The sequence below is a fragment of the Plectropomus leopardus genome, chromosome 1 (genome assembly GCF_026936395.1).
Source record: "Plectropomus leopardus strain MGB_pleo_1.0 chromosome 1, ASM2693639v1, whole genome shotgun sequence".
NCBI classification, from domain to species: domain Eukaryota; kingdom Metazoa; phylum Chordata; class Actinopteri; order Perciformes; family Serranidae; genus Plectropomus; species Plectropomus leopardus.
Window position 1 is genome coordinate 37,299,000 of NC_142176.1, and position 72,089 is coordinate 37,371,088.

Sequence of the window (72,089 nt, forward strand, 5' to 3'; positions counted from 1 at the left end):
CTGATCGTGGCCTATAAATGACATCATTAGAAATAGTAATGACCCTTTTTTCTGAAAAGAAATTTAGAAGAAATATAAAGATGATGTTGTTAATAGGTCAAAATAACTGCATGGGTCTATGACTAAACAGAAGTACAAATATATCACGAACTCTAGGTCAATAAATGACTTTTTTATTGGTCTAATGACAGTTTTTAACAGTTTTGGTTAAATTTATGACCACTGCAAATATGACATTATTACTAGGTCAAAAATAACCACATATGGCTGAATGTTAATAAAACAACAAAATGTTTTAACATAACCCATTGCTTGGGGTTTGAATGATGACCCAGTGTTTTTTAAAGGTACTGGGTAAACTTTACTCAGCACTGCCAGTTTGGACACCATGATTGACCAAAATGGGTTAAAATGGACTTAGTACTTCAGTTGCAGAGAAATAAAAGTAAAGCAGACATGCACACAGAAGTTTGTCAAAAAGAAATAAAAAATGCAAAATGACCAACAAATGTAATGAAAGGGAAATGCAACTTAAATATAGTGTTAGAATCTTCTTTATTTACATAAATGTAACTTTACATTTAACTTTACTGAACTATAACTATACTAAGACTTTATTGTACAACCCACCAGAAAGCAGCAGTGGAAACACAGATCAAATATCATGTCATTTCAAACAGGACCCATCGATTAGAAAATTCACTGTAGTTGTACTGGAGCGCCCTCTGAAGGCTTTCCCCGTCAATGACAGAGCGGGGAGAACAAGTAGATGAAAAGTCATTTAGGAAGGAACGATGAAGTAGCACTTTACCGATACGCCTTAACATACCCACTGTTTACAGCAGAGGTGACACACTCTTGCTATAACTGGATCTACACCTTCATTACATAAAAGGGGAATGTTTAAAAGATAGTAATCACAGTTAGGTGGAGCAGAGAATGTGGAAGTTTATCTCCTTGTGCATCAACGGTCACTGCTCCTCCATTCTGGGCCAGATCACTGAACAGGAGACAAAAACGCGGTGGTCCTCTAGCTTTCGTCAGCCTGGAGCATTTTCTCGATCTCTTGATCCCATTGGTCGTCTTTGTTGTCAGACTCAGACACCACCTCGTACTCCTGAAGCTCCTGCTGCAGCTCCTTCTCCCAGTCTGCGGACTCATCTGAGTGTACGAGGAAGATAACGAGCAAGGCAATTATTTATTCCACAAAAAATAAAACTCAGTGTAATCATCAAATCAACATCATCAATCAACATCTACAGTGCAAGGCTCGAAATATCACATGCATATTTGTGCTAAGGCACGTAAAATATGAGCTGTGCTCGTAATTCCCAGCTCTACATGCATCCATCTATCTATCTATTGTTCTGGAAAAAAATCACCAACAGTTACACATATGCTACCATAAGTGAACAAGTACTAATATAATTATTTTTTTAAAAAAAAGAAGTTTTCATTGTAGATTTGCTGAGAAGCTGCTCAGAATTTTTACTGTGCATTATGTAATTTCTGTTGGACCCAGCTGTGGCTGTGGTTGAAGTGCAGATAAAGAAGGACAAATACAACAAATGTTGCATATTAAAAAATGGTGCAGGTAAAAAAAAACAGTGCATGGGATTTTTAAAGTTACATGCTCTGGAACAATGTCTAGAGAAGAAAAGTATTTCAAGCCCTGAATTAGCTGATTAAGTACAGAAATGTGAGTACCTCAGAAACATGTATCTAAAGAATCAGCAGGAAGTGTTGTAAAACTAACCATCAGGAGAGGGGGTGCTCTCCTTCTTATCCAGGACCAGCTGCTCCATCTCTTTCCTCAGGTCCTCCTGGTTAATGGCCGTCGAGTCAAAAGCGTCGCTCACAAACTCAGACACTCCGGGACTTGTTGACATCTCCTCCTCCTCTTCATGTGGTGGCTGAGAGTCACACATACAACACAGAAAAAGAAATTTGACTGTACTACTCTCTTAAGTTTTTAAATGATTGTTAAAATATCAATAAGTGCATACACACCCATCTTCATTTTAGCACTCTTACCTTCTGTATGTCGCTGATGGAAACTGGAGGAGTTTTTGGTCTGACATTGTCTACGAAGAACAGAGCGCTATTAGTGACTCACAGATTTCCTTTAAAACCACAGCCCTGTTTGAGGTGATGTGCAGATGAGTGTCATTAACAACAATGAAAAGCTGAGTAATAATAAAGAGGTGGATAGTGAGAACTTAAGGCTTCTGACAACATACACAAACCTTCCTAACAACTCTTTTAACATGGTTAGCTCTGACCATATTCAATGAGCTCCACCCGCAGAGCTCACACCACAACTTCAACTCTAAATTCTTTTGCCTTCAGCTGTCTAACCAGATCTCTGCTCTCCAAAAAACTCTCCCCACAGTAAACGAAGCAGAAATCCATGAGCTGCTCTGGATACAAAACAAATGCATACAAAGCAGATTACTCTCTCTCACCACATGTTCTGTGGTAGAACATCATTATTTAAAAACTGCATGAACAAGGATAGAGAATATACTCTCCTTCAGACTTTAGACGGAGGTCTTTAAATCCATGTCTGCCGCCATTTCTTAGTGGGTTTTTTGAACTTCTCGGTCAAACTAACTACTTTTGGGACTCGAGAGTGGCTCTTTTTTTAAACCGATTTGAACAGTTGGCACACCCGTAAATGCACAAAGCTTAAGCATTTTTGGAGCACTTCTCCATGCAGAAATCACTTCCTGCCCTCCATCAGCAGTTCTTTGTGGTGACATGACATCATGTGCACACAACCTTTTGATCTTTTAGGTGGCTAAAATACATTTTGCTGCTGACCCCTATCCACGGCAGTACATAGGTTAGTTACTGTCTTTGTACTCCTGCATGCTTCTCTAAACTGGGAGGAAAGCCAACCACCATGTACTGTATGTTATCCACTGACAATGGTATGTAATTCATTCAACCCTTTTTAGATGCATGTATAGTTCTGCAAGAAGCACATATAAGTCTGGCAGTGGCTCTGGTTACTGTGAACAACAGGTGAAATGGCCTCGTGGATGAAAGTCTGACCGGTTAAGACGACGTCCTCAGGTGAAACACTGGCCCCTCTGTCCTCTCCGTCCTTCTGCTGCTGATGGGCTGCCAACGCTGTTAGCTGAGCTGACTGCTTGATCAGAGACACCCGGTAGAAATAATTCCTCCAGAAAACCTCCTCCTTTACACTGTCAAACACAAATGCAACAATTTCATAATGCTAATTTCATGGGTAACCATAACCTGTTAACACCCTTGTAGAAACAGGCATAAACACAAAAGACTACTAACTGTTTAGGAACCAGGTCAAAGCGCATGCGGTTGAGGAGCTGGTCCTCCTCCAGCATCACTGCAGCCAGAGGATACATCTGCTCCATGTCGAAGTTAAACTGAACACCAGCAGGAGGGTCTCGCAAGAAATTCCTCTTGTCCTAAAATCAGCAGCCAGAGAGCTCAGTTTGTACAAAACAGGCAAAATATTCCAGAGATAGAGAAAGACGTGTCACATTTATGTACTGTATTCTCTTACTGCTGACAGAGCGAGGATCTGTTGCTGGATTGTCTCCTCCTCATTGTAGCCGACCCAGGGAGGCACTGCTGCGTCTGGACAAACATCAGCAGCAGCACACACACACACACACACACACACACACACACACACACACACACACACCTTGCTGTGGCACAAAGTTTATAAGACAATATACACATGCACGCAGCTGGATCTGTCGTTATAATAGCAGCTTCTTGGCCGTTATATAAAGTCTTGTTTCCAACATTTTTATGTGCATTAGTCTCCATTTGCATTATTGTTAATATTGGAACTTCTCAGTTTTTGAGTCCCAGTAAAGCACTTTGAGTGGTAGTGACCTGTATATCATGTGATCTACGCATAACGTTTGATTTACTCATTGTATCTTTAGAAAATGACAGGAACAACAGGTGCTACTCTGTGCTGTATTTTTAACGGTCATCTTTATTATTTGCTCAGTGTCTCTTTAGAAATCTGTAAGGTAATATGGATGCAGAAGCTGGTGCCAGCTTGAATAAACATTGGTTTATTGACACAATCCGGGAGGACTTTAAGTAGTTATAAAAAAAATAAAATCCCCTTTAAGCTAATAAACCTGCATTATTACATTCTGTTGGATTTAGCTTTTCCACTAGAGAAGAAGTGACCACATTACTGATACTTTTCCAGTGTTTCAACGCCTAGAAATCCTCAGAAGCATTTCCCTCAACAAACCATGATGTCCAAACTATTCAGTGGAAAGGAGTTTATCCTGCAAAGCAAGAGGTCTTTCACAGACTAAAAAAGCATTGAAGATAGGGCTGATTAATAAACAACAACAACAACAACAACAACAACACCAGCAAAACTACAGAAATCATAATATGGTCAAGCGCAATATCCAAATCCAGGGAGCTGCATCTATTGATACACGTCACAGCATACCACACTTGGACATAAAGCTTTGCTGTGTGACAAAGATGCCCTAGCCTACAAATTGTATTCTCCAGATGTAAGGGAACATGACTGTTTGGACCACACCCCAGCAAATATCACATGACCATCATTTTCATGGTTTCTATGTTGCCTCAGTGTGCCTGGGTCAAACACTGAATGTAATGAGGAATGACTAATGTGATCACAACGTTTGAGGTGATTTGTAGCGTTTGTTATATGGTTTTGTTTGGTTAAGTGTTGTTTTGTATTTGTGTGAAACAGGAGATGCTTCGGGACACAAGACACTTTTTTAAAGCCACTTAAATTGTTAAATTTTAGCATTATCTGTCAAAATAATCACAAAATGATTTTTTGTGCATATAGTTTAGCCCAAAATTGAGAGAGATTACTTAAGTAATTGTTATTTTTTAATGTCAAGAATATTCTTTATTCAGTTTTACCTGATTTTTTTGCCTTCTTCTCCTGGACGAACTTCTCCTGCTCCTTTTGGAAGTCTCCAAGGAAAGTCTGCAAATACAAAAGTGCACACATTGATTAACACTAAGCAGAGGACTTTAAAACCGTTTGCAGATGCACAGCAAGTTGTACCCTGTGACAATACAAAAAAAGTGACAATGCCTGCACACCTTGTCTATGATGCCGTCGATTTTCCCCTCTTCCACAGACTTCTTGATGGTCTGAGCTGTCTCCACCATGGACTCAGATATCTTCTTGGTGGCACTGGATGCAAAACTAAAGATGTAGTCTTCAGAAGGAGTAGGAGGATGACAAGAGGGTTGACAACAGCATTATATTATGGGACTGCTGCTAAAACATTAGTACAACACCTGACACATAAATGAGAAGGCAGCTCCTCCTGCTGTCACATGTCCTCATGGTGTCAATTGACAACAAACATAAAACTTAGAGTGAAAATGTAGTTACATTATGGAAAAAAACATTTTAACAAGAACTAAAACCGTCCCTTTTAACGGGTAATTGATTTGTTAACTCAAGCAGACAGGCTAATCACACGATAGTTATGGCAGCTAATTCCTCGAGCTACTACGAAGCTATTTTGCTAATAAACTAGCTTGACGGCTAATAAAGTTATATCTCCAAAACAGCGACAATTATGTTAAATTAAAGGCAGTTTTTCTCACCACCGAGTCCTTTTCCGGGCTCGAAGTTTTCTTGGATCTCTGGTCCTTCATCCTGCTCAGCTGGCTGCTGTTTGTTTACCTCGTTTTGTGCCTCCACCACCTTCTCTTCCTGCTCCACACTCAGCTCTTCTTTGTCCTCCGACGTATTCGTGTGCGGCTGGTTCTCCAGACCCAACCACGTCCCTAAACCTTTAAACATGTTGCTTGGAACAAAATTACCGTTTAGCTAAAATGTGAGAAAAACAACGATCTGAGCAGAGTGTGATTCTTGACTTTATTCAACCAGGAAATACATCGCCTGGTTTTCTTCTTCTCTGTTTGTTTCTGTGAAATTCAAGTTCCGTGCTGCTGCCACCCAGCGGTGAAAAGGTGGCACAATGCCTTCAAGTGTTCTCAGGGTGCAACGCCGAGTGTAGATTTACAGCTCTCATAAATGCGATATTTTAAGGGACTGTTCTTTATTATTTATATTTATTTATCAGAGGAGGGAGTGACTGGGGTGTGACTTTTTTTTTTACCCTTCCAAAACTACGTTTTTTCCCTTGAACCTCCCTGAGTGACTTGGGAAAATGCATGACCCTCCCTCTACCATGAATTGTTGTTAGATTTTAAAAATGTATCCGCTGATGTTTGAAAGTTAAAAGTTGAAGATGAAATCATAAAGTCAAAAAAGCCCTTGTTTTTCACTATTGTCGTGCATGCCGGTTAGTTAGTGCAAACAGTTTATTTCTGCGAAATTTTAAATGAGTAATATAAAATACAATAATTCTGATGAAATATCATAATTTTGAGCTAAGATTTATGCTACGAGGGTCTTATGTTTTTTTTCTCTTTTTTTTCCTGATGAAAGCTTCTCATATAATGAGTTCAAGGACCAATACAAATTTGAGAAAAAATTATTTCTGTTTTTTACAGTGTCTGGCTATGTCAAACAGTATGATTTTGATTATAAAAATTGTAAGTAAAATAAATTAATTACAAAATACAACCAAGTTATATGCCCCTCTCCTAAGCCAAAATAGAAATAAAATTTAAAAAAACATGAGACTCTCCTCAGTGTTTAGAAAAAAAATTAACCACCCCCTCCCCTTTCATAGAAGACAAACAGTCCCTAACAAAAAAACACTGCAGCTAATAAAGTTTGCTGCCTTCAGCTCCTGTGTCCCTACTTTGGTGATACTGTAAGAAATGTATACATTGTGGCAATTTTATTACAGAATTTTTCAGTATGGCAAAGCCACGTTTATGTTTAAATGTAAGAAATTGAGAAAAATAAGAAAATGTAAGGTAGTATAACACATCAAGTTATATTTTCATACGGGACATAATAGGAACTAACGATGCAGCTCTATTTGTTACAGTAGTTGCGGCACTTCACCAGCAGGTGGCGGTAGTGAGCCCAAAACAGGTTCACATCTTGGCAATAAGAAGGCGAGCAGGAAGACAGACCGGCGGACTGTCAGTGACAAGCAGAGGTGAGTTTGTCGTTGATCACAATTTCACTTAATGTAATGTATTTAATGTCTCTTAAACAGGGGTACAATGTAGTGCAGTAACCGCTATAATCGCTGCAGGACTCCACTGAGACTAAATTGTTGGATCAGAGTTCTAATAGAGGATTAGCCGGGCTGCTAACCGTTTTCTTGTAAGGAGACGTGGATTGACCAGACCTCATATAAAAAATTGCAATTTAATAAGTAATAAGTGTAAACTCAGCGTTTATAGAATAAAAAAAAAGTTAAAAATGTCTCAAAATTGATGAAGATTTCATGGCACAATCGGCTTATAAGAAATATCGATTTATTGAGATATAGCGGTCGGTTGGTACACTTTATTGTCGTCAGTCATGGTTTGTGCTGATAAAAGATAAGCTGGCTGAGTAACACAGAACAGCTACAAGTAGATAATCGTAACCCTGATGTCACGGCTAGACCCAGCAAACATACGGAAAACGACTTAATCAAACGACAACATTTTTTATTACAGCAATTACAGCAATGCTTTGTGCAATTATTCAACTGAGCAGTATTTTTCCAGTAACTTAATTTATTCTTACCAGCACGACTCATATTGTATATGTTTCTTATTCATATTTCTACATATTTTACACTGTTAACAGCTGCTTCCTCACTCCAGGTCTTGTTGTATATTTTTTTTATATGAAACAATGCTTTTTTTTCAGGTGAAAAATGAAGAAGACTCTGATGGTGTTTGATTTTGACCACACTGTGGTCGATGACAACAGTGACACTTGGGTTTTTAGGTAAGGAATACATTGACTGAATCAATTAATTAGTAAAGTCTTGAATACATTCAATTACAAAATGCAAGTTGGCTATATGTATTCTGTATTTTCAATTTTGTTCTTTGTATTTGCATCTCTTCTTCTGTTTCATGTAAGCATCTTTTGTATTGTGTATTCTTTATTTTGTATTTGTTTTCTTTTTGCATTTCATGTAAGGTGTCTTTGAGTTCTTACTCCCTATCTATTATTATTAATATTATTATAATTAATAATAATAATAATAATAATGACAATAATAATAAGAATAATAATAATAATAATGACAATTGTTGTAACAATAATAATAATACCTTTTTTTATTGCTGAAAAATGTTTTAAAGGTCTATAGGAGTGCTCTAAAAAGAGTGTCAGGATCACTTTACACTAGAGAATTACAGACAAAATATAATTTTTTTATATTTTAATAATAAACAATATGCTTGTCTTTTGTGTTTGTTTTTTTTTACTGTGGGTCTTTTTTGGGTTCCTCTCCTCCCAGATGCCTTCCAGATCAGACTCTTCCTGACTCTGTAAAGAACACCTACACCAAAGGCCACTGGACTGAGTTCATGAGCAGAGTGATGAAATACATAGGTGAGAGTTTATGATCCCGTCTGTGGGCCTCTCAGTAATTTGCACATTCATTGAGCTGATCTAAATATTTGTACACTAACATTTTATTGCTACCTCAACTTGCCTATTCTTCTCTTTTTTTTTTCAAAATCTGTCCATCCAGGAGACCAGCAGGTCAGCCCTGACAGGGTCCGCAGCGTGCTGGAGACCATTCCCTTCACACCTGGAATGACAGACCTGCTGACGTTCATATCAGAGCACAAAAACACCACCGACTGCATCGTCATCTCTGACGCCAACACCATGTTCATAGGGTGGATCCTCCACGCCTCTGGATTGCAAGCAGCTGTCGATCAGGTTTTCAGCAACCCGGCTGAGGTCAATGACCTCGGGTACATGGAGTTGCAGCACCACCACTCTCACGACTGCAAACGATGCGCCGCCAACCTCTGTAAGAGAAAAGTCCTGGAGCAGTACCTCTCAGAGCAGTCTGACAGAGGTGTGGAGTACGAGCGGGTATTTTACGCGGGGGACGGTGGGAACGATCTCTGCCCTGCTTTATGTCTGAGAGGGCATGATGTTGTGATGCCCAGGAGGGGGTACGCTCTTGAGAAGCTGCTGGCTAAACTCCAAAACCAGCAGAATAATGCTTCTCTCAGAGCTAAAGTCATTGTCTGGGACAGTGGCACTGACATCCTCGAGGAACTGAAAGCAAGTATACAGTTGTAGCCAGGGCCATGAATTAACAACACTTGATCAACCTCTGAAAATTGCACGGATGGAAAATATTGATTGTTCTTTCAAGGGGACATGCTGCTCCTTGCAGATGTTTAAATTTTTAAATTATAGTATTTATAATTTCTTTAAGTACAATTTTGCTGGGAAAATAATTTTAATTTTAGGTACAAATCCTTGAAAATTGGTGATTTGTCTGCAGAAAATTTGACCTTTTCGTTTGAAAACAGTACACTCAAACAAGGTTGGACTCAGAGGCATCAGTGCTCAGTTAAGATACAAATAAAATTCAAAAACAGTGTTTACATTGAAGGGATCAAGGTTTACAGAAAAGGCCCTGCTGGTGACTGGCAAAGCAGTTTACCTTATAATGATCACTGCTGCTGTCAAAGTAATCTCTTATTAATAGCATCTGCCAGCCACATTGAAATGCAATATTTTAATCACCCCACAAGTTATGACTTAATGTCTTTGCAATATGTTTAGAAATAAGAGTTTATAATGCATGAAGCATTTGCAGAGCACTTCAGCTTAAAAAAAAAAAAAAAAAATCCCACTATAAAACAAACACATACGTTTTATGACTTTACCAGGGCTCAAGGTTGTTTTTGAGGGGCAAATGGGGCAGAAATCTACTTGCCCAAAGTACATTTTTACTTGCCCCTGCATTTTTGTAAATGTATTAGAGTTTGTAGTCATGAAATTAGGGGAAATGAACATGCCTTTGAAAAAAAAAAAAAACTATCGATCTTACTGTCAAACTCTCAAGCTCATGAACTTAATGCTGCCTTCAAATGCTCCTCTGAAATGTTGTACTTCCTAATTGTGCATTTGAAATTCCAACACACACGCATTCAAGTGCTCTGGTCAAAAAAAAAGCAGCAAACATGGACGCTAGACGTAAAAAAAACCCTTTTTTTTTGTGGCTGATGTTTTACCAAAAAGCAAGAAGCACAGAGCTCCTTTGTGCTCAGCGGCAGAACAAAGCACATAGTTTGCTTGCTTGCTACAGCTAATAGATGCATAAAATGTGCAGTTACTGAAGGAAATGATAGCTACTGGGAACAAAATATATCATTTTTTACCTTCAATTGTTGACGCTGTTTCCATGCCTTTCGGCATTTCTTCTGCCCTGAAACGTCACGCAAACATCACAACTCGGCAACTCGGGTATCACTGAAATTTGACATATAATGACAACGTTGGAGGGCCGTTCATGCCCTCGTAACTCGTAAATACAATAATTCTGAGGAACAGGTTAAAGCAGCATCAGCCCTTTTTACACAGAAATCGCACTATAGAGCTGCTACAAAGTCCCGTCTTTATGCCTCTGCATTTTTACACAGAACCAAACGATGGCTGCATCGTGCCGCTCCAGTGTGTGATTTTAAATTGCATCAGAAGAAGTGTGACAGGCGTCATGTTTAACACAATGGCATCTGCCTCTGGTGCTGCTGTTTTCAAATAGAACTCGTGAGCTCGCAGTTACGACATGAGAAGCCGTGTACACGACATGTTTGGCGTTCAAGTGGTTAAGTCGTGAGAGCATTGCTGCTAGAAACAACATCGTGGATGCTAGTTTTAGTGTCTAGGGGCCACTGAGACCAAGGATTTAGCAAGCTAGTGAGTGAGTCACGTAATGCAGGTAATGCAAAGTCATAGTGGCATAGAAAAAAGACGTGGCTGTGGGGAATGTCAACATTTTCTTAAGACATGAAATAATGAGTAACAACTCTACAACTAAAATTACAAAGTATTAACTTACCATCCACCATATAAATTAGTGTACACTTTTCCTGAAAAGTCGTCGGCTAACACTACAACACAACATGCTTTTAAAAGAAATCAAGCCAGTTTGCTCAGGTTCCAAGGGGTTAACTTTACTTAGCTGTATGCTATTCAAAGTCAGTGTTAGGGGGATATATCGGCAAAATTTAAATATATAACAAGTATATTTCCTGAAGTGCATAATCCCCTGAAAATAAGAAGTTTCTATAGTTGCCCAAAATACAAAAAAACAAACACTGGCTCTAGAAGGGGGCATTCACTTTTTCCACATTAGCCACTGTAGTGAAAAGCTTCTCTGCGCCATGAGCTTTGGAAAAACACAGATTTTTTGAAAAGCAGTTATTCAGTGCTTTTACTTAAATCTCCTGGTTTGTTTCTTTTAGAGATGAAGGGACCTCCGTGGATAATTTGGCTTCCAGTAAAAACCTCTTGAACAATGAACACTGCAGAAATTCTAACCGGGAGAGGTTTTAGCCGGTTGCAATCTGCAACCCTTATTGCAAGATGCCACTATATCCCCCCAAATCTGACACACTGGCATTTCCATTGCAGCAGTCTTTGATTTTAAGAGTAGGAGAAAACACACAAACTAAGCAATTTACTTGTAGTAGGATTTTTTTGGGTATATATTTTGCTTTTTATACAGTTTATCTAATACGTGCTGCTCTGCGGCTGCAAACATCTCTGCCCTTTGGTGATTTTGACTGTTTCACATTTGGTGGTTGGTGGTTTGTAGTCATACAGGTTTGGATGAACCTGATCATGTTTTCTCTAAGTTGGCTTCTTTAAGTAGCATAAACCTCAGCTAATGGTAAGCTAAATGAATGGAGGTCTGGATCTTTTTTAAAACCATCCAGGTTTACTGAGTTATACGGATAACTTTTCTGCATATCCAGAACCAGAAAAGTAGTTAGAGTACGTGTTTCCAACTTAAATGTAACTGGAAACACATGTATTACGAGATTGTGGTTGACACTGTGGAATGTTATGTGTTAATTTGTAATCTTGCTCTGATGATGCAATAAAACCAGAGACCTCTTGGATCCATTTTTTCTTTGTATACCTTTCACTGAGTGACCAGAAAACTGCACTGCAGTCAAACAGCACTCTAACAGTCCAGTACTTATGGCATTATGAAATTGTAGTGGTGTGGGATTGTGTTATATTATTTTTTGTTTTGTTTTTAAATTTTGGATTTTTACTTGACTTCATAAAAGGAAGTTGGTGGGAACTTGCTGTATATGATGTTGACCAATTCAGTTTTGATTAAACATTTGCTCAAGGCATTTAAACAAAGTTTTGTGTTGGAGTTTGTTATATTCCAAATTCTGTCTATTGACATAAAGATTTTCATTTTTATTGTAAATGCATATCAGTTCCAAATATCGGTCGCAAACTAAAAAAACTCAAACTATTTCAAAAAAGAAAAGTTTTGCGTTTAAATTTTTGTTCAGTATCCAGTCAGTGTCAAAATGCTCTAAATTCACTTTACTCCTCCTACCAGATGATGTTTGTAATCATCAAAGTCTGTAACTAACAGTACGAGCTCATATTTGATAATGTATCAATTCACATTTTCCATTATCACATTTTCATTTGAAGACAAAAAAAATCTTTTTTTTTTCCCTAAGATTTTTATTTTTTTGTCAAATACACTATCAATGCTGTTAATTCTGTAGGCATCAGTCATAAAACAAAATATTAAATAAATTAATATTTTGACCAGATGATAGTACTAGATGAATCAATAAGGCATCACCAAAGAGATTATGATTAATTCTGAGGGGAACATGAATGTGTGTCCCAAATTTCAGGGCAATCTATTCAGTCGTTGAAAACATGTCACTCAAAACCAAAACTGTCCAAACAAATGTCAATCAAACCAAAACCAAAACATTGTGGTAGCTCAGGGGATCATCAAAGGTCATTTGGATTCATCCTCTGGGAACCATGACTGTCTGTACAAAACTTTATACCAATCCATCTGATAGGTGTTGAAATGTTTCTCCAGTTAAGATTTTGACCTGCTGGCAGTACAGAGGAAGGTTCAGGGTATCACCAAAGTGGGTTTCATCCTCTTGGAATGATGAGAGACGTAAAATACATAAAAACTTAGTTAACAGTTATTGGTGCGTCATCCTTTTCTTTGGTTATATCCTCAGTGATGTTCTGTAGTATGCTGTTTCCACCCAAACTTCAACCTAACTGAAGAACTGATGTATCCTCTCTTCTCCGATACATCCTGTGAAGATGCAGAGATATTCCTTCCCAAGACTAACAGAAAAAAAAAGCATCACTGGATTGGCACAAATGGGGAGGGATTTAAAGATGGATTTGGAGAGGGATGCAGGCCAACAACTCCCAGAGACAGCTCTTCCCTAAGATCTAACCTGGTGTTATGATCCAAGACTCAGCAGGCTTTGTTTACTTTCTGAATTCGGTCTTCAGTGGGAAGAAGCTTTAGATGAGGCTGGCTGTATTAAAGGAAAATGCTTGGTTACATAAGTAACAGCCAGGCAGTGAGGCTGTCAAACTGGGATACAACTCCTGGAAGTTTGGACAAGTTTACTCTGAAAGTGTGGTGTTCAGGAGAAAGAGACGGCTTGGAAACAGCTGGTGTCCAGAGACCAGCGATTGGTGTCCAGAGATTTAACTCCATTATGAACTGTCGCGTTTATGCCATGGATAGTCTAATACAGTGCTGTCTTTGGATAAACCTCCTCTTTGTGTATACAACATATTATAGCATAAATAGAAATGTAAAATAACACAAATCAGGTCTATGAGTCTGCTTATAGCCCCTATAGACCAGCATGCTTTGCAGCAATAAGACATGTTATGTTTCTGCAGGCATTTTTTAGCCTCCATAATAATCTCATTTCAAATTCGGCTGACAGCAGACTGTAAAATATCTGCATGCGATCCTGGTTACCAGCTGCAGAAGTGTTGCAATAGGTGGTATTGTTTTCACCTTGTGAGTCTGTGTGTGTGTGTGTGTGTGTGTGTGTGTGTGTGTGTGTGTGTGTGTGTGTCATCATGGTAAAATGTAGTCCTGGTTACCCCTATTAGCACGAACTGCCACAGAGCCTGCTTTTAGGAAGTTTGCAGGTGGTAACTTGTCTGTCTGTGGACGGTTTTACCAACCCAATAGCGTCACAACTGCGAGGTAGTGGCGGGAAGGTGGGTGCTGACGGTGCTGCAACAACTCCTATTGACAAGGGTTAGAACAGCACAGTCTATTTTACCATGACTAATGATAAATCTGAACCTTTGTTTAAAATTTTTAACACTATGTCGAGGTGCCTGAGAAAAAATATATGAAAGAAGATGTTTAAAAAGTGCAAGGGTTAGGGTCAGGTCATGGGCTAGATAAATTTCAGGAAAGATTCACGGTAGCAGCAACTAATCAATAGCATAGACAGGTTGAACAGACTGAGAAAGACCGGAAAAAAAGCCAAGAATGTTTTGGATCTGTTTTGTAGATCCATAAAAAATGTTGATGCAAGGTACTTCCTGTTGAAGCATAGCCAGTGGGATAGATTTTATAGCAGCTAATGAGGGTGCAAATGACCAGCAGATGTATACTTATGAAATGCCCAAGGGGAAGTGAGTCGCTTCAGGGAACAGACAACTGAATGTCCGATACTTCAAAAAGAAATATGAGGAGACATTTTGGTATATGCAGTCCAGAAACAAATTGTGTCTAGGGCAATTTATACTGTACAAAAGCCCTGAGCGAAAATACTTTCCCTTGCGCATGAACAATCATGCAAGATGCCGTCATGAAAACTTCACAGGTGTGCAGTTGAAATAAAAATGAGTTTGACGATTTGTGTGGTCCGAACAACAGGGTTAGAATTAGGGTTGAAGGAAGTACAGAAGAGGTCACTGGACCCTTTAGAGGGCTGGGTCTGGCCCACAGGCTGTATATTTGACCCCCCTGTAAGACAGAAACACATCGCCAAATTAAAAGCCATGTAACTTAAAAATAGCTCTTATATCTGATAGGATTATTTCAGAATGAGAAATCAATTAAAATGCTCACTTTGCACACTTTTTCTTCAGTAGGTGTAAGTCAGTGTTACTGCCATTAACATCTATGGTCCATGTTAATCATGTATGTTATGGCTGTCATCTACATGCATTTATGTATCATGCTAAAAATATGGTTTTGCTGTGGAAAACTTTTTTTCTCATTTTACTCAATAATTCATTATACCACGCAAGTTCATTATCAAGGGGAAACACATAAAGCCGACAGTTTGCAAAGCTTAAACTCAGAGGCAGTAAAATAATTGTGTGTCAAATGGGCTTGCCTAAAATACTATTAATGATTTTCCAACATGTTTATAATATTAGCAAAAGCTGTTTGAGCGGAAACCAGATCTATAGGAGAAACACAGCACCATCATTTAACACCACATATGATGCATGTTTATGTATTATATCCCCATAACACCATTTATTATGCATGAAATGTTGATAAATATTTAAAAGAGCAATCCTTGATTTCGGCAGGCATCTTACTCATTTGCACACAAAACTGAAGAATAGGGTTAGAGATCTCGAGGACATTACAAGAATTTACATCCCATTACACTTTTTTCCAAAACCCAGCATCTTTTCAATCTAGTTTACATGCATTACAAATGGTTGAAATAGCTTTGTTTAAAAGAAACTGACTCCAAACCATCTCCAAACCTATGGCTAATATGTGACATGTGTCAAACTTTGCACTTCCACAAACAGACAAATACAGCTGCGTCACCAGGATGACCCCAGGACCTCTAGGTGTATGATTTCCGCGATGGGAGCCACCCTGAAAAGCTGCTGGATGTCGTGTGCACTCCGCTCATACTTCAGGGTCATGTTCACTGCTGACATGAGGGAGAGGACCAGTATCCTCGTCAGGTATGCACAAGTATATCAGCGAAATGAAGAAGGAGGGGTCAGTGTGGATGGATTGTGTCAGCTGAGGACACTGAAGAGCTCAGATTCGATGCCCCACTGCCATCTGCAGGAAATCAGCACTGACTCAGCTGTGGATCTGTATAAACCTAATAAAAGACCACACATGTGTCCGCCTTGTCTCATGATTGTTTAAGCAATACTAAATATTGAAGAACGGCACTCTTGAATGTAAATTTGTCTGGATGACTGACTCACTTAGGGCAATGTCAAATGTATTAACATGAAATATGAAAACACAACATGCTTTGGTGTTTGCTGGCTCAATAATCCGCCAGCCCAAGAAAGATTGTAGTGGAGGAGCTCGGGCCGTTACAAACTCACAGCAACATACTATGGATGTTGAGGGGGAGAACGGCCCTCTTAGTCAACATGCGACTGTAAACTCCATGAAACTAAGTTGGTCAGATAGTTATGTTTTATGGTAACGCTGGTCTGCCTCATGTCTCCATGAAAGAAGTCTCTGAGGGATGGTGCATGAGGGCATTATAAAGGTTTGGATTTCCTGGGGCCCCTCAGCAAAAACAAAAAAGTGTACACTTAGGGTTGATAGCAGCCACTCTAGACAATTATTTAAATTCCAGCAGCATCCCAGAAGCTGATAAAAATACATAGCTCATATAATTTATGTGAAATATAGATGCAATGTAATAATGAGGAAGAATATATTTTCAGTAGTTAAAACACAGCCACAAACAGTGGTGGTAGAAGAATGCAGTTCCTTTACTTAAGTACAAGTAGTAATACCACAGTGTGAAACACTGTCACAAGTTTAGGTCCTGCAGATAAAATGCTACTTAAGTAACAGTACATAACTATAATTAGGAAACCGTACTTAAAGTATCAAAAGCAGGGCTGTCTGCTTTAACACATTAATTGCAATGCCATTAAGGTCAATAATGTGTGTGTTTTTTTTTTTTAAATTGCGTTAACTGCTGGTCATTTTCCTTTTTTAAAGAGGCTGTACCAGGCTAAAATAAAACAGGGGATTCATTCATCCTGTACAATGCCTAACTTACTGAATAATAACACCATAGAAACATATGGAGTGTGGAATTTATCTACAGATGCTTTTGTTAAAAATGAGACTAAACCTTTTTATGGATGTCAGTTTTTGAGCCACCACGAAGGCCATATGTGGCCTGGGCTCGTTGTTCTTAGCAGAGCTGATTTCCATAAAACTTGCGGCCCCTACCAGTCGGTTGAGAGAAGTAAGGGGTCACCAGTTACTGACGGTATAAAACAGTCAATAAAACAGTTTTTTGCAACAATTGTGAATCACTGCAACCATAAAAGCTCCTTGAGTATACATTTTTTAAATGTGCACACAAAATGTTAGGCTGACTGGTTCAGTAGTTTGTGAGATTACCTTGTTAGAAGACATAGTGCAAGGCAATGGTTTACTGATTTAAAGAGGTGGTCATTCAAGTGGACACCCTTGGTTTATGTTCTGTGTTGCTCATATCTGCAGATATCCTCTGAGCTGTAATAGCCTTTCATTAAACACTGAAGCCAGCTCCATGACCTCTGACCTGCCTGTAAGAGAGGAGGCAGGGGAGAAGCAAGAAAAGATTCCATCAGAGATTAATAAATTATCACAAAATCCTCTGTAACATGTGTAATCAGGGTTGTGTGTTCTGTGTGACCAGATGGTAATTGTTAAGAGGGGAGCTGGCCCATGAAAAGAGAAGGCTGCAAGTAACCACTGTTTTCTTCCATATTGTCCCCCACAAAGGAAATTAGTGTAACAAATGTGTGTGAACTTCTCCTTAATGGATTTCAGCAGCACTTGGGGGAAATAGTTCTTAAAACTTTCAAAGGTTTTAGAAGATATTGGCACATTTTTCATGTGCTGTTATAGTAATATTTACAAACTGACCACTTTCAGAATTCCTGCATGACTTCCTATTGTCTGCGTCAAAACAAGATAATACTTACTTAGCTTGCCCTCACTCTCTTCCCGGTATGAAGTGTGGATAGTGCCACCTGTAACTTACTAAAGGCAATTTTTAATTAAGTGTACATATGTCATTAATAAGTAAGCCGTTTCCTGTGTCCTTACATTTCTCTCAGTTTACAGATTATTAGGATTATTAGGGGCATTTACAGATAAAAATACTGCAGAACCTTATCCAAAATATTGTATTGCACTGCATGATGTAAATTTAAGTATATCAGAATGCAAGTCGAAAGTGTACACTGTATCATGTCACCAACAACAACATTATTCAATTGTGCAGACATGACTTTAACCCCCTTAACATCACAGTCTGTCATTTCTGGTACAGGTAGCTAAATTGCAGGTAGAAGACTTTGGCCTATAGGTACTGGAGATGGTGAATGGACTGCACTTATATAGTATAGAGCTGTTCTACATTAAAAGCTTTACAACTGACCTCTCATTCACTCATTACCTCATAGTGGAGGGCTGCTCTACCTCCCGAGCTACAGTTATCTAACTTTAAAGTCCATTTTGTGTATATATGCTGGATGAATCAATTTTCCACATCATATTTCTTTGATGACTGACTAAACCCTCCCTGAAAATCATGTATTTTTTGACCTTCAGTGGTTTAACTTTTCACCTTGCTGTAGTGAAGTAATGATGTACTCCAGGAACCTGTGACATCATCATCATAATGCTAACCATCCATGGCAGCATGTGCGTTTGTTGACATTTCAGCATTGGCTGCCATGTGCTAACCATGTGCAGTGTAATTCCACGTGTACTGGTGCTGACATCCTGGTAGCGGCACCACGGAACGTCAAAAGCAGATTCAGAAGGATACTTAGAGCGTAATATGTAGACACGGTAGTCCACTGCAAAGCAACAACATGTGATGACTTGGGATGAGAACTTGTTGGTCATGCTGGTCAGAGAGGTAAAATAGGCTTGAAACTTTCAACCAGAGAGGGCAGCAAAACACTGTTTTTCAGCCTGGTGTTAATTTGGTCTTTAACTAAAACATATTTTAATTACGAATATTGTTAGAAGTGGCTTGCCAGGGGAGATGCACACCAAACTTAGCAACAACAAACTGAAATTTCTTACTGTGAGTCACAATGATTAGTACAATGAGGTGTTAAAGTCAGGGTCAGTGGAATATCAGAGTGCATCAATGCAACACAACAGAGTAACAATCAATGGTTGGTGAAGGGACCGACACACAAGATACAAAACTATCTTTAGACTTTTCTGCATTACTAGAGATAGACAGAAAAGACGGGGGATAGAGGGCAGTATCTGCTGTTTAACCACCAGCAACTTCTTTCCCCAGGGTGTGAGACTCCTCAGCTCCTCCTTTGACGTCAAAAAGACATAGCAGGATTTAGGGGCAACTTTAATTTCATTTCTTCTTAAACCACGTTTAAGAAAAATGACAAAAAACAATCTAACTTGTACCTTGTACCTTATATGCAACCAAAGGGCCCAGGCCACATTGGTAAGATCTTGGCCTTAATGGTACAGTGATTTATATTAGTTGTTAGTCTGTAAGACTAACACTTGTATAACCAGTGATTAAAGGTAACTGAATACATTTTGTTATCACTGTTACCATCGGTCATGTGATTTATAGTAACAATGCATTTATAAACAAGAGTTGTCTAAAAAAGTTTAAGCAAATATCTTGGATATGCAAAGGTGGCAGACTTCAGCACCGGACAGCGCCCATGCAGCCACAATTAATTACAACACAGTACATCAAATGCAGCGACAACAGGTAGCTCACTTATTCCATAACCTAAAACTGTAAAGTGGCGAAAATGTTTTGGATGGAAAAACGTTTCTTCTCTTGATCAGAAAATAGTACATTGCTCACATAATGTGACCCGACATGCATGAGCACACACCAGCCCCCCCACCCTCCAACCACACACCCACATTATTTTACACAGTCAGGCAGTGAGGAAAGGCTACGCTCCTCCATAGCTTGGTAATTCACACTTCATAACTCTCCTCCAAAGCTGCCAGTGGTGGAAGAGGAGATCATACCAGCCTTAGTAGACTGCATCTTCTCCTCCAGACGCACCCTAACCAAGCTGAATGTGGAGAGTTTGCTGAGGGCTGCTGACCTGCTGCAGTTCAGAGCAATAAAGAAGGCCTGTGAGGCCTTCATTTGTCTGCTGGATGCCTCGGTATGCTGGCATTCTCCCAGCTCCACGCATGCCTTTCCCTGGAGAAAGAAGCCCGCAGGCTGCTAGCTGGCAGCTCAGAGATCAGTTCTTTCTTTTTAGTGAAATGTTTTTTTGCAGTGTAGTTGAATTTTAGTGAAAGTAGAAGACAAAGTTTTTTTGAATAGTAGTTTTTGCTCTCCATGTCATTGAGCATTTTCCACTGTGCAGTGAAAGTCAGTCTTAAGATTACGGCTCTTTGGAGAAACTGTACAAAACATCAGCGCAGACAAAAAGTCTTCTTTCTAATTGCTAGAAAGTCAAAAGTAAATTGACCACAATAATATAGAGAAAATTATCCTATCTGTTTTTACAGGTGTAGGGAACACCTCTGTGACTATCTCGGGGAATAAAATCTATGTAGCAGGTGATACATAGTAACAAGGTGATAGTCAACCAGCGGTGTATCCTAACCACTTTTCCCCCATCCAGGTACTTGTGATTTCAGATTAAATTATAAAATAAACAACTCCTCACAAGCACTAAAGAAATCTCAACTGCTCTTGATTGTACCTGAACAAAAACACAAAGCCCCAGCATTTGCTGTTTCCCGTTTATTATAATAAATCTGTACTTGCATAAAAATGCTTGTATTGAAAGCCAGTTAGCATCATGTCACCGCTCCCTGCAGAGTAAGGGATGTGCCTGATGTCTTTAAACAGCAGCCTGTACCTGGTAGGGGGCCGGACCACCATCACCGAATGCTGTGACCTAGACAAAGAAGAATGGATCTTGCTTGCCAGAGTAAAGAAGAGGAGGATAGAGAGTGGGGCAGTGGCCATACTGGGCTGTGCGTACGGCACTGGGGGCTACTCCTGCTCTAAAGGGACCTAACTACCTGCAGAGTCTGGAGAAATATGACCTCACACAGATACATTGAACATATTTGGCAGTCTGACTGAAGCGGCACATTTGCATAGCTGTCTGTTTTTATAATCACACATAGTGTAGAAAGGCGAGCCAAAGATAATGCATCATACCCTCCTACTGGAACGATTGTAGTGCCAGTAGGTTTAATAGCTCCCAGTCTGACAGTCATGTACCAGCTGGTTTGAGTTTTATTGTATTATATGAAGTTCTCCCAGGGTGTGTATCCTGAACTGCCCCCTCCGGACCAGCAGGGAAAACAAGAAACCAAATTGGAGAGGGAATTTTTAATGCTCATGAACGCATCATTTTCTCTGGAGTTTTAAAAATAAGGAAAAGAAAGTTGAAATTTGGGAAATGTGTGTATTTACTTTATAATATAATATATGATATAAAATCCTTTAATCAGCACCTCTAAAGCTCTATAACTAGCACTGGAACTCACCCTTACTGCTAAAATATCCCAGATATGGGTGCTGCCATCTTGCACTGGTAACATCATTTGGAGTCAGTAGCGATCTCTGGTGTACAGAATTCCCACTGTCCGACAGATCGTGAGTAGCACCAGCATTAGCAAGCAAACCGATTGGCACATATAACTCTAAACCTTGATGTGAAACCTTTTTATAGAATCAAATAACCAATTAAAACTTAACTTTTATAAAAAAAAAGGAGAACACTTGAACATAAATCAGCATGATAAGAACTACCTTAAATGACAGAATCAGTCTTTGGAAAAAAAATGATTTGACATGTACTTGTACTGGTTTTTCAGTTTGGCCCATTAACTAGGGGACAGATTTATGTCCTATATGTATATACTGCAGCCATCCAGGAGGGGGGCATCAAAATGTTTCCCAAAGTCTCAAACAATTCCTTTAGAGGTCTAGTATGAAGGATTGAGTGGCATCCAGCAGTAAGGTTGCAAAACTTAAACTTATTATGTTTGTCAAATATTCAGGAGAACCATGGTGGCCAATGTGAAAACATGAAAACGCAAAAACAACAATTAGACCTATTTAGAGGCAATGTTTGGTTTGTCTGTTTTGGGCTTCTGTAGAGGAACACGGTGGAGTCTGTGGAAGAGGTAGATCATGAATAACAGAACTGGATACAACATTCAAGGCGGGACCCCATTCATTCCTAAGAAAGTTGCTTAATGAAACCAAAAACGCTATATTTCTGCAATATAAAATTACCTCGTTGACCAAGCGCTGTTTCTGCATCATTTGGCCCATAAAACAGCTCACAAGAAACTTTGCTGGCCGGGATGGCTATTTCTGGTTTAGTGCTCCGCTTAATTGAATGAGGATAAAAAGATTTGATCTTCTGGCTCGTCTCAACTTTCCAAATGTTGTTACACAGAATAGATTAAATTGCGATATTGAAATGAGTCATTTTGCAGGGGTTGTGGCACTTAAAACAATTTATCCATGCTGTTACAGACATCGCTTTCCCAATGTAAATCTATAAGATAATGTCTTTTTGGGCTCAATAGCATCAAGTGACAAACCCTGGAGTTGTAAATCCACAGTTTGGCCACTAGGAAATTTGGCTTTAAAGCTCTGCTCACTTCCTGGGAGCATGATGTAGTATAATCATAATAATAAGAAGAATAGCTCATTCTCAGGTAATGCAAAAAAACAGAGATTCTTATTTTCTGGTGATAATAAACTAAAGAAAATATAGTTATGACCATAATATACCGTTTCTACCTAAAGATTGGCCCTAATTCTGACACAGCAACTGGACCTTTAAATTTTAGAATTTATAGAATATGAAGCAGTGGCCACAACCATGTAACATGAAGAACAGTTAAAAATCTTTCCCTTCCTTCTTTTACTCATCCCCTACTCTCTCTCTCTCTCACTCACAGCCACCCCTTCTGCCAATTCATGAGCATTTTTTTCTTTAACCTTTTTTGCGACTCACGTTGCTACATTTCAGATAGACTCAAAGAATACAAGAATCTGACAGAGACTGATGGCAGGTGTTTTCCTGGGGGCAGAAATAATCCAATCCAATATTTTTCACAGCAGAAATTTTAACTTGTAGCAGGAAATGTGCTGATGTATAAGTAATAACACTCAGTTCCAGCAGTGTTCCTGTGAGCCATGGCAATGTGAATTCAGCCATTATTAATTACATTATTTACTTACCTGTGCTTTTCCTATTGTGACATTTCAGAATGTGTTCTCTGAAAAAAGGCCTGTTAGACTCCAGTAAACTTTTAAAAGTTTTTTTCTGAACAGCAACCACTGTGGCAAAAAATAGAAATAATGGGACAATGGTTAAGGATTAAATGTTACAGTAGCACAAGTAAAAAGAAGTTGTTAAGTCAATGATCTGACTCAGTTAATGTAAAGTTTGCAGACATTAGCTAATGTTATCCACCATGTGCTTCTGCTCATAGTGGACCAGTTAAGTTTGTAGCTACAAAATACCTGAATGAGCATGAGTGTTTTATTTTTTTAGAGTTTCACAGTCTCACTCAACGCTTTCAGTCAGTGGCCCTACTCTTCAAACCCCTAAGTGAGGTGCAGGTCATGGTTTTTTAAAACCTGCAACAACTCTGCACATTATTACCTGCATACCCAACCTGCCTGCAAACGTGCAAACCAGAAAATACCTGAAAATACCTGGTAATAATACTTGCTGAAACCTACTTGCTGTTGGCTATACTGTATGCCCTTTGCACTAAATATCACAATATAAAACGTGTTTTTGGTTTAATGTACTCGGACAAGTAGTCCTTATCCACCTTAAAGTGGTTACATCTTAAGTATGTTCTTGAACGCACAGCTGATATCCTACGTGATTTGTTTAAATGAACGCACAGCTGATAGGTACAGTAGTTTGTTTACATGACATAACAGAAGAGCATATTTTACAGATTCAGTGTGGGCACACTTATGCTTGCTTATTGTTAGGACATAGTGTTAGGCCTACATATTCTCAGAGGGATTTAAATATGTTGGACTTCAACAGATTTTTGTTGTCAAAAGCCGAATAACTGCAACCCTGAGCACAGCCGTGCTGATGATAAAGCTGCTTGCTGTGTGAGAGAGCCAGGATGAGAGACAGGATGAGAGACAGAGAGAGAGAGGAAGAGAAGGTGGCAGGTGGACTATTGCAATCGTTTTTTTAAAGTCATTAATAACTTACTCTGAACATTGCATTGTTGTTAATAATCTGCATCTGAAACCAACAATATTTTCTAACAAGCTTACCTGAAACTGCCTGACCCACAGCTCAACCTGGGGGACCTGCGGGTTTTGGGTCGAAGTGTGCATCACAAGTTAGCCATTACATTGGAGTGAGTTGAAAGCCTGGTGCATCTCATGCAGGCGCTGTAGTAACATTCAGTAACAGAAGCCAAGGGCAACTAACCAAGCTGCCCTAATTGACATCCTGATAATGAGAATGGGGTGTCTCTCTTTAATTTATGGAACCAAATAACTTGTGCAAGTAACCTTCAACTGTCAATCATGAATGGCTAAGATCGAATTCTAAATAGAATAAAGAAATCTAAATGTATATTTCATCAGTTAATGGTGATGGCATTCATGAACACGAAAGGTCAGATGAATACCATACAAAACAGCAGACTATGTGAAATAGATGAAGTAACACAAATGAGCACGGTTATTGTTGTTGTATAAAAGACTGAATAGAGAAGGCCATGATAGCAAAATTAAACTTTTAGTGTTGCAAGGTTAGAAATTCAAGAGCCCTTTGTATTTTCAAATACCATGTTATAAATACATTTATAAGACGACAAGTTTTATGAATGGATTCCTTATTTGTATCTACCTCATTTCTTATCTATTCCTCGGGGATTCCTTTTGGCATGTTGACAGACTGACAGTACTTGAGGCTCTTACGCTTTTCTCAGTTGAGGTTAGACTCAAATTTAAGATTATTTCTGCCTCCAGTAAAAAAACTCCTCCAATAAAACCAATGTATTTGCTGGTGTCTTGTTTCTGGATATCCGCAAGCAAGTTCATGTAGTACCTCCTAAACAATTTAAAGTTTTATCTATTCTGAAAAGGGGGCACTGAGTGGGTGTGTGTGGCTGTTTGAGAGTTAACAAAGTAAAAGAAAGAGATCGATGAAGACAGATTGACGGGCAGTCTAGCAGATAGCGAGGCAGACAGAGACAGACACAAAGGGACAGTCTCCGGTCATCTACCTTCATTCTACCTCACCGTTATCTGAATCCTTGAATCACAGGGAGTTTCTCTTTGTACAGTCTGGCACTGATCATCACAGAGAAATGACACCATCAGAGGTGTGAACGCCTTTAATATATTTCAAACTCCTCATGTAACTGGGGCTGCATTTTACATCATTTTTACATTAATTTTTATAACTCATTTTAGCTTGAATGTCCAACATAGCTAGCTTTTAGAGAAAATCAATAATGCCATTGTTTTAAATTTATTTTTCTAAATGTATTTTTTATAGCCATGTTGGTGGCATGGCTCTGTTGGACAGTCGGTCTGTCTCAACAATTGGATAAATGGCCATTAACTTTGAAACAGACATCCGCGTCTCCCTCAGGATGATTTGGGATAATGTTGGTAGTCCCTAAATTTTCCATATAGTTCCATTATCATCAATTTGTCCTATACTTTGGTTTATGACCAACAAAACACTGCCATCAGTTGTACTCACAGACTGTGTAAAAATAATGGACCTAGCCAACGTGATGCCATCCACTGGTTTGTGGCATCCCATTTGAAGCTTTGGGTTTAGTTTTTTGGAGCCAAAAGTGACCCGAGGTGACCATATTTATTTAAATATGGAGAAGGGGGGAGGGGAAGGGTGAAGAGCCAAAGATGACACCTCAACAGCCTGTCACTCATAGCAGTCACGCCCTCAGTTATGCATCACTCATGAAACAGACAAGTTATATAAATATTAACAGTCCTACAGTTGTCATGAATATTAAAATTATCTATAGAGCATAAAAGCATAAGGCATTTTAACACAGAGGTCAATGGTGATTGATTGGCTCCTGGAGCCAGCTTTAAGTGGTCAACTGCAGTATTTGCAGTCCCTCCAGGATTTCGCAGGCTGTTGTTGTGATTGTTGCAGCCTGAAATGCTTGATTTCACTTCAGCTTCTCTAAAAAGTTGCAACCCAAGCTACAATATTTTTTTTTAAGTTACACATCATGACATGATGCATTTTAGAGCCAATACTGGTGTAAAATAAAATAAATAATAAATCTTAGCTGGTCCAAATTTTTCCTTGTCATATAAGTCAAAGCCAGTCGGGAAGAAACAGTGAGGTTGACCAGGATGCAATGGGCTGACCTGATTATAAATACTGTGTTTGACAAGGACAATAGGCTACATTACAGATGAGGCAGACACCGATAAGAGAGAAACCACCGGTACTGTGCGCTGAGGGAGTACCCAGTGTGCCTCTGACAGCTTTGTGACACTCTATAGTTTGTTAAGTTAAAAAGCTCCAATAGTTACTCAATACAGTAATCTGTGTCCAGTGTACTAAACTGATCTGTTAATCTTCATTTTTTAGCCTCAAAGATTGCCTTTTGGCTGTACTGGCTGTGTTTACGGCCAATTAGTGTTTTCATGATACTGGAAATTCTCACTACGATAAACTAAGTTGAAAATTTTCAGTATTTTTTTTTTTCAGTATTCATTTCTAATTTGATATTTGTTATGACCCAAGTCATAAGCCATGACAGACGATGCGAAACACACTTTCAAACTAAAAGTCCATTTGTGAATTAACACAAGAGCTAATCTTTAAAAGCATAGTAAAGTCATGTGGTGTGTAAATCAGCATGATCAATGTGTAAGGGGATACATGAGTGAGAGATGAATGCAAGGGGTTATAGAGTGTAAACTGAAACTACCAACAGGGCCAAAGCCAAACAAGAACATGGTGCTCGATGAAGGAAGAAAGGGACTGAGAACAACAGCCAGGTCTTAAATGAGCTGCCACTGAGAGACTGGCCAGGTGCTCCCACTTGCACTGATTAACTGACCTCGCCTATCAGGACTTGCAAGACAGCAGAGAGACAAACAGAGCATGGGAAACACACACCCACAGCAGGCCCTGCAAAAGTAGTAGGGCCGTCACAGACACCACAAAAATAGAACACTGAGGGCCTAAATTTAAATTTTTTAAATAAAAGGTAACAAGGCCATGACATGACACAGAAAAAGAACGGTAGAATGACAGTGGTTAACATTAACAATAAGAGTTGATGCCAGAGTATGGATACTGTTGAAAATGAGTATTGAAATAATTACAGACCAATGTATATTAGTAAATTGGTATATTGAACAGCACTCTAAAATGCAAAACTAGGATGGTTAACATGGTAAACAATCTGCTAAACATTACCATGTTAGCACTGCAATTACGAATCAGCATACTAGCTTTTAGCTAAAAGCAATGCTGTGACTAAGTATATCATTACCATTCCCAAGTTATCAAATACTGTTGCTTTTGCAGTGTTTTTGGTGTAAGATCCTGATGCCGCCTTTCTGCATGATACACGGCTGGATGGCGTCAGATGAGAATGTGATGGGACAGAACTGTTCACGGTGTTATTATATGCCCGCGGATGAATGGATGGCACTTGCATGATACACTGCTGGACAGTGTCAAGTTGAAACACTGGTGGTAATGACGTAATATAAGGAGCACAGAGGTCCCTATAGGACAGAGGGGCAGTGGATTGAACCAAAAAATCCAGACTTTCATGAAGAAGCGCAGAGTTTGCTTCCTGTCTGAATGTGAATCAAATGTAAATTAAATATGCTACTGTTTACATTTTATGTTTTCATTTTTTTTATCTATTTATTTTTTTTAAGTATTGGCCCACAGTTGGTTTTACAGTTCCTTGGGGTATTGTTCAATGTTTGAGTAACAGCAAGCCTAATACCAAAAAAAATAATTATTACTGACTGACTTTATGTTCTGGGATCGTGAAACTGTTACATATAAAATCACCACTGTCACATAAGTACAAGTTAAATGATTAATTATAATTCAAGGCTTTACTGATTCAGTCTGAAGTGTTCTATACTGGACAAAGACAGTGTCTTTATCAAGCAACTGAAGGATGACACATATTAATTATGCTTGGGAATAGGCCGAGCTAATATGGCATTGGCGGCAGTAAAGCAAATATGCCTTTGTAAATTGTGTGAAACCCTATTAGGTATGCACAGAACCCAGTCTGAACTTACATGACAAATGCTTACCCTTTTCTACCAATTACTCCAAAGTCTATGCTCATTGTTCTCTTTGACAATAATGGCCCAGATATAAATCTCCTTGACCCATTTCATTTCAAGTTCCATTTCTATGCTCTGAAGGCTGAATACCAGGCGCACATGACGGCTCTTTCTTACAAATTTGGTGGCTTTGCAGCACAGCCTGTATGGCTAAAAGTCACAGTAATGAACGGGCAGTGCCAGGGGATGGCAGTGTTGCTCTATGTGGAATCTGTGAAGAGACTTGGCAAGAAATACAAAGTCCCTGTGAGTGTGAATGGTTTGTACCATGCTCTTTTGAGTTTTTCTTACATCTTGAAACCAAACTCAGAGGAGCTTTGCTCTTGACAAGCAAGGACACGAACAATCATAAAATCAATGAAAGAGCTGATGGACAAGAGAATCTTGGTGAATTACCTTTGGATGTAGCCTGGGTAAGTGTTCATCCTTCATCAGTTATGTGGTGGAGGGTAAAGCCCCCTCGTCGAAACCACTTTCACTTGCAGAATGCAGCCCGGCTGTTGAAGGCTGGGAAGCAAGTATCATTCACAACCTTCTCAAAACCTTTTGTCACTTTGCCCTTAAGCAAGGCTGTTAACCAAGAGCAGCTGCAGCAAATACATCTGTGGGTTCTTTATAAGGATTCTGATCACAATGGTGATTACCATTAACTACAGGTGCTACGCAACCCCCTGCCTAGTACTGCACCCTGCAAGAAGGGACCAACCTGTGTGATAAAATATTTCCTCCTCAAAGTATAAAAAGTTCCCAAGACAAAGCATGGCTTCAAATTTTGAAATATTACCTTTTTACTAAATGTTATTGTCATATCTAGATTGTGGCGACAGTGGCAAACCATTAATAAAAGGGTTGAAGGATTTCAGCAGATAAGATCGGTGGTTATCAATAGAGGTTAATAAAGGTCAAACATTTAACATGGCCGAGAGGAAAATGAGGAGGGCCATTACAAATCCTCCTCCTTTCCTCACCTAATATATTCCTCTCATATTTCTTCCTTTCATCTTCCCTCTCATCAAAGCTCTGCTCCATGTCCTGATCCTTGTTGTTTTCGCCCACTTAAAGCTGATAATGAAATGTATGCACTGGGCGAAGCAGGCGATTAATCACAGCAGATGTGTATCTAGGTGAGTGCCAGAGCAAGTCTCCGGTGCGCAGCGGCCTGACGGCTCAAACTCCACACTGGTTTTTAGTAGGGAAGCCGAGCCCTTGCCTCTCACCCTGTGGCTGTCATTGCCAACGTATGTGCCAGCCTGCCTTATTACAATTAATTAGCTGGTGCCGAAATGTCCTCACACTTCAGAAGCGATCATGTCTCATCCCGGCCAACGAAAAGGCTGCTGGTGGGCTGTTGTCGCATTTGCTGGCCTGATAAATCTGGGATGACAATTTAATAGCACAATATAGTGGTTATATCCTCAGAGAAATAGCACAGGAGTATTCCTGTTACATTCTAGTGCAGTTTCTCCAAAGTGCTCGACACACATTTTGGTGGCTCTGTGCAAGGGCGTATAGGTTTAAAATCAACATTGGTGGGGGACACATAAAATAAGGCGTTTGGAGGTCCTCTGCCAGAAAATTTTGAGCATGAAACACGTAATTACCTGCATTCTGGTGAATTTTAAAGGACCAATTTATGCTGTTAATTGTCTTTTTTTTTTTTTTTTTTAGATTTAGGTCCTCTGCTACTTTATGTATTGTGGGGGACAAATGCATTAAATCCATGATGTTACAGTGTTATGTAGCCTATCATTTGTGACTTCATTTATATGGCATCGTCCGAATCAGTTACAAAGAGCTTTCCATGGGAAAATAAAGTTTAAAGAGCACTGAAATAAAATAGAATCAGACATATATTGTATCTACATAAAATGAAATGAATAAAAAAAATCCAAAAAGCCAAAATAAACAACAAACAACAAATGAAACACACTCGAACCAGAAATAAGTAAATAAATAAATGAATAAATAAAGCATATGTCTGACCTTTTAAAATGGTTGATAAATATCCTCCCCATGTTGTTATTTTTAATTTAATTTGATTTAATTTTACAATTTTACTCTTTATATTAAGTCTAGGTTTGTGTGCAGTTGGCACAAATGTATCACTTTGGTTTCTATGTTCTTTAAAAGAAAACATTTTTCTGCAATAATTATGACTGAGGTGAGATAATCAGACTGAAAACTTCTTAATAATACAGGAAACAGGTTTCCTTTGGGGACATAATTTGCAGTTGACATTATAGTTGATTGCAATATATGTAACTGTAATACTAAGCATAGCACAAAACATTTAAAATTGTAATAATACTGTATCATGAGTTAAGTATCTCGATAATATCATATTGTGGGGCCTCTAGTAACTCACACCCATAGATTCTGCATTGTATTTTACTTAATTCCTTTTTCATCTCTTTATTGTACTATCTCTCATAGTATAACTGAAATCAGATGTTATAAGTAATTTATGGTTCCATTCTTCTAAAATGTGTTTGTTTACAGCAAGTCATCTCCCTAAGGGCTACACCATTAAAACATTTAGTCTGTTACTGTTAGACTGAATATTCTCCTGACGGTGCTTGCTTTATGCCTTCAGATTAATTACAACTTTCAAGCTGGATGCCACTCATTCAGCTCATCACACATGTTCAGGCTTAGCTAACTAGATGAAATGGAAATGATGATAAACTAGTGTTTAGTTCATTGCATGGGACCTGATGCACACACTCAAGGCTGCATTAGTTGTTTACTGAGATGTCCAGTGTTCACACATTCACAGACTTGTAAGGATATTATTAAGAATTACCTGTGAGTGATGTTTCATGGTGTTTCAGTAGCTTCAACACTTTCGCCTATTGCACAAGGCAAAATTACCTCGTTTAAAAAATGCTGTGCAGAGAAAAAATTAATCCTCACATTGCTGTAAGGTGAGTTGAACAATAGAAGATTATAAGATTAGATTTTTAAAGTTGTGAGCAAATTAGGTATTGCAGATACCTGGGGCAGCCAATATCAGTGGTTGAGTCATGTGTGCAAAAAGTAAAAATGTCCTACAAACGTGAGATATTGCTTTAAAGTATCTGATAAGGCACACAAGGGCTGTCTGCGCTGCAGCATGGCAGCAATATGGCACCTGTTCCTAAGACTTTAAGTGTCTACATTGTACCGTAACAATACTGCGGGACCTTCAGGATGATGTGAAGAGAAAAATGAAAGAAAAATACATGATGAGGCGAGGATCATTTGCAAGCAAAGTGCTCTTATCAAAGTCACATTGCTGATGTTTGAGAAGATACAACATATGTTACGACTTGTCTTTTGTTCCCATTTGAGGAATCAGGGTATGGTGGTGAGGTGAGGTGCTTTGGGGGGCAGGGGATGGGTAACATTCAGCATTGCCATTAGTATCATACTGTTTATCGTCACAACATCTGTACTAGATGATCACAGAAATACTTTCAGTCTGTGTTGAAACCCGGATAGACAGTTTTCTTGTACTGGGTTCAGTATTTAAATCTTTGAACCTTGAGCTATTTGGTTAGATTTTTTTTTTAAATGTGGAAAAAAAGGCATAGAACAACTTGGCAAGAAATATCCAGCAAATTGTAAGAAATAAGTAGACAAAGAAAATTATTTAAAAAGGTATGGAAAAATGTCCAATTGACTATATTTATCATTACCATAATAATGTATTTAATCATTTATTTTACAGAATCATTGTTATTATTTCTTAAGAACTTTTTTTCCAGGTAATTTCCTTGCTTTGCTTTCCTTTTTTCCCTAGATTTTTAGGTATTTTTCTTGGTGCTTTTTTTTTTTTTTTTTAAAATTAACTTTCTTTTTAAAATCATTTTTAGGTAATTTTCTTTGCTTATTTGCCTTTTGTTTTTGTTTTTTTTTTAATGTAAAACTAATTTTCAGGTCATTTTTTTGTACTTTTTAATTTTTTTAATTAATTTTGTGCTTTTCTTTTGGTTCATTCTTTTTAAGTTGCACATTGCCTTCTTGCTATGTTTTAAAAGAAACCAAGCCAATTTGCTTAGGTTTTAAAGGGTTAAGTCTGTCCTTTTTTTTTTCTTGCCCATCTTGACCCCCACCGCTCACTCGCTGACATCATCTGGAAGTCAGTGTGATTAATTGCTTGTCAGTGAGAAAAACAATTTGCTTCTAAAGTATGTATGGGAAGTAAAAAAACCTGATTTCTGATGCAAAGGGGATATTTGCCTTAGTTTTGTTTGGCTGAACAACGACTGGATAGATGTAGGCCTGTTCTGCAAGGAAACATCAAATTACATTTATCTTGTAGCCAGAATTAAGCACTAGTGATCTCACATCTCTGATCATATGTCAGTTAAGGTACTGGCAGTCTTCTTTTCTCCTGATTTTTTCTCTGCAGGCTGTCATTTACTTTTTGCTCACCTGTACCCAAGAAGTCATTATCACTGTCACTCAAGACACCCTCACCCCCCCTCTCTCTCTCACACAAACAGGCACGCACGCACACACGCACACACGCACACACACACACACACACACACTTACACAAGCACTCTAATAAATGTGTATCCTATGGTACACTTAGATGTCATGATGACCAGTAAGCCTTTCTAATGTCTTTATTAAGTATCACAATACACTTCATGGAGTCAGCAGTATCAAGGCAAGCTACCTGCTGAGCCGCACTGCATACGGTGTTACTTTTCTTTCATGGCCTGTATATCACATACTACACTGTGCCCACATTCCCTAGTTTAGTGAGAAATAACCCTATTTAAGTGTTTAATAAACTTAATTTTCATATATCTGTGTTAATTTGCATTTTCTGGTTTCAGTGCTCCATAATGACATTTACAACCTAAACCTCATCCTATACTTGGGTAACCCAATTTAGAAAAACTCAGCGTGTCATTAAATAATGTTTTTCTGACGCTCCAAGCCGGTGTTTTTAAAGACATATGTTAAAACTTTATTTTTCTTTATGCTTCACTTTACAATAGTGTTGTGTCAGCCCTGCAGTTAACATGTAGTTAGGCTTAAGCACAAAAGGGTTAGAAATACATCATCTTTCGGCTTAAAGTACCAGGTTTGGTTGAAAAAAAACACGGCTGGAATGTCCTGATGTGACATTATAATATATTCATATTTGGTGAACTCAAGCCAATGTCTGCTGCTGTCTGCTGCAGCTGTCCTTCCACCCAAAATCTCCTCGTACATCATAAACGCAATCTAAACTACGCCACTCTGAAAATTTTGATATGATGTGTACAAATGTAACAAATCTATGATTTGCAGAAATGTATACACCACAATTTTATTCTGGCAACTTGGCTGTGAGCACACAGCAATAGGCAAATTTCCATTAACCCTAAAACTGCACAAACTGAAATTGCAAATTCAAAGTTAAGGAAACATGTCAATTTTGAAAAAAAATCATAGCAAAAAAGTTTTTAGGCTCGCATGAGGTGGTATTTCAGGCAACTGGAACTGGCTCCCTCGGGCATGATGCAGCAAGCGCTACAAGAGGCGTTATATCATCACATAACTCTTCAGAAGGTGAGCTGATCATCTGGAAGGTTTGAATCCACAATTCCTCTGTGAAATCATGGGCTATCACCTCCCAGAAATCCCTCATATGTGGCTGCTCCCACTTATAAGGGCTTGCCTTTCCATATTTGCTTACATAACAAGCTTACGTTGCCTTCAGTTGGAAATAATGACTGCTAGTGCGGTGGCTGCAATAGAAATAAACCTACTAATTTTCTGAATATCCATCCCCATGCTTCTTGGAATGTTATCGCGAGAAAAGTCGCATAGAATCACTCAATGGAAATGTAATCATCTCACAATTGTGTTTTTTGACCTTTTTGAACATATTGCTTAAATTTTGTGCAAATCTGTGATGAAAACCTAACCTGGTGACAGATTATCAACTAAGAAAGGCAAACAGTTGCTGCTCCAGCAGGCATAACGTTACATCAAAACTCATTTGGACTTGTCGATGGTCACTGATGAATGTAAGTCCAATATTCACTTTGAGCTCTAGCTTGAGCTCCACCTGCTCTTGAGGTTAATACAATGCTCTCTAGCTGATAAATGCATTACTACGGTGCTGCACCTTTTACAAGGTTGATGAGAGCCAAGAGACTGAACCACAACAGCAGAAGGACAGTAAACCACTGTGGGGATCTACAGAGTCCGGTGTTAATTACTTGTGGGTTTGACTCATCATACTCATTTGACCCATTTTAAAGGTTAGGCATCTTTAAGACTTGGTTAGGGAAAGATTTTAGGCATGGTATTTAAGAAAAAAAGAATAGGAAAAGAAATGTAATCTCTGGTTTCCGTCAGTAAAATCTGACATGCTCTACACCTATCCACCACCCTGACTTCCAATTTTATGTCTCTATATAGGGCAATCTTTTTCTCTTGGATTAGCACAATAATTTAAACCTAAAGGCTCTCTTTCTACTTGTGCTAACAAAGATTCAAAGCATCAGTGCTTTAAACACAGCAAACACTAATATCTGGTGGCTTGAAGACTTACAGCAGCCCTTCTAGACTGGGACAGATGCATTACATCAACTATCTGATTTAAAGAGTTTTAGTCTTGTATTTAGATGGTATTCTGGATATGTTACAATTATATCACTGATAAATGCATTGTTCACAAAGCCTAGATCTAAAATGTTTTTGCAGACTTGCTGGCTTACATGTTTTAGGTTCATGGGTGATATTTATACAATATCATTTCGGTCACAATGCAATATGATTGGGGAATGATATAAATTAAATTACTTTCTTCAGTTTTACTCCAAGGAAATACTTTAAAGGACATCCCATTGGTGTGAATTCAAAGGAAAAAGCAAAAATACAATCAGATAATCACTTCTTTTCAAAACTATATTGCTCAGCCCTGTTAACCAAGTGTAAAATCACTGTAGCGGTCTTCAGAATGAAACCCACAGAGCTTGACACCAAGCAGGACAAGGTCCCCTGGGAGATCTGCCACCAAGAGTACTCTTCCACAAGTAGAGGTGGCCAAGCAGAACCACAGTACAGGTTGGTAAGAGTCTCATTCTTCAAAAGTTCTGTTTCTTGTGCTGTCACCAGAGGCCAAAGTATGGGTCATTGATCATGATCAGAAAGTGGTTTGCACAGGTATGGAGACCTATTTTGAAAAAGGACAAGAAATCAAGACCTTCTTCTGTAAGACCCAGTTGAACCCCACTGCAGCCAGGAGAAAGGTCTGTTGGGTTCTATTTAGATACTAGTTGAGCTGGTATTGAGGCAGAAAAGGCAGCAGCTGCCAGTCCTTTATCTCCATTTTTTTCTCTTTAGACAGGAAGACACTTCAGGCCAGAGAGCAGGTGGTCGCACAAAAACCCTCTTCGTTTCTGCACTTGAAGAAGTCCTGCAAAAGGCATAGATCTCAGTAGTAGTGCTACTTCAAGTGAGGATGATTATCCAACCAGTCTGTGTGACAACATGCATGGGCTCTAATTGTGCCCACATAATCCCAGACGTGGGCCCAGTATAAGGAGTGGAAAAGGCTCTAGTTCAGCAAAGAAAACTTCAGATCAGATAGAACTCCATGTTCAGAGTTAGAAGGAGCGAACTGCCACTGCTCTACTTGAAGCATTCCGACATGCTTCAAACCAATCACCAGAAAAAAAAAAATGTTGGCATTGTACATTTCTGCACACCACTGATTATAATTATTTCATTACTACATTTAATGTTACTATGTAATGCAAACGTTGAAACTTTTCAGCAATGCTGTGGATAATGCTTTTAATGGTTAAAAAGATCATGGCTTTGCTTAAGATACCCACAATCTGGATTAGCTGGAAAAGCAGTGATGTCTGGGTAATAAACATTGCTTTTTGTAAAACTATCTCCACTGGAAAAACAAAGGCAGGTCACTACAAAACACCTTTGTTTGGTGCCTAAAAAGCCGCTGGACACACAGCACCGTGTTGCTACAAAGCGCCTGCGTTTGGTGTCTAAAAAGCCATTTCAAACACAGCAATGACTTGCTAACGCACAACCAATTTAGCTGTTTGTTAGTCTTTAAGAGTGGTCTAAAACTTGGCAGGCATCTCGCTGAGGTGATCCACCATTCCCTCCACCTCCTCATGACAAAGTCATCTCACACACTACGTCACTTTAGAAACGTTGGAATTAGTGTATGAAACATGCGTAACACGTATGTAACACATTCATGGTTTGCAGAATCTTACAATGCCAACATTTTCTGCTGATGAGTGGGCTGCATGCTTTGTCTTTCCTCAGAAGATGTGTGATAAATGACAATAGATGAAAATGGACACAGCTGCTAGGTAGACAAAAAAACTGAGAAAAAGTACAACACAGATAACAGTCCCACCATGATCATGACCAATATTTGCTCTGGCTATTGGTAAATCAATCACTTAATTGGTGCCTAAAGTACTTCCTAAGTTAACTACTAACTACTAGCTTGTTGCAAAATAACAATTTATTAAACCTGGTTGCACCAAAAGCTGCTAGTGTTTAACAGTAACAATCTGGCAAATGACAATAGATAATGGGAAATGGATCGGTTGTTGTAATGGCCGTACACAGAGATTATCGCCCAACATCGTGACTTTATGGAGCTTTATAATGAGTTCCAGCTCATTATTTAGCTGTCTGGCTGCAACTTCACCATTTTGGTTTACTCTCACAGCTCTCATTGTGTTGTTTCTGGCCACAGCAGACAGCTGTTTTTGGTGAAAAACCTCTGAAAACCCATCGTACACAACCTGCTCAGCAACAAACAGCAGACAGACACAATGTAGCTGGTGAACATAGTGGAGCATTGAGCAGCTAAAGAGCCAGATATTTCCCCCAGGAGATGGTAGGGACCAAATCCAGAGCCAGAGAAGGGTGAATATTGCTTTGATGGAAAGTTACTGGCAAACAAATGTGGCCGATGTATTTCCCAGACAGCCCACAGTTACAGGTGCTCATAATGCCACACCTGTCTCAGGAGAGGCCAGGTTTCTCCAACCTTGATAAAAAAAAGTTCTCTCCAGCAGAGAATCAATTTAACTAGCTTACCTGGTTGTCATCTTCAGAAACTCACAGAAAGAACACTCATTCACATGGAGGACATCTTTCAAAAGATCAAACTGACCATAAATCTCAGCATAAATCCACACAAGTTGAGTTGAGAGTTGCATATTGGATCCTGAGAGGGATTGCTTTCAGACAACAGGATGAAATGGAGGCAACCAGAGATCATGGCACATAAAACCAGGTGGCAGCTATGAATGTTTTTGGCCCTGGTGGGATGGTATTACCTTAAAAAAAAAAAAAAAAAAAAAAAAGAGCTGCCCTTTTGTCTCAACGCCACCAATAAAACCAAGCTGGACTGGAGTGAGGAGCAGCAAAGGGCATGCATGGATCTCAAAGAGGCTTGCTGAAATTAATCTGTTCTTCTGAGTCTGCCTCTTTTTAGCCAATTGGATATCCCCTTCTGCAGGGGGGACATTCTTTTTTTTTCACTCATTATTTTGTTCTTAATTAAAGGACCAGTGTGTAAAATTTAGGGTGATATATTGGCAGAATGGATTCAGATATAATAAGTATGTTTTTTTGAGTGTAAAATCAGCTTTAAATATGAATCGCTGTATTCCCCTGACCTTAAAATGAGCTGTTTTTATCGACATAGGGAGCAGGTCCTAGTTTATGGAGATCAACATGTTGCAATGTTTCTACAGTAGCCCAGAACGGTCCACACTAAAACCAACACTGGCTCCAGTTACAGCCATTTGCATTTTTGCATTTTTTCATCAGCCACCGTAGAAGAAAAAGCCCAACTGCATGAGCAGTGATGGAGTTACACTGTTTTTAATGTCAAAGTGCTTCAGTGTTTCCAGTGGTTTAATTCACTAGATCCATTTATTTTGGAGAGGAACCTCTGTGGATAATTCGGTTATCAGAGACGCTGTGTTGGACTAGCCAGCTGTAACAACATGCCAAAGTGCGTTTTTGAGCTAAAACTGCTTTATTCAGTTTTTTAACAGTTTAAATCACAGCATCTGTTTATTTTGGAGACCTCTACAGACAATTCAGCATAAAAAAAATCTCCTGGACATCTGAATCAGAAAAAAAGGTGAGCACACATTAATTTATGAGAATAAACGATGTGAGCATGCCAAACTGCATCAGAGATTCACTGATTTGTAACATGAAATTGCTTTATTCAGTGTTTTTGGTTGCTTTAATCACCTGATTTGTTTGTATTGGAGAAGAAGAAACCTCTGTGAATAATTCGGCTCCCGATTAAAACCTGAATAATGAAAACTGAAAGAATGCTAGCTGGGAGAAGTTTTAGATTGTTGCAATCTGCAGTTCACCGCTAGATGAAATCCTCCTAGATTTACACACAGCAAGAGGGTCCCCTGGTTGGAACAAGGTTCGGTCTGTGGGCGGGGAAGTTTGCATGTTCTACTTGTGCCTGCTTGGGTTCTCTCTGGGTTCTCTGGCTTCCTCCCACATTCCAACGACATGCAGGTCATGTTAATTGGTGACTCTAAATTGCCCAAAGGTTGTCAAAGGTTGTCTGTCCAGGGTGTACCCCGCCTCTTGCCCAATGACAGCTGGGATTGGCTCCAGCCTCCCCACAACCCTTGTGAAGAAAAGCGGTTACAGACAATGAATGTTTATTTTTAGTTGGTGATAAATCCCTCTTGCCATATCTTGAGGATACTTTTAGTGCTTGATTTTTGGGCTGAGAAACTCAGCAAACATAATCTCATAGGAAAAGCAAGGCTTACAGGGAACCAATCTTAACACAGATGGTGCCATTCTATAGCATTGTGTAGTCAACATTTACTTCATAATGAAAAGTTAAAGCAAAAAACTTTGTCGATTTCCACTTTAACAAGAACACAGCAAGCAAGTCCTATTATGCAGTCTACTCCAAGTTGCTCGCCTGGACAATGAGGCTGTTGTATCTACACGGACACAGTCACAGACACAGGGCCTGCAGAGCTTTGAGTAATTTGGAATTCCTCCAGTATTGCATTTATTGCTTGTTCAGTCACCTGTTGACTGTGTGATTTGTGAATGAGCCTGAGCAGAGGGTCTGCTAGTTGCTGGTGAGAATTTCTTTGTGTTTTGTTTTCAAGCTGTGTTGCGCGAGTAATGAGCTTAAAGTAACAAGAACACGGCAGACCTTGTAGGCAGCGAGTAAGCCATGTATTTGATACATGCAATCATACATTTTGATGTGAACACAAGCATTTTAGATGTAATGTTTTTAGCCTGCAATCTTTTCCAGTTCAATAATGCTCTGGGTCTGTATCAGAGTATAGGTTTTGGAGCAGTGTATATTTTTGTATGCTTAGAAACAGATAAGAGACATGTCTAAGTTACGTATCTATGGTATGTGCATTATTTCTTATTGATGTGAACATCTAAAAATTTACTAAATCCAATGTCTGCTAAAATGAGCGCATATTTCGAGTTAATGTCCCTACATATAAGATGCTGCTTTATTTATTATTCATATAGAAATATCTGAAATATATGTTTATTGGAGACATTTATTTCCAACTGTGACTTTGCAACATGAATGTGCACGGATGATGAACCACTACTGATAAAAAATGGCCTTTTGCTTTACTACAGCAAAGTTTATTAATGTGCACCATCCCTGTTAAATAAACCAAGAAATATATAATTTAAGTAGTCATCTCCATCTTCATGAACTATAACATTAAAATGCAGCTTATATATGTTGATAGATCAGCAATAGCTACTGAATAAATTGCCATTACAAGGCAATATTATAAGGGTCATTCTGCCTTTAATTTTTTTCAAATCAGTAGTAAATGAGCATAACTCAGAGTTTAACTCAATACTTCATTCAGTGACTGAGCTTGTGTTTTGTGTTTGTTCATAATTTAATCAGTGTGGATCCTTGACATCCTGACAGGTAGACCCCAGTTGGCAGACACACCTCTTCCACCCTCATCCTTTACACCGGAGCACCCCAGGGATATGTTTTGGACCCCTGCTGTACTCCCTGTACACTCACAAATGTGCAGGCAACTTGGACTGCAACACAATATTCAAGAAGTAGAGGACAACAACCTACTCTTGAACTTTACCAAGACTAAGATACTCCTTAATATAAACATGTCCTCAGTGGAGAGGGTGGACAGCTTCAAGTGGCTTGGTGTCCACATCACTAGCTTCTCAGTTAGGCGGTGAAGTAACACTCCAAAGTTAGGCTAATTTCGGGTAAAGGAATAACGGCATGGATATTTAACAGAGGTCCCTTGACTTCTCATCTCAAGATATCTGAATGAAAATGGGTTTTTATGAGTATCCCCTTTACAGATATGCCCACTTCATGCTAGTCCCATGCAGTCTTTTGCTTTCATGTGATTCCTAATTAAGAGAATCTGGTGGGAAGTGGTTCACCTTGTCTACACAGACTTAAAAACTGTTTTGTAATGCAAAATAATGGAATTTAAAACATGCAATTAAAAAAATGTGATTAATTATACTAACTACAGAAATTCTTTAATTAATCGTGACTTAATAATCATTTGACAACCCTAAAAATAATACTTCCATACTTTATTGAAGAAATATCTCCTCCATAATTAATTACTACAACAGCAAGTATAAAGTGCCAAAATATTAAAATAAATAAGCCTATGTTAACATTTTTTTTTTACAGTACACTACATAATTTTTTTTGGTATATGAAAGTAATCAGGCTGTACACTTGTCTGGCACATTGCTGACTCTCAGGTTTAAGATCAAATTGGACCTATAAACCAAGTGTCAGTGTCTTGTCAAACAGTTCAAACTCTCTGGGCAGATCAATCCGATCATAATGGGGTGGCACCTGGGGTGGCCAATCAGATTTTATGGGTGGCCGAGTCACCCCAGGACACTCCCTAAACATGCCCTGCTAAAGATCCCAATCACCTGCATCATGGCCTTTCTCCCTGCTAAGGTTGGGAAGAAGCTACGAGATACACCAAGCCCTATCTAAAATTGCCTAATCACAGATCCATCTGGCCAATCTTTTTCTTTTGTAATGCACAAATCAAAGGAAATGACAGGATCACATTTCACTGAAAATGCACTCTATATTATTTTATGTGACAACTGAAATGATTACATAATTGTGTCTGCAAATACTGAATTGGCCCACATAGATCTTATTTATCTTATTTAATTTTTTTAGGGTATTTACCAGGGATATGAAACAAAGAATACAGTGTAGGGATCTTGATGCTGAAGGTCAGGCAGCCTTTGAGCAAAGTGGAGTCACCTCTGGGGAATCATGTTGACGAAGAGCAGCTTTACCTGTCTCTTCATTCTCATTCTTCACTCGATCTTCAGCCTCCCTCTGTTTCAGCTCTCTCATCAACACCAAAGTTATGGTCATGTATTGCTTGAAGTGACTTGGTCTTTGGCGCCAAAGTACTATAGGGAGCACCATAGCAACCTGGCTAGTTTGAGTAACAAGAAAAGATTTGTATGCACTTACAGAGTCCATGACATCACCACACACTCTTTTGGATTGGTCTCCAAAGAGACAAAAATGGAATTGCAATAACAATCAACCTAGTAACTCCGTATCTTGAAAGAGAACATTTTGTTGCTATGGGAAGAAAAATGTAGTAAGAATTAACTTGTGATGCACAATATGCATTGCTGTGTTAAGATAATCCAATCTTAGTGAAGAGAACAAGATGAGAAACGGTGAAAACGGGGAAAGGTGAGAACACTGCAAAATTCTCAGCATCCTTAATTAATTGTTACAATCTCCTGCACATACACTTTGGAGGTGACAGCTTGTATGCTTTAAGAGCTTTCTGGCATGCCCAGACACAAAACGTATGGATAGGCCCAAGAAAGTGGCTGTGGTTGAACAGGATGCTTCTGTGGGAAAAAACTGCCTGCGTGCCCTGCACCCAGAATGTACTGTGTGGCATTGTCAAAGATCAGCAAGCCTTTGCCACTCAAGAAGTGTTTGGAGAGGAGGAATTTCTTTTTATCAATGAGGAACTTGAGCACATTTGATTGAGAGACTGAATATGTCAATTCTGTCATTCAATTTTTTAAGGCTATGTTCTGTATTAGTGCTTGTGTTGGTGGAGGAGTAAATAGAGCATTGGTATTTGAAATTTTGAGGAATGATTCTTCAAGATTTAAGAAAGTCACAGGTAAACGTGCTGAGTCACAAAATGTTCATCACAATCTTGCCTCCCTCTATAAAGTATGGAATTTGCAAATTGTTAAACAATGTAGGTTTCGGAATTGGATTTGCACTTGAAGAATCACTTTACTAAGGGGGTATTTGAAATTACAGTGTGAAATACTTTATGTCTAAACTACACAAACAGTGATGAAAAAGTTAAATTAAATTTTATAAATCAAGCTAATTTTCAAAGTATAATCTTTTGTCTGACTTCAATAAATATTTGTTGTTGATGGAAAACAAGCAGTTGTGTCTTTAAGATACATGGCTGAGTTGTTTGTTTAACATGCTTCTTGGAGGTAAACATTTTTTGGCTTCAATCTTAAACTGCATGCAACCAAAGAAAGTATTATCAACACGTTCTCAGCCCAAGTCATCACATGTTGCCACTTTGCAGCAACATGTGATGACTTGGTGATGACTACATATTACGCTCAAGGTATCCTTTTTTTCTGCTTTTGATGTTCTGGGATGCTGCTACTGTGATGTCAACAAATATACAGGGTGAGATTGCGCTGAACGTGATTATGTAAACACAACAAGAACACATGGCAACCAACGCTGGGATGTCAACAAATGCACATGCTGACATGGATGGTTAGGATTTAAGGGAAATATGCACATGGTGTAGTAAAAAACACATCAAATTCAATGGGTGCCTTGTGCTCCTAATATTATGTCATTACAACCTGATGCCATCTTGCTGCCTTCCATGTGGCTGCAGAAGGGGCCATCAGCCGGCAACTAGTTCTTTCCAGCTATGTTTTCACCTGACACCTTGTAACATGTCATGTGCATGTGAAACATACATTTTGACAAGATGAACTGATGCCAAAAGCACTATCAAAGCGGCACTATTTTTTAAGTTCAGAATAAGAATGGGCTGAAATATCCAGTATGTATTTATAAATTGTAAAACAATGCCTGTTAAAGGAATTGCATCTTCAGTTGAAGAAGTTGCAGTGCAGTGCAGCTTTTTTGGTGGTATTTGAAATTATAGTGTGATATTATTTTCTGTCTAAACAACTACAAGAAAGTAAATTTATATAAATAATAAATTTAAAAAAATCATTTTTGCTATATCCTTTGTGTGACTTCAATATATTTGTTGTTGATGTTGCACAAGCAGTTATTTAACATGTTTCTTAGAGGAAAATGTTGGCTTCAATCTCATACTGCATATAACCAAATCAGTATTATTAATGTTGGTAATAGCACCAAACATTTCATTTCAAAGGGAGAAGATTGTTATGTAATTTGGAATACAATATATTTAAATCAGCTTATGAAAATGATAAATAACAATCATGATAATGATGTTGTGCAGCCTGACACAAATGCTGGTGATAGATGGTTGCAGGAGATTGCGGACCTCCTCACTTTTCTGTTTTTTCTATCACAGCTCTATGTGCTCTTTGTCCCGATTACTTTGGCATGTTTAAAGTAAATTCTGCTCCTAGCCTTTCTACAAATATCATAGTTACTGATATTTTAAATAACAGGTGAAGAAAAAGTCAAAATTATACAAACTCAACATCCACTTTCTTCAGGGCTTTCACCTTATGGTCCTCATCGACAAATGGAGTTTCCGTAGTTGTCATGGAGATGCCTCAATGTTATCAGGTGAACATCAGTATGAAACTTCATAATAACTAACTTTATTTAAAAAATGATTATAACAACTATAAAAACCATTTGTCTGATGCTTACAGGCAGCTGATGTCTTTTTTGGAGCTCCTTTAGTCTCTTGTCAAGAACCTTGCCAGAAAAAGTAAGAAAGTGGACCTTGAATTATGTTTCTTTTGTTCATAATGTGGGCAATAAGGGATGTGGCCAAGGGACGGCTAATTGATTGTTTGGTAATAACATTGAGATATGGCCCCAATTTGTCTGTGCACCTGTAAGAAAAACCAAAAAGGTGGCACTGCTGTGTATAGAATAAGCTTATCAATACAGCACCTATGAGAAATGAATTTTTTGGAAAAGGCATCATTACTTTTGGTAGTGTTTCATTCCCATGCCCAGCAACACTAGCCACCCTACCACCAATAAAAATCCTAAACCAGTGGAAAAGGAGGCATGGGAATCTCCAAAATACAGATAGGAATGCCAGTATTATATTTTCAGTATCATAATACAGCTAGGGAAAGTAAGTGAAAAGCTCAGAAAAAAGTACAATTTCCTTGGAATACGGAGAACATTCATGGCTGAAGACATGGCTTTGTACATGCTTTTAGACCAATGCAAATGTCCCAACTAGTTATGGTAGAAATTACTCTTGTGCTGTTGAGGCAGATACTAATGGACCGATGTAATACTTCTGTAATTAGCCATGACACTGAACATGTCAGCCAGATTAAGATTGAATGCATGACAAAGACCACACACTGACAGATGCATGCCAATAAATTATGGACATGCGTTTTATCTTGGTCGTAGTTGAATATTATATTTCACTTAATTAAGAAAATAAGAATTGACCTGAGGAATAGCTTAACAGGTTTTTATTCATTTTGATGTGAAATAAAACACAGCAGTGTACAGGGATGGTTTTTGGTTGGTCTTTCCAACATTGATAAATAAATCAGATCTTGGTTAAGACAGAAATAGCTTAACAACTACTGGATACAAATTTGTGGAGACATTCATGGTCCCCAGAGGATGGCACCTACTGACTTTGGTGATCCCCTGACTTTTCCTCCACTGCCATCATCAGGTCAATCTGTTCACTTATTTTGTGAAATATTTGAACATCCTCAGGATAAACTGACACCAAATTTTGCAGACATGGTTCCCAGAGGTTGAATCCCAATGCATTTTATTGATCTCTTCCTCTACCGCCACCATGAGGTTGACAGCTTTGTTGTTTTGTGAAATGTCTCTACAACCATTGAATGGATTATGATGAAATTCTATAACCATGATCATGTCCCCTCGATATGAATTTCAGTGGCCACAATTTTAATGGTTTATGGATAAATACTTGGAAAAGTGTTTCCATGTTTATAAACATTGTGAACACTACCTGCAAAACATCAGTATATTAATATTGTCATTGCCCTTGTGACTAAGTACATTTTTAAGGCCAAAACACATTGGAGACCAAAGTACAACCCTACAATAATAATAGTGCTGGCTGGGTGTGTGTTAGTGCTTGTGCACAGGCCAACCTGCTACACTTCACATTACTGTCTTATTCCCAGTGTTGCCGCCCCTGACACCCACTCACTCACTACTTAAACATCACGGCTCCCACTGCAGCTCTTCTCCAACTTGACTCCTCTCCTCACCATAGATGAATAAAGAGATTCGCACCTCTTGCTTTGCTGTCTCTCATGTGTGTCCAAGAATGGATGAGAGGAGACTAAAGGTTGAAAAATATCCTGTGCTTTACTACCCACCACACCATCATTATAAAGACACTGACAAAAAAGTTATTGCCTGTTCTCAGGTGAGAAATCAGGTTTAATTAGTGAGTGCCCACACACAATTTTTGTCTGATCCAGAGGTGTAAGAAGTACAGATCTTTTAATTTTTAGAGGCTAGAGGTAAGGTGTAGAAAAAAACCCATCACATTCAGACGGAAAGCAAAAACTGCACTCCTGCATGAAAGTCCAGTGTTCGTTTAATTCATTCACCTCCCGTCCTGCCTGCCCTATAGGCACCTTTGTGCTGCTGATATTACGTCATTACCAGCAGCATTTCAACCTAACACCATCCAGCAGCATATCATGCAAACGCGACACGTTCCATCCGGCCACATACTCAACTGACATCACCCATCAGCGTATTATGTTGGGCGATCTGGCGGTAGTGCTACCCAGCTGTTTGGTGGTGAATAATAACATGAATGGTTCAGTCCAGCCGCGTTCTCAGCTGACAACGTCCAGCGGCGTATCATGTAGACACAAAAAATGGCTTTTGGCATTGGGATTTTACACAGAAATCACTGCAAAACTGGCATCATTTGACGACTTTGGAACGATAATGGGCTGACATATCTTTACGTTTTGAGCATGCTGTACTATCCTGTGGTGTTATCATGCATCTTAAACATAGCCGCACCGGCTCATATGATAAATTGTAGACTAAAGCAGTTTAACGCTTCATGTAACTGATGCTACTCCATACCTGACCTTGAATCATTTATTCAACAGCATCTCACCCTTTCTTTATTATCACGAATAATTAAACCAATGTGCCAAAATACATTGACCGTTCATGTTCGTGGAATACCCTCAGTTATATTCAGCCGGTCCCTTTGGATGAAGACCAGCCAACAGAAAAGCTGAGAGAGAAAATCTCCCCTTACCGAGTTGTACAAGACGATCTAAGAGAGCTTTCTCTTGTGAGCGAACGTGTGTGTAAGTGATGCCTTACATAACCGCACCCCTCACCTTTTCTGTCATTTTACAGGACAGGCTTACCTGGAAGGCCCTGTTTAACAGTGAAAGGCGCACACAATCCTATTTGAAGCCTGCTCTGTGGATTTAGCCACTTTTTAAATTCAAATCACTCACACCACAGTGTCAGGACAAGGGGAGGGTGGGGAGGGGAAGGTGGACTTAATATAAAACCCAAATCCCATTAGAGATGGACCGCAGGAAAATGAGGGGTTGGCACTGTTTCGTCTTACCACACTATGTGAAGAGAGAACTCTTTGATGGGGGTCAGAGATGATGTCCCATATTGGGCGCTTTTTTCCTTTTTTTGTTTTCACATTTCTACTCATCAAACTAGAAAATCGCCAGAAGTGAAATGTATCATTACAGGATCTGTGTCCGCAGAGGAGCAAGGCTAGAAGGAGTAGGTGACTTATCTGCCACAGACGGAGGTCTTTGGGGTAATAAGGCATGCATGAGAAGCTGTTTCCCTCCTCTGAATGGGGTATCCATGTCGCTTGGTCCCTGTGTAGCCTGCAGACTCTCTGAAGTGGTCGACTTAGCTTGGCCTTCTTGTATAATTAGTCTCCTGAACCATGTAGGATGTGTTTCTTGATGGCTCACCTCCTCTTCTTTCACTTATACCTGTCCCTCTAAGTCTCTCGATCTCTCCTCACTGACTCTCCCCTTCTCCTACTCTCCCAAGACCACACATGCAAAAGGAGAAGTCACTGTCAAAATCTAAAACCCTCTCAGATGTTCACTGCTGTTTTTAATTCTTTTGTTGCCATTGACCTCTGTAAGACAATGAAACAGTAATACTGCACAGAGTTGCTCAGTGCTGAACTGGCTCTCTTTCCTGTATTGTTGTTACAGTTTCTATGTAGCTGACTCAAAACAACTCAATTGCCAGAAAAATGTTAACATGTATGTTCCTGAAAAGCATGGACACATTTATACATTATAATGTAGCAGATATAAAACTCTTCAAACGTTTTTTATCTTTCAAAATTGTTGTTGTTAATAGATGTTTAGTTATATAGAGAAAATTCATGTGGTTACAGTAAGGAAAATACTGTGTTTGGCTTAAAATACCCACTTTCAGGGGCACAATCCTGTCAGGAATCGCAGCCATGTCTTGTTAAAACACAACCAGTTTATGGGGCACTATCCAGGCAGGAAATGAAGTGATGTCTTGGTCAAAAACAATCACTTTTCAAGGCACTATCCTGGATGGAAACATTTTGTTTTGATTAAACACTCCTGGTTTTGTTGTCTTTTGGTCTCGAACAGAAGTCTGCAGCTTGGCAGGGTCTCGTCTACGTTTTACAAAATAGAGCTCATATACTATTTCACTTGAGAAACCTTTATGTCATGGGTATGAAACATACACATAATGTATTCATAGTTTGCAGAAATGTACAATGCCAACATTTTCTTTTGGTGACTGGGCTATTCGAAAACTCCCTTTTGAGTTGCAAAAAGGACACTTTAAAGGTATGTTTTCTTGCTGTAAATACTCTTTTCAAAGTTTTTTTTAATGACTTGTAATAATCTTGTCAATGTCTAGAAGAGTCTCCTGGGTAATGATAATATATGATAATGTTATTGTAGTCAGTTTAGAACAGTGGATACCAAACTGACTGCGAACACCGTCTATTAAGTGGACATCACAAGAGCGAGCATCAGTGACTAAATCTGTTTGATTACATTATTTCCTATTGGACATGCTCACTGCTCGTGAGCAATGCAGAATAATACAGCATGATGCTGCACACAATTTTAAGCATCACTTTTGTTGCATGTGATGTTTGTATTTTATCCCTGTTGCTTGCGTTGAAAGCATTGCAATGGTCAAGGAATGGCTGATTGAAAAGTTTTAAATTAAGACATTCATATCAAGTTTCCCCATTTATCTAAATTAACTTCAATCTTGTAGCCTTTTTCTATTAAGAAAGAAATCACGTTATTCAAGAAGGAAGCTGTGTTTTTTCAGATTGACTTAATGAGGAAGTGCCCATCTACATACATGCCCAGTAAAGGTGGTTTGATGAAATGTAACAGCCAATTCACTAATGGTGTAAACTATAAACTAACTTACTAAAAAAATGGCAACAACCAGCAAAACCCACCATGTTCTGAGCAGAAACAAAACACTGACAGAAAGTGTCATTTGTGTTTCAAAACATAAATCACCAAAATGAACTACAAACTACTCAGTCTAGCACTAGGCATGATGGGAATGTGGGTGTCACTACATTAAACTGGCATCTGGATAGAGGAATTTCTGTAAATATTTTCAGGGTTGCTAGCAAGCTGGCTTGTTTTACAAAGTGGAGATGGTGGTATGACATGGTGTGGAAGCTTCAACACTGATATCTAGAAGTTACCCGTGATAGTATTGTTTTGAATATGAATAATGAGAAAATAAGATCTCACCCGTCTTTTCAGTGGTTATGTTTAAGTGCACAGCTGATAGGTAAGTTGTTTGTTTACATTATATGAGAGAGTTTTATTTTCATGGATGCAGCGTGGACAGAGAGTGCAATATACCACAATGTGGCGGGATAGTCTGATGCTTGCGTCCAGTTATTACATGGTGTAATACCACAAAGAGGGCAACTAAAGGGAACAATCAGAAATGAATGAAATCTAGAACATGTTGTTGCTACAACTGGGAACACAATAGTGCATAGATGGATGTTTGTCATTTACATGCACTTTGGGGATAGCTGACTTCTTTTCTGAAGTTTTCAGGTATGCAAGCTTGTACTGTTTTTTAGTTATTTTATTTTTTTATCAAGCACCAAGACCATGTTTGAAACAGTTGCTTATCTTTTGTACTGTTACTTCAGAAGGGAAAGTTTTATGTCCATCCAAGCCTTGGAAGTGCTCCAGCTGTCTGTCACCTAACATTGTCTACAAAGAAAATTAATAGGACTTGTTCTTCTTGTTCATCCTAACTCCCAAATAAATCCTCCCAATCTGCACCTGTACAGATGTGTGTTCGAATGTAGAAGAAGGCAGTAAGAGCTCACTGAAATCTGGCAATCAGGTGTTACAATCAGTCTCCTGTAAGTCTTATGTTTTGACCTGCAATTACACTCAGTGTAGCTCTGACACCTCTGACAATCACCCGATAGCTGCAAAAGGAACACAATTGTGCACAGAGGTAAAAGCAGGCATGCAACCTTGAGGTCATCTGGTTTAAATCCCCATATAGCAGGGAAAAACCTCAGCGTGGGAAGTGAATGAGTCACTCTCTGACTTTCATCAAAAAATACCTATCAGGTGCCTTTAAGCAAGGCCCTTTAACCCCTAACCGTGCTTGTGGAGCAACAATAGGAGCCATCTTTTGACTCTGCAGCTCACGCATGTGGGTGTTCTTTTGAATGCAGAAGAGTTCAGTTCAAGAAAAGGATATATGAGATAACTCAAGCTCCCCTGGCAACAAAAACGTTAAAAACAACAATCATGTGTATTAGAAAAGTGCAGCTCAGTGTGCTAGAACACCGATTAGCCATCCTAGATTAGCTAAAGAGCACCACTCCCCTGGTCACATTTCCTCCATGCTCCAGTACGACCGAGATTGTTCCTAAGTTGAGAGAAAATGAAGAAATAAATGACTGAGACATGGGAGGGAAGGAGGGCAGCCTGGCTTCGCTTGCCTGCCTTGTTAAAGGAAAGAATAATTACTGGAGCATTACACAGTAATGCATCAAATGATCATGTCAGTGTTTGACCGTGCACGGGGAATGATTAACAAGCTAGAAGAGCTGTCTCGCAGTCTGAAATGGCCACCGGGCAAAAAAAGGACTTCACTTTTCAGGGTTGCACTTTCCTTTAAGGTAATAACATACAACATTTTCAAATAAATAAGCGCCTGTGTTGCTGCTCTCATTGATGTGAGCATTGCTGTGTTTCCAGGAAAGAAAGGCGCAAGAATTTCTCCGAAAGCATATCTTTCTTCATTAGTTGAAAACCAATATAATTTGTTATATACTGTAAAGTATGTGTTCCATAATTTTTTTTTCTTGTCGCTGTTGTTTTAAGTCCATTGGGATAAGATATATCCAACCTGTGTATCCAGAGCCTTTCTTTTATGCAATGTTTATGTATTTATCACCTTTAGGGCTACATCTTAGGAGAACTTTTCCAAAGTACAATAAAAACAATGCTGACAGATTTGTCCACTGAGGAGGAAATGACCAGCCATAGGGTAAGGGGGTCACCACTGAGTTTTAATGTTCAGACATACAGTGCCTGTAGCTCCCAGACAGCTGTCCCTGTGACATATTGATGGGCTACAGCAACAGCCTACAGCATAGGTAACATAAACCGCGTATAGATAATAACTCATTTTCTTATATAATGGACGTCTTCTCTGTGGGCTATAGCAGGTTCCTAATGATGCCATGGAGACTGACAGAGTGTCACCAAAGACTGTATATAAAGATGGACAATGCCTCTCCACTTCCTCCCACTGGACAAAACTGAAGATAAAATACAGCTGCTGCCACCTTGTGCTGTGACATCATTTGGAGCCTGTACAGTATCAGTTTGAAAGTGGAGTTGCGTTATCAAGTTAAGATAAGAACTACCTAAAATGACTGAAACCATAATTGGAAAAACTCTGACATGAACTTTGATTTATTAAATTTGGCACATATCCCACTCACTAACATGGAGGGGACGAGGTTTATGATGTGTACTGCAGCCAGCCACTAGGGGGCGATCCAGATGTTTTGGCTTCAATTTTGGTGAGCTGTCATTGAGTGTAGCGTACCCAAACACATGTAACTCCTCCCTAGTAACACCTATATCTTTGCCAGTTCAGATGTTCAGCATCAGATGTCAGATGAAGTTTAGGTTATTCTAAATTGAGTGTTAAGATGTTAGCATCTCTCTAAACTCAGTATTTCTTGTCATGTCTGCCTGCTTTGTACTGGAAAAGTCACAAAGTCAAACTGAGCTGTCATGTCTGCAGCATAGCTGTTATCTGATGTTTTAATATTGTTCGTTGTGATTGTTGTGATGTTAATGACTAATTTCCTTAGTTTTTATATATTTGAAAAGATACATAAAATTGTTATTACCAACTCTGCAGTTCTCCTCAGCTTTATGGAGTGTTTTTGCATCTTTTAGCTGATTGTTTTGTTTTTTCCCAATTTCATCGTTGTTTTTGTTGTTCATCTCACCCCTCTCAACAGTGCCATTTCCAGCTGCAGAGGGCAGCTACTGTCAGTTAAAACACTCTGATTAACCCACTCCACTCTACCTGCTCATCACCAATGAGCAGACAGACAAAGCAAGTAATTTAGAAGCTAAGAATTTCCCCTAGTAGTCGGTGGAGAACAAAAAAAAAGCCATTAGGGTAGTGAACATTGGACTTACTTTTGCCAGATGACCAAAAATATACTCCAGTTGAATGGTAATGTTGCTCCTCTATGTGCAAATAGGTAACTGTTTGCTCACATATTTGGGTTATCAACTCATGAGGTGATAATAATAACTTTAGCATTTACAGGTTGTTACCATTTCCCCCAGGTAACCAAAAAAGCTACTGCAGATTTACATAAAGACTGCATACTTTTGGTATGTGGTAAAATGGTATAAGACATATAATATGATACCAAAGTTAACAACTCTGTCAAATCTCAAATTCATCATGAAAAGACATCACAGTAATGAAGAGACAGACTGACAATTCCATTGAGGTAAAGTGCAGAAACAAGTGCAGAGACAAAGGACATCTTGATGTCTACCGTAGCTCAATAATAAACCAAGTCTTTAATAAACAATGCATATGTCATGCATGATACATGCATCATGATGCATGCATCATGCTGGGACAAATGTGTTCAGAATTAATCCACAGAATCTCATATCTGATATTTATGTTGCGTCCCTTCAGCTAATCCATCTTCACTCTGTAATCATAATCATAACTCCACCACAGCCCAAATGACAAACCATCCAGTCATAGAACATATTGCATTTATAACTGGAGTTCCCGCAAGTGGTAAATGTTCCCTCAGCTGGACTTATATAATGTATTTAAAGCACGGAATCCTATCTTACTTCTTTAATTAATTCCATAAATCATTATTAATAACCTTTAAAGCCCCCCATCTGCATGGTTATAATCACTACAGTCAATCTTTGGTGTCAGGTTTGATTGCCAATCCATGTCCTTCTCTAATTGACCTTGTCCAGTGAGGGAAGAGCAGACAATATTGCGTTTTCCCACTGGTGCCCCACTCATTTCTGCTTCAAATGAAGACTGCTCCCAGTTTGTTCAGCAGATTGAATTCCAACACTTTATTCTTTAAACAGCTGACATGCGGGCTACTTCAATTCAAAGTTATTGAATGTGTAAAATCCTTACCAGTATCCAATAAAAGCAGATGAAAAGTTGTCATTTTTACACTTACAACTGAAAATGTGTTGGTATTTGTGTGAATGATATCTTTAATTTAGCTGTAGGTGTTAGACAGAGCGTGAAGATCCTGTATACACCAACTTATGGTGAGTGTCACAGCTGCACTGCTGACTGACTCAGCATCCATTCTGAACTGTCTGGAGGGACTCTAAAAATCAGAGATGTCTCTTTAACTGTTGTAAAATAAAGAAGGTTGGTTTCAGATAAAATCTGTCTCTGCCACTGTCCAATCTGTCCAGCAGCACTGTCCAGGTCTACCACTTCTGGCCTTTTGGGATGATGGTTTTTATCATATTTTACTGCATTTTCTCTTTCATCTTTTAACCACTGTCCTCAATTAGGCAATTTTATTAACAGCAACAACAACAACAGAAAAATACAGTGTACTTCAGTCACAGCATTTGTGAGTAACAGGTGTTAAAGGTTAAATTCACTTCAATTAAAAAAAGAAAAAGAAAAAATAATGTAAACCAGGCAGAATTAACCTATTTGTTATTGTATAGGAACACAATTTTTAAAGTTCCCCTCAAAACTTGTAGTACTAATAAAATATCAATAGATACTAATATTTTACTAATACTAATAGGCTATTTGTTTAACATCGTTTTCACACATAGTTATTAAAAAAACCCAAAACGAATTACTTGACCAAATGCATTGAAAAACTGAACCTGTACATTACAATACTTTATATGCCTCAATTCATTTTGATAAATGTGTAAAAGCTGTTACAGAGGTTAATACAGTCCTCATTAAAATCTCCAGAAAATAAAATTTTCATCCAACAATGCTATGTAAACAAAACACACTCCTATTGTATTAAGCAGAGAATTTTTTCTAGGTTGCAGGTGATAGTGGACAGATGGTGCAGTGGAACAGATCAGATGTTCCCACACTTGACTGCATGCCACCAATAAGATGGCTTTTTGATTAAATTCTCCTGTTATATTCGGTAAAATTGTACACATCTGTAAAGGAAGGGTTGGAAAGGGAGCATAGCAGTTTTAATATAACACAGGTTTCTAAATTGCAAAGAGCTTTGTCAGGTCGTTAATATACTGTTTGTTAACACTGTCCCCTGGAGCATGCCATACAGGTGAAGGTACGGCCTCAAGGGACAAGTCATCAACTTGAACCAAATTTTAGAGGAGGCTGCTGGAAACTGCATGGTTGCAGCAGTTTCAGCACTTTCATTTGAGAGGGATACTTTCCACCTCTGCTCGTATTATACTTCAATGTCAAATGGCTGCCTGTTTCCAGTAGTCTATTAATCAGCCTTTTGGTGGTGAGAAATATGGCAAGACCTCACCGTTTGTCTAACAGGGATGTTATTCACTTTTTGAGACAGCTTATTTTATGAACTGTTACAGGAGCAAAGACAGCGCTTGCTTTAATTGCCTGCAGGGTGCTTGGAATTCAGGCCCCATGACAACAACTCAAGAGCACTTAAACAATAAATATCTAAACCACAGGGTCCTTGTTTAGCTCTGGGCCCCCTAAATTATTCAGGGTACCCTTACTCCTGTGGCTGCCCTGACTGCTGGAACTGACTGTGTATTCAAGTGGCAACAATAGACAATTTGATTGATATTGGCAGGTACAAAATGGTGCCAAAGTTTAGTAAACGATGACCCACGCTGCCCATATTTGCTCTTGATCATTTGATTTACTCTACGGTGACAAAGCTGTTAAAACTGAGGCTACTCTTTGTGCCCTTTGTAATTCCTTACCTTGTCAAAAACTATGCTAAACAAAGCAACTTTTCAAAAGTGACCCAATATCGCGTGCACACACACCCGAAGACACATACACACACATTGGCAGGGTGATTTATTTTAAGACTCCGAGAGTCTAAGAATGCCATTTAGTAAAGATGGCACTGGGTAATAAATCCTCATCAAGTCTGGTACATCCTGTTAGCTTCTTCTCTCCTCGTGACAGCTTTTTAATAAGCTGTGTGTGGTCCTGTATGTGTACTTGACATTTACTAGCTGATGTTACTCCTCCCTGTCCGTCAGTGCACATTATGCATATTCTACCAGAACCCCAGCAAAACATTAGAACGTACTATAACCATGTCATTCGTACTTTTCAAGGTCTAGGGAAATGGCGCTTGCCTGTTTGTTGCCGTAATTGATTTCTTTTCAGCCGCGCAAATGAGTTTCTTATTTCTTTGGAAGTTATTTATATGGAAATGGTGTGATGTTGTGACTACATTAGCCGAGTTATTCTCACCTCCCTCTAAAGTCACTACCTCCTGGGGAAACTCCCTTTGTTGCCATTTGCTGTTTTGCTGATTCTGTCAGCAAAAATTAATTGGTGTCCATTTTAACTCCCCTCGAGCCTTAATTTCTATGAGCAGAGAGATACCCAGGCCCAATTAGGTGGTGTAAATAACATTTGCTCTATAATTGCTTCAATAAAGATTTATCGCCTTCTCTTCATTGTCCTTATGTTAAGGCATTGCGAGGCCAGCCAGAGGAGACTGGGGCATGGCAAAGTTATCTGGTAGAGTGGTAAACATGTGGGTATGTTGCTGAATATAGCATAGACAACTCTGGCTGTGTCTGGGTGTATTATCCATGCGTAGATGTCAAAGGTAGATAACATAGAATTGGGTATTGTGTATATTTCCTGGGGTTGGCAGGGGAAATCGGAAAGAAAAAAAGCAAACAAGCAGAAAGGACACATTCACAAGGACATGACCTTTTTTAATCTCCTCTGATGGGATGTAAGTGACAATCACACAAATGTAGACTTTCACTGAAAAACCAATGTGAACTACAATTGTTATAAGCGTCCCCAGCTGACCCTTTGCTGTCATGACCACATTTGTTCTGTTGCTATGTGTGCAGGCTACATTTTAGTTTGACACATATGTAGTTGTGGTAACAGTGGTAACAGTGGCTCAAAATTTGCTTTTTAAGGGGTTTTGCTATAATTGCTCCTTGATTTCGCATGGAAGTAAAAAAAACAGGGTCCTAATTTTTTATCCAGGGACCATTAGTTTTTACTGGCTGAAATAACAACAGACACTGTCTCCAACTAATTCACTAGAAAATGTAAGTAGTGCAACAATAGTAAAACTAAAAACATATGATAACATATTAATAGTAAAAAAAAAAAAACATGGGCTCCCTGACAATTTTTAAGAGAAACGTGCATAAATGTAGGCAGTATTCGTAATTTTAACACAGTTCCACAAACCAGCGCTTGTTTATGTAGAATGGTACAGTGAGATTTTTTTTTTTTTTTCAAGAAAGAAGACCTCAAAGTCATACCAGTGCTTGACAAAATATCTTATGGTGTGTCCATTTGCACTACAAAGTTCAAAATTCAGAGAACCCAGTTGAAAATTTAAACTGGAATGCCTCTTGAAATCAGATTTTCTCAGAAACTCAGAGGAACCTCACCAACCCCAACCTCAAAATCAAAGATGTCTGCTCTGTGCATCAACACAAGCGATAGCTGTAATACTTTACTGTTTATTAGCACTACTGTATTATCAAAACAGTTGTAGACACAGTTCTATTTGTGGACGTGTTACTGTTTTTTATTGCATACATTTCAGGGGTAACACTTTGTTATCAACTGATTGTACTTAAAATGGCTAACCTGGTTAGAACTGGTAGCCTGTTGATTCTAACATAGTGGATTTACGACTTGTACTGGAACTCAGATGACTCGGGTGTGATGTACTTTCTGTCTCCAGACTCCAACTTCCAAGGTAAATGGAATGCAGCATTTAATGATGCTGTTAAAAATACTGTATTTTCCTGATATGCTTCTCTTTAGCCTTTGGAATAAGTTAATGGTGTGACTGTAGGTGGTATTAGCCACATATGCTAACATTAGCTTTCTACTTTAGAGGATACAGCTGGGTAGCTTATACCCTTTCTCTGCACTTTTGTATATTTGGCTTTGACTCCAAAGATTGACACACTTGTTATGTGTAGTTCTGATTACTAAGCGATGATTGGAACATATGTTTTAAGGGAAAGGGATGTCATAAGGGTTCATTTAATACCATGGAATTTTCTGTCATTACTTAAATTAATTTTAGGTGATTTGTTTGGTCACTGTAATCACCATTTACATGGAGTGAACAACAAAATGTGAGCATTTTGTTCAAGCTGGATTCACCATGTCGACCAACAATGTGCTCAAGAAGCTATTCTGGTCAGACGAGTGCACTTACTGACACCAGATTACATGATTCCAGAAAAATTCTTCAAGCGTTTTAACGTGTGCTGCATGTTCATAGTATATCTATACGTGTTATGAGAAGAAACTATAGAATGAGGTCAGTCACCCTCACTAGAAATGCATTTTTTCTGTTATGTAAAGACTGCGGAAAATATTTCATGCACTGGCACAAAGCCAACCAATTGTTACTGCATTGCATATTCTCTTAAATACTCAAGATCATACATCAAAGATGATTAACAATTTTAGGAAAGCTTTTGCCGTGATATATGACTCAAACAGCTCACAGTAATATTAATGATGTTTAGAGGTATGATGATTAGTGAGGGAGATCTCTGGCTGGCAAAAACATCCACTGCTCATAAGGGACCCTGGAAGCATCAGTTTGCCACCATTACTAAAAGCTATTGCTTGCCTATTCATCCATTTCCCATGTACGATCCAAATAAACATGGCAGTACTTGGCCTGCCAGGTGGATCTGGGGCTTGCCACCTCCTCTCCTCTGTTCCTTTCCTTGTATTAATAGCTCCTCAGGAGAGCCAGAGAGGTCTGTATGTCAGGTTTTATCTCCAGAGAAGAACAGGGAGAAAACTAAATGAAGCCTGAACTTGAGAACAGCCCCATCTAAGCTTCTCAAGGGGATGCTCGGAGCACATTAAGGGAAACATCAGTAATGTGCAAAACAAATGGAGGGATGTGAAAACCCCCAAAGACTTTCCCCCACCAGCTACATTGAGCTGCTGCCATAAATCTCAGGACCCCTGTGCACAGAGTTGTATCAGGACTGGGGGAGAGAAACGGGGACTGAGCAGAGCCAGGTTTCTTCCGCATGGAAACAGCATAGCTGTCAGAAGGAGGCTTTTCATTTCAGTCCCTAGCTTCAAATGTGGGCTGCTTGTTGTCTCGTTGCCAAAGGCTTTTCAGACTTGATGCACTAAAGAGTTACGCTAAACAGGAAAGTTAAAGCAATAATCCATCGTTGATGTCCGGAGAGTATTTCTCCTGCCTTCAATGACAGTCTGTTTGTAACTACATGATTTGGATAAAGACTAATGGAGTGTGAGTACAGCACAGGAGCAACGGGATTATACTAATAAAGATGTATTATGGCTGAGAACAAAAGGCCTTGGCAAGGTATCCGACCACTGGGGCTTGTGGGTTGGTTGTGGATAGGGAGGGTGGGTGGTATGCACTGAACTGTACATTTTCCCTGATGAAATGTAGGCCTGCTTTGCAGTGATATACCAGATTACATTCTTAACATTGAGTGATGGAAAGGCTGCCATGATGAAGTTACACAATCAGATTCTTCTTTCTTCTGAATCTAAATCTGGCTTTGTGGGTGGCAATGTTGGTCTGTCATTTGGTCAAGACTTATCTTAAAACTTCCAATTAACAGCGCTTAAATCATTTACCTCAACAGGCTTATATCTGGGACAGGCACCTTTTCAAACAAAACTGTTGCTCCACAAAGATGGGAAATACAATCATATTATCTATTTAAACCTATATTATGCGTATCTTACTATGCAGGTATTCTTGTCTTCTTTGGTGCTCATGTTTTCAGTAAAATGAACTGAGTGACTAAATTGTAGATAATATTACCAAGCTAACTATATGTGTAGCATTTCCATATTGGCAAACGTTTGAACATTTTTATTTGTGTGTGCGATTTAAGCAGCTGACTGCTCTAGTCAACAACCCGATTTTATACATCAAAGAAATTTCTTTAAAATGAACTTCAAGGCAACCCGTCTGAGCCTCTAATTGAGACAGGTGTTTGTTTTTCAAAGTGTGTAGCCACAATGGGTGTCCAATTGGGACTAAGCTTTTATTTGCAGTTTTACAATATTTTTTCAGGAAAGAATGTAAATATTTAAATTCCCAATATGTGGACAATTCATCCAAATACCCATTTGGAAATATGCTGTTGAGAACTGTTGGCCAGATGAGACTGACTGCCAGTCATGTGAAAGACTCGTGTTGCTTGAGAATAAGCCTACTTAAGTTAGAAAAATCCACTGGTAATGGCAGAGTCAATCGTTCATTTAGTAGGCAGTATATAAACTAAGTCTGTAGTTCACATTAAGTTAGTATGCGATTCTAAACAAAGCCCATGTTCGCGTTGGCATTGTGGGAATTTTAGCGCATTGACTTTAGCATGTAACACAAAGCACCTCTGTGCCTAAGCATCACAGAGCACCTACTTTTTAGCAATTCTAGCTTTAAACCCATTAAAAAGTCCATTCTTCTGGTGCAAAATTTTAGGTGAACTGGAGCATGTGAGAACCATTTCACAAAAATGTATTTGAACAAACAGATAAACAAACAGCAAATCACACTAAAACAGGCCATTTGATCATTTCTGCTAGCAAGCAATGACAAAAAATATTCCTAGAAACGAAGAGTTAAATACCTTTGAATACCCAAATCAGCAGCAGTTAAAATGTCAAATGCAATTTATCAACCCAGTAAAGGCAGCAGAGCAGTTTGCAGATTGGGTATAAATTACCATTCTCCTCCTTCCCCTCTTGCTGTTGCTCATAGCGAATGGTCAGAGTGGCTTGCCTGGCCTCATTTGCTGGTTAATTGCATTTTATAGTTGAGCTAAAGACCTGTCATCTGTTTCTGTGGTTTCATTTATCTTACAAATAACCTAGAGAGGGTGGGTTAAAGTACCTGTGCAGGCCAAATAATCTCTGTCGCTGTGTTTCTCACATAGCGTTTATTGCAGATATCACTTCTTCACACCCTATTTCATGCCCACGATGAGTTAGAATTAAATTTTGTGAATTAATACGGCTGAAATATTAGGGAAAATAATATATGAACAAAGGTGTCTTCAGTTTGGGAAATTCCAACTGTCATCAATCAGGCATCGCTGGAAAAGGAATTTCTCACGGCACACATATATATGAATTTTGTACTTGTTTTTGAGAAGTAAATTCAACAATAATCAATGCGCCTAAAAACGAGTAAAAGAACAACACCAAGATATCTGTGCTCTTACAGCTCACAACATCGTGTTGCATCTTTTTTTTTCTTCTTCAAGGTAGCGTGTGTATTCCCACTGTGAATGGTGTCCCCATTCCTTGTAATTATGCAAATGACACATTAATGAGGTGTAATTGTGAATTCATAAAACAGCAGGGATAAACTGTATAAAGATGCCATATCTTAATAGGGGTAGTGGGAAGCTTCATCATTGAAGGGCTGAATACGCTAATTGTTTACCCACCACTGCTACTTTAAGTAGCACATATTCATTTCAGGGGCATGAAGTCTAGTTATGCGTGTTTATACTACTTAATGAATGGTGTTGAGTGTTTATCATGGCAAGGAACATTTACTACACAAACTATACATTTTAAAAGGCAAAGAGCCACTGCCGGGAGCAAAGGCCCAACTATTTAGCCTCGACTTCATTTCTTCTGTACAGCGTGTGAGATAATTAGTGCACTGCATTACTGCTTATTGCTGTCTGTGGCCTTTCACAGTTGAGGTGACTCAGCAGTTTCACAAGCAGCTCAGTATTTAAATGCATCTGTAGTTGAAAGCTATAGAAAATGTCTTTGAGCGTATATTGGATTTGAACAATTTAGGATTTAAAGACTTCTAAATGAAGCGTTTATGAGTTTAAATCAACTAAGTAGTAGGTTTGCTTTAGGGGGCGTGCAGTGTCACAACCTGCATTCAGGCTCAAGCTATAAATGTAAGTTATCAACACAAGGATGTACCTATTCACTGATTATAAAAAGACGAGAATTACATTATTCTCCCTAGATTTTAACATTTCTCAGAGGGCAACGTTCTTATTCAGCCTCTGCAACATCAAAGCAACCACAAACGATCAAATCTTCAAGTCCCCCTCCACTCAAAAATGTGTTTTTCTTCTTGTTACTTCACTGCGATGTTTGAGCTTCACTCTGCAGAATGATGTATACGCTGAGTTTGACACAAGAGGGCTTTTTTCACTTTCATCTGCTCAAGGTGAAAAGTTTCTCAGTGCTCACCTTAAATCTGGGTTTAAAACGTGTACTGTGCAGACAAGCCAGACATGAGCGTTTGTGACATCACAGCTAGTTTGGAAGCCGATCATGGACACCTCCATACACTGAGAATGGACTTTAAGTGGCATTTTGTGTCCAGTAGTTAAACTTTTAAAATGAAAAATATAAATATATGTACTTTTTTTTCACTGACAGAGACAAAATAAGTGATGTGGTCAGGGTGGACAAGGTGGGCGGTGCCTACCCTGGCTCCCTTGTAGTTAACCTTTTCTAAGCCAGTAATATTAAATATTATAAACTTGTAATTGTAATACAGCTGTTTTGTTTTGTGATTTTTATCTTTCATTTGCGTATGAATTAAGTAGTTTAGATGCGACAACAAGAAAAAGCTGTGCATCACTGAATAATGATGGGTTGAAAGGTGGTGTTCATTCATTGTCAATGCAAGTCAACAAAACATGTTGTGCATGCGTGCTTTGATCCTGTATTTTACATCATGAGCATCAAAAAGTAAATATGCCACAAATAAACACTGTCATGTATGACAGGTGAGATTCCACACTGGAAAAACATGCAATCACAATGTCAGAGCAACAGGCTGGGGATACCTCAGAGTGGACAGTTTTGCAAAATTGGATTTTAAATGCTAAAAGGACATTATAGTGAAAGGACCTAAGCCTCTAACCACACCTACATCAAAAAGAGGGACACGAGTGTTTTTTGGAAAGACTGGTACAGATGAATACTGTATATTGAAAAGAATTTTGGCTATGTGACTGTGCTAGCGGTCAGTGACTGTACTTCTATTCTGGGCGTACAGAAAAGTTTAACAACACTGTTAATGATGTTTTTAAAGATTGAGGAATAGATGTTGTGGTAAAGTAGCCTAGATCTACAGATTGGTGAGACAGTGCAAAATTGTATGATTTTTTTTTTGCTTCATATTGATCTGACCTCTTTGTTTTCTAACTAGACGCAAGCCAGACACAAGGTTAAACAAAGTTAATTTGTTGCTGTGCCATAATCAAGGATATGGTTGCATTCTTATATTGAATATAGGATACTGGTGCTCAAGTAGTTACATTTCAGAAGCAGTTATTTTCTATGCCAATCTTGTACAATATGTGAATCCTGTGTCATCAGTGATAAGAACCTGCTTGATATTGGCCGTTGGGTGCATGCCTACATGGGTATGTTCAATTCAATTCAGTTGAATTTTATTTATAAAGCCCATTATCACAAATCACATTTTGCCTCAGAGGGCTTTACAGCATACGACATCCCTTTGTCCTTAGACTATCACATCACCCTCACACTTTTTTTCGTTACGCAGTTGCTGACCTTATCACATGTCACTGAACATTCTTTGCAGAAGACACCAATTTTTATTTAAAGTCAAGTATTTGTATATGTGTAAAAACATATGCGGAGTGGATATTTAAGTATTTCTGTTTATTTATGACTAAATAAGCGACTTTCAAAGTGAAAGTTTGTGGGGGAAAATTTTTTTTTAAAATGTATCTCCTTCATCAAGACTGTGCGGGTGCGCTTTAAAGAGATATGATTGACAGCGACCTGGCAATATAAGGTAACACCCCCACAACTGGCAGCATATTTTGGATCAAATGTTGCTAAACTCATGAAGCTGTTTGAGGAAAGAGATTTTAAGGGCATGTAAAGGAGAGCTATGTCTTATTTCAAAGCATAAAAAATGTTATTAGTTGGAACAGTACTGTGCTCACATAAGTTATTGCTGAAACCCGGGAATGTAGCAGCATTGGTGCAATGAAGTCGGACAATTACACTGGTTATGCAGACCCCCATGGGTTGTTTGGAAGAAAGAAACGAGGGCAAAATGTATTACCCAAACTGTCAATTGTGATTAATCAGTTTCAGTTTAACTTGCAAATAAAATGGCAGCTAATCTGGCAAAACTGATAGTTTGTGTGATGTCAGTATAATTGTCTGACCTGATCATATTTCTACCCTGATGGACCACTGAGATCTAAGCAATGTGATCTGAACCAGCAGGGCCATAAAAAAAAGGCCCAAGTTGTTTTCTTTAAGAATCAACACAAAAGAAACAAACATTTTAGACAGGCTTGTTAGTATTCGATGACGGCTGTGTGGTGTCAATGATTCTGCTAAAAAACACTAAGTGTGCCGGTGACACAGTGTCAGTTCTCTTTGGCTTTAGTGGAACGAGTTACTCTGCGGGTGTCAGTGGCAGTGAGTTAGAGAGTGGCAGAGAGCGTGTGCTTTTGCATTCGTGACACATACAGATGTCTGGAATCAACTGCACATGTCAGAGCTTTAATTAGTTTCAACACTAAATCGATGGGGGCTGATTAATAAGACAGGGGCCAGTGCTAAGGTTGAGGTAGGTTACTGAAACAAGAGAGCTTGCTTAAGGAGAAAAAGTAATTGTATGAATTATTGAGCAAGCTGTCCATTCTGAGCAATGATGCAATTGGTTTTTGGGAGGAAAAAGCTAAATAAATAATAAAATGAAATGTACCCACTGGACCTAAATATTTCTTTAACTTGAGTTACTGTAAGAGAACGGCCACGGAAGGACTGACTTATAGCAGGATCTCTCTTGGTTGGTCACTGAACTGTTGAACACTGTTAGTCTGAGAAGTCTTTAGCCTAATTAGGGAGAGTAACTACCACCCAGGTTGTCAGCTTATTGTATCCTTTAACACACATAATCATGTATCAACTTTTGTTCAAAATGTTTTTATGTCTCCATGACAGTAATAGCCATGGCCAGAGGCCCTATATTTTCAGGTTGTCCATCTGTCCCATTCACTCCAACATGGTATCTCAAGACTGCTTAAAAGGAATCACTTTAAATCTGGCACAAATGTCCACCTGGACTTGATAATGAACTAAGAGATTTTGGTGGTCACAGGTCAGAGATCAAGGTCACTGTGGCCTTGTCTGTCTCATTCTTGTAAACACAATTTTTCAAGTCTGCCTTGAGAGAATTTCTTAACATTGGGCACAAACTTCCACCTGGACTCAACAATGAATCGATTTGGTGCTCATAGGTTCAAGGTTAAGGTCACTGTTACCTTGTCTGTCTAAATCGTGTGAACACAATATCTCAAGAACACCTTGGGAGATTTTATTTTACTTTTTTCAAATTTGGCACAAACATCCACTTTTACCCTGTCCATTGCATTTTTGTGAACAAGATATCTCAAGAACATCACAAGAGAATTTCTTCAACTTTAGCATAAATGTCCACTGAGACTAAAAAGGACTAACGAATTTGGTTGTCACCACCCACCTTGAAACTGTGGTGATTGTGTTCTGCTTCTGTGCTGCCGGGAGGAAGAAGTGTGTGAAGCATCCATGTGTTAACAGACATGGATGTAAACTGTGAGTGCAACTTGCCTGCTTGCCTGGTAGTCAGAGGCATACCACAAGGCTGTAATTCTAGATTGACAGAAGAAATTTGCAGCCATAGATACAAATTATAAACATTCAAAGAAGAGACGTGCTGGGCGATACAGAAGTAATAAACCTCACAGGCCCATTTATCTGGACGCAGAAAATAAGAGGTGGTTATCATGCCGTTGCAATTTAATAGATTTTTTTGGTCATACATTTACCAAACCAATTAACGGTTTCAGATTCATAATCAAAAAAAACATGCAATCAAGGCTGATTACTCATCTGAGAAAATCTATGAAAAATTAATCCTTTATTCATGACAGACGATTGGAAGTTGACAGAAATCAGTTCCTGACAACTTATGAATACATCCTGTGTGATGAGTAGGCATAACCTCTTTTTCATTTTAAATACTTAAGTTGTGTTAATCCAATTTATTTAGTGCAACGTACTGTAGTGGCTGACTGTGAAAACCAATCTGCAGAAAATGTGTTTAACACAAAATTTGAGTGTCAGTAATGTGCTGCTGCTATTCAGATGGAACCCCACAGCATGGCTAGTAGAAAACAAGAGCTCTCTATATACTTCACAAGACTTTGAATACAGAAACAATTTTCAGTTCCTTCTCTGACATACAGGTAGTTAACTACTCAAATCTCTCACTTGACATCTGCTGTGCTTGATTGCACAGCAGAGTTTTGTTTATTAGAATTTCCATGTGAAAAATTTAAATACACAATTAATCCAATTATACACTTGTATTTTATGATTATTGCATTTAGAAAATGCTATGGAGATAAATCATTGCCCAGGCATGGGCCCACATGAAAAGCACATGCTTTAAATTGTTGCAGGAGGGTACAGGGGCTCTGTGGACTACTGATTTGCTCAGGATGGTTCTCTCACCATCTCCTTGTGCATATAGTGTAATGAAAACATTATTGTTTTCTGAATTTCTCAAACAAGAGTTACAAACCTGTTTTCATGTGATGTAATTACCAGCCTCAATATATGTAGGTTGTAAATATCAGGTAAAATGCCAGGCAGGTGTATACATGAAGCTTTACTGTTCAGGAGGTTTTGGCATTTTTCATTTTTGAATTCACAGCATACACACTACATAAAAAAGCAGATGCATGTAGAACAACAGCTGCCTTATTCAACAATGAATTACATCCAGTGGGAATATTTATGACTGCATAAATAATAAAAACTATAATGTCTGGAAATGACAATTACAGTATGATTATGGTAAGGTATGAAAAAGTACATAGTTGAGGAAGTTTGATGCTGTTTCTTTTCAACAGCTCAAAAACATAATCAACATAATCATCCTCTTAATTTTACATTTTCTAATAAACATGAAGTGATGTGTTTTAGACATTCATGACAAAATGATGAATGACGTGTGTTTGGAGTCTCAGAGACCTCAGCTACTAAACACAGTTAAATATCTTAAGATGTTTTTATCTGATATTGGTGCTGACAGTATTACGGATAAGTAGAGGGTGCAGACCCAAATGCGAAACAAAAACGAAAAACAGGGGGTTCAAACAAAAAAGTGAACTTTAATGCTGATGAAAATGTCCAAAAAACAAGCAGGTGACCAAAACAAAAAGTACAAATGAAACACAAATCACAAACTAAATGGAAACCAGCCAGGAACACACAAGGAGGAAGTCAGTAGTGGAGATAAAAGCAAAGACAGAGGAAACAACATTGAGAATTACAGATGGACTGAAAAGAAACAAAGGGAGACACACAGGTATATATACACAGGGAAGTAATCAGGTCAATGACACACAGCTGGGAGAGGTGGTCAGTGAAATGAGGGAAACAGGGATTGGCAAACACAAAAATGTGGCAGAGGACACATGGGTGGAAAACAAGACTTAAACAGAACAGGTGTGCAGGGAAGACTCGAGTAAAAGGGAAGGACAAACAAGACTGATAAAAGACAGGTGTGTTAAAAACAGACAAATGCAGGGAGAACTAAAGATACAGGAAAACCACAAAGGAAAGTAAGAACAGGTGAGGACTTTACATCTAGTGAGTGACGGGTGGAGCTAATCAGGGAAGCACTCAGGCGGGAAAACACACAAAGACAGAATGTAAAACTAAAAAATTAAGCAGGAAACAGAGCTTGAGTAACAGGAAAACAGAAACACATGAGGTTGCGACTCCAAAACATGGCAGGAGGTCACCTGTTATGTTTACATGAAATGCGCACAGGTGCTGTCTCTTGAGAACGCAGGTGGACAGAACCTGTCACGTGTGCATGAAACGTGGCAGGAAGACGTCAGGTTGAAACGCTGCTGGTAATAATGTAGTATACTTTTTTTTTCTTTTTTTTTTTCCTCATTCCCCTAATCCATCCATGCCACTATATACGTTTGTTGTTGTTCTGGCGTTTGTTACCATGTGCTGTTGTTGCGTAAACATAATTCACCATGTGCATTTGATAACATCATGGTTGCAGCATCCTGAAACATAAATAGCAGACGCAGAAGAGCGTAATATGTCCACTGACAAAGCAGCAACATGTGCAAGTCGCAATGAGAACATGTTGGGTCATTATATTCATCACCTCAACCACAACAGCCTTACTCTTCACCTCAATATATAGACAACCAAGTGACAACATGAGAAAAATGAATGTGGAGATGCAAAAAACTGCAGTCCCTCTAATGACCACTAGAGGCTGGCTACAAGATTGAGCGAGTCAGTCCTCTGTCAAAATGCCCAACTTTATAGCAAAAATCATTTGACTTTATGTGTGGCAATTTAAGTTTTTTGGCTTCATGCACCACTGTCAACTTTCATGAAAGGCACAAATGGAGACCCATCCCCAGCACTGTACTCAGTTCTCTTTAACACACTACTTCCTGCATTGTCACTAAACATTATTATTTAACAATCTGGAGCGTGTGACCTGTAGAGTCATCCAATATAAACATAATTGTTCTGCTTACTATCTAGTAGTGGTTCACAGACATCAATGACTGTGCTCACACTTCATCCTTATTTTCCTTAATTATTTGTTCATTTATTTATTTATTTTGTCATTTTGATGCATTAAAGTCATTATTCTACAAGCACCTATTATAGTAATGAGCAAACAATGAATAGCAATTGGCTGATGAACTGCACAATTTTTAACAGAAGGAGCTGTCAAAGTCACATTTTTCATTATTTTTTAAAGAAATGTTCATATCTGTGAACTGTTTGTCTTGTGGCTTTGAAATTATTGTGTAGGTTGTTTTTCTGTACATAGCCACCACTGGCAGCGACTGCTTGGCCTTCAAATGGGAATTAAGGGTTATGAATGAAAAAAAAAACATAAGCTGCAAACCTGTCTGTCCTCCCAGAATGGCCTCTTCCTATTTATTTCAATTACAGCTGCATAAATTCAATAACTGGTTAGAGTAATGCAACAGCGGCTGCCTTCAACCTGTCTCCCTGCAATGACTTTCGCTTCTTAATTAGACAGGGTTAACAAAAGGAGAGTGACCCCCAGGCTTCACCTCTCTCTGGCATATGCCGCCTTTGGAAGGATGTTTTCACTCGCCAGCCCAGTGGCTACCTCCTGTGATTAATGTGTATATGTCGAGGGCTACTTTTGGCAGGGTCTTGTCTGACATGTCTCCAAAGTTCAATTGTATTCATGCAAAGCAGTGTTAAATTCAAATGAGTGCATTAGAATTGCAAATGCTACTAGCTGGTTTAGAAGTTCAAGTACAACGTCTTATTAGGTAGGGTTAAAAAATATCCAGGTAGGTGTGAATGCGAAGACCAAGCAGTGATGTAAAAATGTGTATTATAAGGTGGAAGCATATCAGAAATGGACTTGATTCAAAACAGAAACTAGAGGATTAAAGGCTAAATTGAACACAGCCTGAACATCAGGTGGATTTTTTTTCCCCGATTAAGACCCTTTGGTCAAAATGAACACACAATGACCAGTCATGTCATCAACATTCATTTCAACAGCTGCTTGTTCAGATCAACCTGTAAGAACTCGACCACTTTGTAATGTCTCATTTCAAGTGCTCTAAACTGTGATAGATAGAAATAGACAATTCCACTTCGGATTGCCTGTTAATCACTTTGGCATTTTTCTCCCAATGTGCCAAATATTTCTTGGTGTTCAGAATTTTCATTTGCATGCTAATGAAGGTGAAGGGCAGAAGCCACTAATTACAATCCAGTAAAGGCCTGCCTAATGGTCCACTAAAGACATAGCATGGCTGAGCCCATAATTCCATTATGCAAATGCATAGTCAGGAGTGGAAAACCCACAGTCATTGCAAACTAGATCGGCTGTTGCTGGACTTCTTCGCACTTGGTAAAAATGTAAAACAATATACTTGTCTCTGTAGCTTCTGTGAATAATGGCAAAGGGCATACTGTAAAGAACACTTTCCTTATCTCTACATCCAGGCTTTGTGAGCTGCTAAAAACTGCATTCTGATCAATGACCATGTGCATAGCAGTAGCACACCTGATGTCATGTTGTCATGCTAACAGTGGAGTCACTGTAGTACCTTTAAAGGGGCCCTGTGGGATTTTCTTGTAAACCAACAAAATGTATACACCTAGTGTTGCTCAGCACACTGTGTGTATCCTCGTGGTCTAACAAACACGTTAAGTGCATTTTGTTACTCAGAACGTTAAACTAACACATTAAAGGTATACTATGCAGTCTGTCACTGTTTGTAATCATGCTCACTAGCGAAAGTGAAAGTGAACAGGTTCGCTGTCATTTGGTGTTTGCCTTGGTGTATATATTTTTTTTCAGCAGTGTTTATCTTAGACCTTTGCTGCTTATGGTCTGGCACCTTGTCACTACCTTTTTGTAAAGCCCCAACCTCACCTGAGCGCTGTAAGGGTAAATGCCCATAAAAATCTTGAGTATATATGACATAAAAAAGAAAATAATAAAACACACGCATGATGCAGAGCCTCAGCCAATAAATACATCCCCACACACTGAGAGTGGGTCATAAAAGAAGACTGGCAGAAATTACTTTTGCATGAGTCTAAACATTGTTTTTTTTTTTTTTTTTTTTCTTTTACATAGTACATCTTTAAGTATACTTAATGATAATAAGTGATACAAATTCAGTCATTTACTATATTCTACTATATATAATAGTACAACACTCACAGAGTACATTTTTTTATACAGCATGAGTTCTTTTGCCGTTGTTTAGCTAGAGTTAGCAACATTAGCTGTTCACTGCTATTTCATCCATCTCCATGTTGATAATCATGTGCACACAACTTACAGGCTTTGAATTTTGCATAGAACCTCTTCAACCACTAGAAACAGCATGTGCTACTCAAGCAGCAACCTCCGAGGCTAAAAATTACGCCAATGCTGAAGTGCCTAAAATAGCAGTTCCTCTAATGGCCACTTGACACTGGCTCCAGAGTCAGTCCCCATAGACTGTCATGTTAAATTTTACAGCAGAAAAAAATATGTTTACAACCTTGTACAAAAAACTGTTTTGGTCTTTGCTGCTAATTTCAACTGTATAGAGGTTGGATTTTTATATAACTGACCCGTTTACATTTTACTAGAGCTTAAAATTACACATAATTAAGGGTGGGGCCGCTTGAGTGACCCGCCATCTGCTGATAGTGTCCTTGGCCTCTAGTCAGATCCAACCCTTGCTCCTCCACAGGTCCAACCTCTCGTTAAAATATGGTCACTTCTGGTTCCAAAAACACAAGATGGTGGCAGCAGAAATGTCAAACTCAAGGCTTTAAAAAAGCAGTCTGCAAACCAGTGGGTGAGGTCATGGTAGCTTTGTCCATTATTTAGTCCACGATTCTGCCAGATCACCCAGGACAGAAATCATAAGCCGTAATATAAAGCCTATGCTGCATTATAAAAATACTAATTTGAGTAACACAAGATACAGAATATGACCATGTTATGATTATTTAGCCTTAACCTTTGTGAAAAATGCCTTGTGTGTTTTGCATGGTGAGTGCTTTTATTGTGCAGCAGTACAAAACATTTGGTTGGCATTAGCAACTTAATATACTGTAGCTTTAGTACAGGTGGGAGACAGAGCAGTCACCAGTGAGGCTGACATCACTGAGACAACATTATAGTAACACAGCACAGTATAACTGTGTGTATTACACTAGATCACATGCATGCATAATTTCTTGTGAATCCCTTTTGTATATGAAGACAGTTGGAATCCAAACACAAATGGCAGACTCAGCCACAAACAAAAAGAGTTAATTTTAGAAACTAAAAACATTTAGTGGATATTGCTGAAAAAAAGGCCTTTGATTTCTTCTGAGTGACCCCGAAGTGATGTAGGAGCATGCATCCCCTCAATGGAATAACTTTCAGGAAACTGTGCAAAGCACTAAGTTATCTAGAATTTCAGCAAAAAATAAAGCTTCTTCATGTCTATCATAACCATGCATATGTAAATTTCATGTAAATCTTCTCATTTTGCCTGCTTAATAGTGATTTGTAGTTGAGGTAAGGCAAATTGAGATTGTGTCTAATCCACTAACACTCACCTCCCACACTCCCAAAAGGATCTTCAGAAAAGGCAGTGTAACGACTTTCCACGATGATTTCTTCCCCGTTCAGAGTTACACCTTTACCATTGCCTCTAAACACACTATGGTCACCAGCAAGTCAGGTAAGCAAGAGAGGTTTTTTTTTCCTATCTGAGAAACTTGATCACAGGAGGCTTCATTTGTAAAGGGGCTTTAGGGTGCAGAGGTGCCAGCCTTGGTGGATTAATTTTAAAGCTGAGGCAATTTGCACTTGTAATTGGTAATGGAGGAGCTATTTACTTGCACTTTTCTGGGGCTTGTTTGCACCACAACTTCATTTACATAATTTTATCAGGGAAATGCTGCAATGGAGGTGCCAACATGTGCACAAATTGTCCCAGTGAATCTGCATATAGTGTAGAAAGGAATCAATGCTCTATTTTGGATACTCTTTAGAGTTGACACTTTGGCCAGAGCCATGACATCAGCCACCTTTATGTATTCATGTATTCATGTTTGGACACTCACTGGTCTCTTCCAGATCCACACAGAAAGACAGATA

General features: G+C 38.8%; 2 protein-coding genes and 1 pseudogene across 2 annotated transcripts; 2 read left to right on the forward strand and 1 right to left on the reverse strand.

Moving 5' to 3' along the window:
• Positions 1-536: 536 nt before the first annotated feature.
• LOC121941529 (synapse-associated protein 1-like) lies at positions 537-5,953 on the reverse strand. The gene is made up of 9 exons (XM_042484343.2): positions 5,632-5,953; positions 5,116-5,234; positions 4,930-4,996; positions 3,551-3,624; positions 3,313-3,452; positions 3,058-3,209; positions 2,035-2,084; positions 1,757-1,913; positions 537-1,161 (listed from the first exon to the last, which is right to left on the reverse strand). Exons 1-9 carry the CDS (start codon positions 5,828-5,830, stop codon positions 1,031-1,033), a joined length of 1,089 nt encoding a protein of 362 aa, XP_042340277.1. The 5' UTR covers positions 5,831-5,953; the 3' UTR covers positions 537-1,030.
• A 1,070-nt stretch (positions 5,954-7,023) lies between these two features.
• On the forward strand, positions 7,024-12,307 carry phospho2 (phosphatase, orphan 2). Its single transcript, XM_042484354.2, has 4 exons — positions 7,024-7,106; positions 7,814-7,894; positions 8,415-8,509; positions 8,652-12,307. Exons 2-4 carry the CDS (start codon positions 7,821-7,823, stop codon positions 9,215-9,217), a joined length of 735 nt encoding a protein of 244 aa, XP_042340288.1. The 5' UTR covers positions 7,024-7,106; positions 7,814-7,820; the 3' UTR covers positions 9,218-12,307.
• Positions 12,308-14,778: 2,471 nt separating this feature from the next.
• On the forward strand, positions 14,779-21,088 carry LOC148190463 (uncharacterized; annotated as a pseudogene).
• Positions 21,089-72,089: the final 51,001 nt, after the last annotated feature.

What these genes read in the sequence shown, in the direction of transcription:
- phospho2 (XM_042484354.2), top strand. Translation starts at nt 7,821, where the DNA reads ATGAAGAAGACTCTGATGGTGTTTGATTTTGACCACACTGTGGTCGAT. An exon ending in AGTGACACTTGGGTTTTTAG is followed by an intron (nt 7,895 to 8,414) that starts GTAAGGAATACA and finishes CTCTCCTCCCAG; the next exon opens with ATGCCTTCCAGATCAGACTC. An exon ending in CAGAGTGATGAAATACATAG is followed by an intron (nt 8,510 to 8,651) that starts GTGAGAGTTTAT and finishes CTGTCCATCCAG; the next exon opens with GAGACCAGCAGGTCAGCCCT.
- LOC121941529 (XM_042484343.2), bottom strand. Translation starts at nt 5,830, where the DNA reads ATGTTTAAAGGTTTAGGGACGTGGTTGGGTCTGGAGAACCAGCCGCAC. An exon ending in GCCCGGAAAAGGACTCGGTG is followed by an intron (nt 5,235 to 5,631) that starts GTGAGAAAAACT and finishes CTCCTTCTGAAG; the next exon opens with ACTACATCTTTAGTTTTGCA. An exon ending in CCATCAGCGACATACAGAAG is followed by an intron (nt 1,914 to 2,034) that starts GTAAGAGTGCTA and finishes TGTGACTCTCAG; the next exon opens with CCACCACATGAAGAGGAGGA.